Consider the following 53,791-nt stretch of genomic DNA (forward strand, 5'->3'; position numbering starts at 1 on the left):
ACAAATTGTTAAAAATCGGTTTTGTCCCGCCAAAAGCGGGACGATCTGGTCCCCTTAAATTAAGAGGACTTTTAGGACCAGCAGGTTATTGTAGGACTGGGTACCAGATTTTTCACTTGTTGCTCAACCTTTATGTGCTGTACTCCACTCAGACCCACCTGACCCAATCGAATGAAACCCAGAAGGTGAAAAAGCTGTAAGTACTTGAAACCACACTTAACTCCAGCTCCAGCTCTTGGACACCCTGACTATGATTTGTCATTCATTCTTTTTATATATAAGGATAAAGGAAGCACTTTAGAAATGATCACCCAAAAATACCGTGATCACCATTGGCCTAAAGGTATTACAGCCAACATCTAGATTCAGTAGCAAAGGGCTGTCCCCATGCACAAAGGCCATCCACAGTGGCCCTGTTATGCAGGCTACTGGTGAAATTGTCTGAACTATCTATGCCCTACATTCAGTTGAGACTCTGAAGCTCTCACTATACTCAGCATTGCTCCATCAGCAGTTTAGCCTCATATGAAGTACTGTGTTGCTTTCGGTACCCAACATGACTTTAGCTCAATAACATTCTTACTTTACTTTTTTTGTTTTATTAATCCTCACCCGAGGATATTTTTCCATTGATTTGTAGCGAGAGTGGAAGGGAGGGGCAGAGACACAGCGAGAGAAACGTAGATGTGAGAGAGACGTGGCCCCAACCGGAGCCGGGGATCAAGCCTACAACTGAGATATGTGCCCTTGACTGGAATTGAACCCTCTACCCTTCAGTCCGGGGGTTGATGCTCTAACCACTGAGCAAAACCGGTTAGGGTGCCAATAACATTCTTAACACTGCTACTTTGCTTCCCTCCCACAGAACAAAGATGACCATGACTGTGTTCTCGTACTCGGTTATCTCCCGACTCCCAGGAATGATTTAAAGGAGATGCCTATTGACAATGCTGATCTATTTTGGTTTACAGAAGGATTCTATTTAAGGGGTGAACAGGGAAATTATCATGCTGGGTATGCCATTACCTCGAAAGCTTTTATCTGTCAGGAATAAAATCAGCACAACAGGCTGAATTAATTGCATTACCTCGGGCCTATCAAGCCTGTCCAACTCGCGGCGGGCAGGCCACGTGCCTCGTTAAATAAACGCGAGTTTGACGCGCTTGAAAGATCTGCCAGCAAACACATGAGCTGACAGCCACGGTGCGTTGGGAGTAGCACGTGACTTTGGCATGCCATCGAAACACGTTCTGATTCTGCCTCCCACTCTACTCAGTCTCTAACCTCGGCCACGCCCGTCTCTCCCAGGTTTCTCACCTCTGCCCTCCTTTCATATTCTCTGAGGCACCAATTTTCTCTCTCCGGTATTCAGCCCTCTCTTAGTCCTCCTCCATCCACCCATCCCCAGCATCCTCCCTGTTGCCAATGCTACTGCCTGAAGTGCAAATCCTTGTCATCATTTGCCTGAATTATCGCAAAGCACTCCTAATCACCTATCTTCTTCCCATCTCTGCTTTCTGGCTCACCTTCCACATCACCCACTAGTTAGAGTCCTTCCTTACACCCCAGACTCCAATACTAGATCTGACATCACTCCCCGCCTGAGAGCAGCCTGCCCGCCTCCTCCACTTCCCAGCGTGGCCTGCAGAACAGAGCTCACGTGCTTCAGCACAGCCTGCAGCACACCCCGGTCTAGCTGTTCCCTGCCGCTGCAGGTCACCGGTCATGGTCACTGGTCATAGCCTTTGACCTTCTGCACCCTGTACTTCTTTCAGTTCCCTCAGCTGCCCAGAGTGCCCTTCCCTCTTTTCTGTCACCAAAACTTGAGCTCCGTGAGAGCAGAGACTTTGGCACAGTGCCTGCCTCACAGTAGGCACTTAGTATTAGTTGAATCCAGGAACCTTCCCAGTTGCTCAAGTGTGTGTGTGTGTGTTTTGTGTATGTGTGTGTTTTATATATGTGTGTTGCATGTGTTGTGTGAATGTGCGCTGTGTGTGTATGTTGTGTGTGTGTGTTCTATGCTAACTCAGGTTTCCTTTATCCTTGTTGTCCTCCCACTGTGGATCCACTTGGAAAGTGAACCAAAGTGGCCACGAAAGTGACTGCTCCCGATTCATGTCTTCCTGGTCACTTTGCCTGCCATTCAGCGACTCGCTGGTTGTTTCTATGGTGATAACAGAGAAGAGCGACTGGAGACACTGCTGCTCGCTGGGGCCCAGGACATTTCGTCCCCACATTTGTTTGTGGTAATGGGATTGCTCCAAGTTGCCAGGATGGTCTCATCCAATTTCCAGCAGCTTCGGTGAGAGTGCAGAAAGGCCTTCGGGTGTTTTCAAGAATCAGCACTTGTGGTGGCGAAACACTGGTTTAGAGGATATCTGAGATGAATAAGCCACCCCTTTAGGACCTCTTTACATACCACTGGCCCAGTGAGCACAGCACGCAGGAGGTGAGACGAAGGTCTCAAGTGGGAGCAGCAATTCAGACGCTGGTCTGGGTTACAGCCTGGGCTGGAGTTACAGCAGGTGAGGCCAATGAGCAGGTGCGCGGGCTCAACTGAAGTGTTCAGTGTCCCCAGCATTACATATGTCTTCAGAGAAATCAGGTCACGGCATATAGGCTTATTTATTTATTATTTTATATATATGTAATTTATTTCAGGGAGGAAGGGAGAGGGAGAGAGATAGAAACATCAATGATCAGAGAGAATCATTGATCGGCCTGCCTCCTGCACACCCCCCCCCCCCCCCCCCGACACTGGGGATCGAGCCTGCAACCCAGGCATGTGCCCTGACCGGGAGTCGAACCATGACGTCCTGGTTCATAGGTTGATGCTCAACCACTGAGCCACGCTGACCGGGCAGCATATAGGTTTATTTCGATGCATAACTACACTATTATGAAATGGAAGAAGAAAATAAAAGTATAGAACAAAAACTCAACTATTTAACCTTTTGCAAGTTGGAATATATATTCATATGTAATTTATTGCACTAACTTCATTTTAATAAATACTAGGCCCATTCACTTTAAGTGCCCGTTAAGTTTAATTCTTTAAAACTATAAATACTCCAGAATGTTTATTAAAGACATTTATAGCTGTCATAGCCACAAAAGAAGGCAAAAAAGGTTCCAAAAAAAGTTTCAACATGGTTCCCGTACAGGGGGACAGAAACTGGAAATTTGCTGGTAAAGTTTAGAGATACACTGCAGTTTCACCGAAAATGGATAGCAATTAATGAAGACTTAAAATCCCATCTCAAACTGGCTTTTTGTTATTTTATGTAATTGAAAGGTCTAAAATCTTTCTCAATTCTGGCACATCTTGACCCACAGGTTCAAATAATATTAACAAGGCTAGCTCTCCCTCCATCTTTCCGGTATGCTCTGAAAAATGGCTTCAGGATTTATTTCAATCTGAGGCTCCTGGACCTCCAAGTCCCGTTGAAGTACTGTGTCTCAATAGTCCAAGAAAGTAGCCCCGAAATTGAAACCCAGGGTCCTGTGTCCCTCCCAAACCAACCACTATGGCCAGGAGAACAGAATGTTCTGATTGGCTAGCCCTGGATCACGGGACCCCTCTTAGAACTGGAGGAGGGAGTCAACCCCATGTGAACTGTGAACTGAAAATGAGAGAGGGTGGGTGATTGCACAGAGAAAATCCAGCGCATTATTGTGAGAAGAAGCCATAGGTATGTTGGGCAGATGACACAGAACAACTAGACTCTAACAAGCGTCTAGTCCCTTCCAGGGGCAGAGGGAGCTAACAGCCCCTTTTAGACCCTACCACACTACTGTCATTAGCCCCCTGGTGGGCTCCACCCTGATTGTTATCGCCAGCTCCCTTTGTAGCTAACCATGTCCTGAATCACCACTCCGCTGTCTTTCTGGGACAATTCCAACGTCACATTTGCTGTCCTAGAGCCCCCATACACAAAATGTACGCTTAGAAGCTCACATGTTGGGATTCTCTCTGCTTTGGAAAACATGCTCATGATTGTAGCACCTCAGGAAAGAGGCACAAGAGAAACTGACATGGAGGCATCCCTCCGCCCCCTTCACCACCAACAGCTGAGGAATGTTTGGAAGGGGCTGGGATGCTGCCCACAGGGTTTGCTGAACAACTAGCAAGCTTCTTCTTCTCTCGGCTAAAGCAAAGCAAAACCTACACCTCCAGTAACTGGCAGCGTGGGCAGCAGCCCCATTCACTGTGGGTGAGAGAACGTGGAAAACAGTGTCGAGTATAAAAACTGCAGGATCAGCTCCGCACTCCCTCTACACAAAGGCAGTTAAGACAAAACCATGATCAGCTTGGAAAGCACAGGCGACCTGAAGAGAAGTCCCTGGGCCTTAGGCCGGGGCCCTGCAGGAGGTGACCAGCAGGCAGTCACCGAGCACCAGCAGGCAAAGCTCAGTGGGAAGTTCCAAACGGACACACAGGGATGGGGGTCCCCGGGAATTGCCTGGCAATGACCAGCAGAACTCCGAGTGGAGTGGGGGAACCAAGAGCCTTTTCAGGTGAAAACACCCCTCTTTATTTTTTATTTTTATTTCTTATTTTTGATTCATCCTGACCCAAGGATCTTGTTTTCCATTGATGTTTCAGAGAGAGTGGAAGTGGGGGAGAGACAAAGAGAGAGAAATATCTATCTGAGACAGACACGTTGATTGGTTGCCTCCTGTACCCACTGGACTGGGGCTGGGGCTCTAGCCTGCAACTGAGGTATAAGGTGCGTGCCCTTGACCCTTGACCCTTGACTGGAATCAAACCCCGGACCTTCAGTCCTCAGGCCGACGCTCTATCCATGGAGTCAAACCGGCCAGGGCCGCCCCTCTCTATTTTTCCAAGAGCCTTATCATAAGTGGAGAGGGGGTTGGAGGGAGCTGTGTGGAGGGAGATGCCAAGTAACTTTAACCGAAATTGGGCCCCATCTTCTCAGCAGTAATTTCAAAGCCCAACTGGGAAGAACTATAGGAAGAACTCCCTTATGGCTCAGCGAGGGCTCAGGAATAACTTAACACTACCTAACATCTGACTGTTTCACAAGGCCGCTAAAGAACTTACTCGGAAAACGTGCCTTCCTCTTTTTCCTTCTCTATGTTTCGATTAGGTTCATACCATCCCCTTTCCTTTTGTGCTCCTGTTAGGTCCACCCGCTCTGGCCCAAAGCTGGCGGCACCCTGCTGGACTGCAGCGTTCAGGAAACACGGATTCGCAGAGCACCTGCTCCTGCCCGGCCTGCGGTGCCGAGGGCTGCAGCTGTCCAGTGACCTTCGTTCTCGGGGCCCGCGAGGCTCTCTCCATTTCCCTCCAAGTAGCCAGACCTCCCAGATTGAAATAACAACTCAGCAGGAGGCATTGGTCAAATGTGTGGCTGTCCAGAATCTTTTGACTACTCTTCCTGTATGTGGGGGTTTTCTGCAAGATAGAATTCCCGCCTTGCTAAGGCAGAAGCCAGAACTCAATTACCCGGACTTTCTCGATACCAGAGCACATGCGAAGGCCGAGGTGCTGCCCGTGGGGCCACGCGATTCTCGGATCCAGAAGACAGCCAGTCACAGTGCAAGCTGCCCGAAGACGCCGCTCCCCGGAGCGGTGAGAGCGGAAGGAGCTGGCTCTCCCGGCAGCACTGCTGGCGTCTGGGCACCCAGTGTCCAGCGTGTGAACCGGGGGGCGTCGGCCTGCACTGCCCAGGAGGGCTTGTGTCTGCTGCGCAGATGCTGGCCTCTGTGGCGGTCCTGTGAGCTGCCCACGGTTCGCAGCTGCGTACCTTCTAGAAACTAGAGTGAGCTCTGCTCTTTGCAAAGAGCTGTGGCTGCCCAAGCCGGTTTGGCTCAGCGTGCAGGAGGCAGCCAATCAGTGATTCTCTCCCATCATTGATGTTCCCATCTCTCTCTCCTTTCCTCTCTGAAATCAATAGAAATATATATGTTTAAAAAGAACTGTGACTAATACATATATATATCTATATCATCTATATCTATATCTATATCTATATCTATATCTATATCTATATCTATCTATATCTATCTATATCTATATCTATATATTGAGGTGCTGTTATGTGCCAGATTCTAAGCTGGTATCTCCTGTGTTACTTTATTTAAATTTCATAAATGTAATTTAAAGTACAAATTATTACACATTTTACAGATTTAGGAAACGGATATTCAAAAGGACACAATTCATTCTGCAAATGTTTACTCATGGCCCACTGGGAACAGAGTACTGAACAGAATCGCTCCCCGCGGCTATGAAAAGAATGGCTTAGGGTATCAGAAATGCCCCCTCACCAAGACAAGAGGCACAGCACAGCAGCTGTCTGGACGGCAGGACTCCTGCCAGTCAGGCTTCATTTTAAATATAGAACCCCTAAAAATAGCCGCCCTGATGCAGACTCAACAGGTGATTGGCCCCGCGCGGGGAGGGGAGCCAGGCCCGGGTGAAGGAGAGGAAGGACAGACCTGCGGTCCGGCTGCTGGGCGCCATGGCTCTGGCTCTGCCTCTGAGGTCCTGCAGCCGCGGCCTGGCGAGTGCGGCCCAGGGCGGCCACGGAGGGGCCGGAGGTGAGTGGGGGCCCCAGGCTGTGGCTTCTCCCCCTCGCACACGCCCCGCTCCCGCCCGCAGGGCCTTCCAGGGTCCCGGGGACGCCCCGCCGCTAACCCCCCTCTCCCGCCCGCTGTCCGGGCCCCTGCAGGCGGCACCTGGCGCCTCCTGACCTTCGTGCTGGCGCTGCCCGGCGTGGCCCTCTGCTCCCTCAACTGCTGGCTGCACGCGGGCCACCACGAGCGCCCCCCCTTCGTGCCCTACCACCACCTGCGCATCCGCACCAAGGTAGGGGAGCTCCCTGCTGCCGGGAGGGGGCTGGGGGGCGCGGGGCGCCGGGGTGACGGCTCGCTCTCCCCCTCTCTCCGCAGCCCTTCTCCTGGGGGGACGGCAACCACACCCTTTTCCACAATCCCCACGTCAACCCTCTGCCCACCGGCTACGAACGGCCCTGAGGCCCCGCGGAGGCCCCGCTCAATAAAGATGTGGAAGCCGTGGCTCAGCTCCGTGGGGACCGGGGACGGGGGACCGGGGACGGGGGACCGGGGACAGGGACGGGCGTTCGGGGCCCTCCTGGCGCCGGCCATGCGCACGGTGCGTGCTCCCCTCAAGGCCCGACGGGGCGGGGTGGGGGCGGCTCTCCCTCTGGCTCAGGAGTCACTAATGAGGGCTGCAGGTGCCCAGGCTTTCAGGGTGAACGGGAGTCCCGGCCACTGGAAACAGCCCTGACGTCCAACAGGGTCTGCAGCCCCCGCAGAGGCTCATGCCCTGGTTCCGAGGGGGGCATTCCCGTCCTCCATGGCCACCTGCGAGGGGTCTTCTGCGTTCTTTGGGAAATCGGGTGCTTCTGTCTGGAAGCCTGGCTCTCCTAGCTTCGGGGAACCCATTCGAGGGGGTCACTGGTGAAACCAGCTCTGGGCATTGCCTTCACTGAGACCGTCTGCTCACGGCCCATCGCCAAGGAGCACGGGGCCTGGGCTGAAGCCCAGTACCCCCACCCCGCCACCTCCTCCCCGGACTCTGCTCCCACCACCCCCGGGAGAAGGCGGGGCAGGCCTGTCCCCTGAGGAAGGGAGAGAACATTCTCTCTACACACAAAGGGTTCACCCAGGCTTCCTAGAACAGCACCGGCCAGGATCAGAGCTCTTTCACACCAGGAAAATGCGTTTTCCATCCTCATTTAATGTGGCAATTCTCACACATAAGGAAGTCCATGCTGGCCCCGGGCCTGCTTCGGCAAAAAGGGGGTTCCCACTGAGGAGGGCTGGCAAGGCCGTGGGAAGGCGGGCAGCACCCGCTGAGTGGCTCAGCCAGCCCGCTCTATGCAGAAGTTACCCCCAAGGAAGCCGGTCCGGAGGCCCAGGCCACCCCAGCCCTGGGGGGCAATAAACAGGGGAGCAGGTTACTAGGACAAAGGCTCCCTGGGGGCCTCCCCGCTGAACATGGCGGCCTCTTCGGGCTTGTCATCCATCATTTCTTTGTACCGACGTTTGAAGAAGCCGAGCTGTGACGGGAAGTAATGAGCAGATCTGGGTAAGAGGGCAGGGAGGATGCTGGGAGTGAGGGGGAGCCGAGTGAGAAGGGAACTGAGCTGACTGTGTGGAGTGGGGAACGCTTCTGTGAACACAGCGATCGCGTTTCCCGTGGCCCCGGGTTCCAAGGTCAGCGGTTAGACATAGTGTAGAGCAGGGAAAGCACAGATGCTGTGGCCAGGGCCGCATTTCTGCTGCTGTAGCCACTCTGTGATGTAGGCATTATTATTCCAAAAATGGGAGACAGACCCAGAGAGCCTGAGCAACTCGCCTGACGTTCAACGGTAAGAGGAGCCGAAACGTGCGCCCAGGCCGGCCTGGCTCCAGGGTCTGCGCTCTTCCCGCTGGGCCACCCTGTCTGGGAGGCCTGGGGTCGGCTGCGGGCGGCGCCAGGTGTGGAAGGCGAGCACTCACCTTGAAGAGCGTGGCTGTGATGAGAGCCAGCAGCAGCAGTCCTCCCACAGAGCTGCCCACAACGAGGGGCACGGGGTCATACACCTCATACTCTTCCAGCACCATCTCCATCTGAGGGGGAGCAGACAGCATCGGGCCTCTGGCTGCCCCGGCTCCTCCCAGGCTCTCCTCCCCTAACCTCCTCCCCTGCCTCCCCAGGCCAGACTCCTGGGCTGAGCTACAGAAGCCCTCGGGGGTTAGGGACATCTGTCCCACCCCGGGATCTTCACCCCCCGCCTCCCTCCAGGCCGTGAGCCCCCACCGGCACACGGATTCAGCATCAGAGCCTCTCACCACCTGGCTGCTGCCTCCCACACAGTCGCTACCTGGGCTCTCAGAAACGCCTCCTGGCCCGGGAGCTGGGTGTACACGGATCTGTCGAACGTGATTTCCGCCACGCTCACGACCGACACCTTCTTCTGCTGCGTCTGCAGAGGGCAGGGGAGCTGGCAGCTGGCTCTGGGGAAAGCTGGGCGCCAGGGAGATGCCCTCGCTCCCCGGAGGCCGGCACAGACATTCAGGGACCGCCCGGGGCTGGGGCAGGGGCTCTGCCGCTGGGCCCACACACCTGGCTGACCCAGCCGAAGCTGAGGTTGCCCTTCAGGATGAAGTCAAGTTCCTCCTGGATGCCGAAGGAGGGGACGTCACAGCGGAACCTCCGGCAGGCGGCGGCCGAGCAGTCCTAGGGACAGGAGAGCAATGAAGTTAAGGAGGGCCTTAACTTAGGAACCACAAGAGGAGAGAAAGTATCAGATTTGGGGTGAGGAACAGGTTAACAATTATAGGACATATACAGGATGTCCCAAAAATGTGTATATACCTTAACAGTTGATAGTTCAATTTTGAAAATGAACCGTAATTTTAATAAACACTACCCTATTACATTTTGGGGGTTACCCTATATCAGTGGTCAGCAAACTCATTAGTCAACAGAGCCAAATATCAACAGTACAACGATTGAAATTTCTTTTGAGAGCCAAATTTTTTAAACTTATACTTCTTCTAACACCAATTCTTCAAAATAGACTCTCCCAGGCCATGGTATTTTGTAGAAGAGCCACACTCAAGGGGCCAAAGAGCCGCATGTGGCTCGAGAGCCGCAGTTTGCCGACCACGGGCCTATATATAGCTCTGCAACCTAGCTCTGCATTTCCCCGTGTTCCCCCATGAGCTGCTGGTCAGATAGGGGCGCCCAGGGCCTTTCTCACCAGCACAAAACTCCTTGGAATCTGAGTCTGGAAGTCAGGTTGCTGGGGAGGTTCCATCTCTGACACACAAGAGAGACTCTAGTGAGAGAGAAACAGCCGCAGAATGATGGAGATGTCCCTGGCCAGAGGGTGCGGGGCACTGTGGGGTCAGCCCTGCTCAGTGAGGCGAGCCAGGCAGGCACCTGTGAGGGAGTCACCGCAGCCACGTCCCACACCGCCACGCCGTTCAGCAGCGCGGGGACCCAGAAATGAACGCTGATGGCCAGATCCCGCTGGCTCAGGTTAGTCACCTGCAGAAAACCGAGACAACATTACGGTGGTCCCTGGAGCACCCCAAATCCCATTTCTTTCTGTTCTGGCTCTAGCTCCCAGCTCCTCTCCATCTTTTCCCACCAACTTTCAATGTTGGCAGCACACGGGAGGGCAGACACGAATATTTCCGCCTCTCACACGATATCGATGCTCAGCTTCTTTCCTGCTCTTCCCATCGGAAGTTGAAAAGTTGAAGTACTTGGTGGATTCTTCCTTCCTGGAGAAAGAGGGCTTGTTGGTGAGACACGGCGCTGGGGCCATCGGCAGGTGACCCAGGTTCCCACAGCCTCTGCAGCCTCAGCTTCAGCTCCCCCCGTGCCCTTTGCCCTCGTCACCAGAACTGCCAGCTCGTCCTGGGGTGCCCTGGCTCCCTCAGATCCCGTGCCTTTGCCCTTACTCACTCCCCTTCTGGAAATTTCCACTTAGAGGCATAACCGAAACATCACCTCCCATAACAGTTAACCATTTCCCATGGGAAAAAGGTGTTTACATGCATTTTGTAGATTTGCTTTCTGTAGCAGCAATTTTCAACCTGTGCTGCAAGAATTTTTAAAACATGCAATACCTGACTATTTAGTCAGGAGCGCTGACCTCTTTTCCCTTAGAGTGTCAAAAAAAAAAAAAAAAATGACAATGGCCAACACAACAATAGCCAGCTGGTGTGAATCAAAATTACACCGATTTTTGGTCAGATTGGAAAAAAATATATCTTCTGGGGGCGCCACAGAATTTTAGTAATTAGTTTATGTGCCATGAGACAAAAAGGGTTGGGAACTGCTGCTCTAGTAGGTTAAGGTTGACTTCAGGTGAGGCTTGCTCCGGCTACTGTAAGAACACATAAGCCTAAGGAGGCTCGCAGGAATGATGACTGGATCACTCAAAAAATGGAGCATGAGCGCTTCCATAATGGGGGTGAAGAAAATAGACGTGACTATCCTGGGCAGTTAAATAAACGTGATGGAAGATGGCACATGGGCACAAGCTCATGGAGTGGACATACATGTTCTTGGTTGCAGGTGGCTTTCCATCCATCCATTCATCCATCCATCCTTCCATCCACCTATCCATCCTTCTATCCACCTATCCATCCATCCATCCATCCACCCACCTATCCATCCTTCTATCCACCTATCCATTCATCCATCCATCCATCCATCCATCCATCCATCCATCCATCCACCCACCTATCCATTCATCCATCCATCCATCCATCCATCCATCCATCCATCCATCCACCCACCTATCCATCCATCCATCCATCCATCCATCCATCCATCCACCCACCCACCCACCTATTCATCCATCCTTCCATCCACCTATCCATTCATCCATCCATCCATCCATAGCCTCCTCCAGTAAACATTTACCCTGTGCCAGGCTGTGTGCTTGGCTCTGGAGATTAAACAGTTAAGTCATAAATCTTGCCTTTGCCGACCCCACAGCTGTGGCTGTCACTTTGATGATTAAGAACATAGGAGCCAGGCCTGCCAGTGTGGTTTCGTGGTTGAGTGTCAACCCATGAACCAGGAGGTCATGATTCGATTCCCAGTTAGGGCACATGCCCGGGTTGCAGGCTTGACCCCCAGCAGGGGCAGTGCAGAAGGCAGCCGATTAGTGATTCTTTCTCATCATTGATGTTTCTATCCCTTTCTCCTTCTCCCTTCATCTCTGAAATCGATTTAAAGAGAAGGAGAGAGAGAGAGAGAGAGAGAGAGAGAGAGAGAGAGAGAGAGAGAGAGAGAGAGAACATAGGGGCCGACCACCTGGGTTCACATCTGAGGCCCACCACTTCCTGCCTGAGTAATTTAAGGCAAACTACAGAACCTCTCGGGAGCCCTGTAGTGTTTTACTCTTTAAAGTGGGGCTGCTAAGAATAGTGGTGAGCTATAATGGAGTTGTGATGTTTGCAGCAGTGCATAAATGTTAGAATTCATTTGTTTCCTTTAATATTGTTAGACTTCCTCTCTGCTCCCTACCCCGACCCCCTTCTCTGCATCAGTTTTCTACCTTAAAATCGTCTCGTTCTAAATCTCTTTTCACATTTGAGTCAATCACTCAGCCTTGCCACTCCTTAGGGAAGTATGCTGTCTGGCCGCTGGCACAAGCTCTGGCCCATCTGGGTTTGCCTCCTGGTTCTGCCACTTACCAGCTGAATGGCAGGGCAAGTTATTTAGCCCCTTGATTTCTTTGTTGGTAGAAAGGGGGTAACAATAACTATATCATAGAGCTGTTCGAAGGATGAAATAAACATAAGTACATGTGAAGTGCTTCAATGCCTGGCACATCATAAGCACACACCACTATAAGCTCTGAGGGTAAGTTTTAGTATTTTCCCATGGACATAAGGGGAAATGCATACCGAGTGTGGACGGGCAATGACATTGCTTGACCCCCATCCCTCGTTCCCCTAAAAATTCACACATCAGCAGCAGACTGTCCCATGGCGACGCTGTCAGTTTCTCACCCTCTGGAGGTCAGCCAGGGTGTGGAGTCCTTGCCCTGCTTCCTGCCTGGCCTGCCCCTCCTCCTCCACCTCTAGCACCCAGAGCAGCGCCCTGCACTGCCTTTCTTGTGGCCTGCCTCGGCCTTGGGCTGTTAGAGACCTTCCCGCAGTTTCTCACACCTTCTCACACCTCCGCTTGCCTCTCAGTTTTGTGAAAACCTGACCTTTCCTTTCCTGTGTGTGTGTGTGTGTGTGGAAAGACCATATCCTGCTGGGCACAAGGTCCCGCCTCCGCCTCCGAGTGCTGAGAAGAAAGAGCCTCAGTCTCAGTCTAGTCGCTGAGCTTCGGCACACTCCTGTTTAGCACCAAGCACAGGACTGGCTCCGGGTGAAAGGAAGGCTGCATCTCAGAGAGAGGAGGTGGCACACAGCAGCAGCAGGGTGTGTGCGTCCCCCCAGCAGGCCAAGGCGGCAGAGAAGAAGCAAGAATTATGCCACAGGCGCACCTCAGAGATATTATGGGTTCAGAACCGGACCGCCTTTATAAAGCAAATATTGCAATTGAGTCCATCGAGTCTTTTGGTTTCCCAGTGCCTATCGAAGTTATGTTTCCATGGACACTGTAGTCTATTAAGTGTGCAGTAGCATTATGTCTAAACAATAAACATGCCTTCATTAAAAAAAATACTTCCTTGCTAAAAAATGCTAACCATCCGAACCTGTTGGAAAATGGCACAGATAGACTTGCTTGACCCGAGGTTGCCACAAACCCTCTGTTTGTAAAAAACACAGTATCTGTGAAGTGCAAGAAAGTGAAGGGCAACTAAAGATATGTCTGCAGGTGGAACAAGCATCTGGCGGGTCACAAATATTTACATGTGAGGAACCAGAGGGACTAGCTTAGATACCCGTCCTCAAAAGAGCAGGCGGGGCTGCAGGGGAGGTACTGGCCTTGGAGGAAGGTCAGAGGTCCAAGGAAAGGGCCAGGGATTCGTCACCTGCTGATCACTGTGTAGACGGCGTATTTCACTGGGAGCTCCAGCTGGAAGGTGGTCTTGTTGGTTGTAGGCTTATTATTCTCACTGGAGAGAGGGGGGAGCCCAGTTGGGAAGGAAACCAAGAGAGGAATCTCAGGCTGGTACAGGAGCCTGGAGGGTGAAGGACACACCATACCTGGTCTGGGCTTACCTGCTGACATTGGCCCTCAGAAGCAACTTGTCTCCCAGGGTGGCCTTGTAGAAAACATCAAATGTGACTATGAAGGTGCCCTGATGGAAGAAGAAAGAAGGAATGGGGAGAGGGAAGGTTATGGGGGACTGAGGGAAGGAAGTGGGTCAGGACAGTGAGGAGAGTGTGAGGATTTGGGGGTAAGCACTGACCTTACTGCCCCCTCGGAAAATGGGGTGGTTGATGCTACAGCTGCTGCTCCTCAGGCTCTCACTCCCCGTGGGCACTGCCTCACATGCCAGGTGTAGTGGGCGCTGATGGGGCTGCTTCCAGAGGAAGAGAGAGAATTCAAAACAGTTACCCACATGCATATATGAGCTTGATATATGACAGTGGTGGCATTACAGAGCAATAGAGGAAAGAACAAGCTTTTTAATTAATTATCCCGGGAAAATTGGCCCATACAAAAACAAACAAACAAACAAACAAACAACAAAATTGGATCCCTACCTTACTCCATCCATTAAAATAAATTCCAACTAAAAGACTTAAATGTCAAAAGGCAAAATTATAAAGCTTTTAGAAGGTAATATAAGGGAGTATTTTTTCATTACCTTGGAGGAGGGAAATATATCTTAAATAAGATCCATACATAAAAACACTAAAGAAGGACCTCCGGTCAAGATGGCAGAGCAGGTAAACTCTGTGATCAGCTCCTCCCATGGCCACATCTAAACTACAAACAAACTATGCACAACCATCATTGAGAAGCACCTAAAGACTAGCTGAATAGAAGTCCTATAACTAAGGCCATACAGAAGAAACCACATGGAGACTGGTAGGAGGGGTGGAGACATGGAACAGGTTGGTCCCAAACCTGTGTGTGGTGGTTAAAAATCAGGAGGGATATTTTGGCTGTGGGGGTCCCTTCTGAGGAGCAAGGGGTCTCAGCCCCACACCAGGCTCCCCTGCTCAGTGTGCCAGTGCCAGGAAGAAAAGCATCCTTAACTTCTGGCTGTGATAACCAGCAGGGGTTGTGGCTGAGTGAGATGGGGAACATACAAATGGAGATTGAAAACAAAAAAGAACCAGTCAAAAATGAAGAATACAATAATTGAAATGAAGAATACCTTAGAGGGAATCAACAGTAGTTTAGATGAAGCAGAGGGTTAAATCTGCAATTTGGAAAACAAGGTAGCAGAAAGCACACATTTTAAGGGGCCTAGGGACAATACCAAGGGTACTAACATTTGCATCATGGGATGCTGGAATGAGAAAAGAGAGAGCAAGAAATTGAAAACCTATTTGAAGAAATAATGATGAAAAACTTCATCATTATTGTATGTAATGGAGGAGGAGGAGAAGGAAGAAGGAGAGGAGAGAGGAGAAGGAGGGGGGGGAGGAGGGAGGAAGAGGAGAAGGAGGAAAAATAAAAATATGAATAATAAAATGGAAATATCTACATACCTATCAATAATGACTTTATTTAAATGTTTTGTTGACTGGATAAAGAAGTTAAAGGGATTAGCTAAAGAACATAGCAAAAATAACTTTAAATGTAAATGTATTAAATGCTCCAATCAAAAGACATAGGGTAGCTGAATGGATAAGAAAACAAGATTCATATGTATGCTGTCTACAAGACACCCACCTCAGAATGAAAGACACACACCGACTAAAAGTAAAGGGATGGGAAAAGATATTTTATGCAAATGGAAATGAAAAGAAAGCTGGGGTGCAATACTATACTAGACAAGATAGACTTTAAAACAAAAGCTATAACAAGAGACAAACAAGTACTCAGTAATGCCAGTTCTGGGCACTTATTTAAAGAAACCCAACACTACTTCAAAAAGACACATGCATCGCCCTGGCCGGTTTGGCTCAGTGGATAGAGCGTCGGCCTGTGGACTGAAGGACCCTGGGTTTGATTTCGGTCAAGGGCACAGGCCTGGGTTGCAGGCTCCATCTCCAGTAGGGGGCGTGCAGGAGGCAGCTGATCAATGATTCTCTTTCATCATTGATGTTTCTATCTCTCTCTTCCTCTCCCTTCCACTCTGAAATCAATAAAAATATACTTTTAAAAAAGACATATGCATCCATAAGTTCATTGCAGCATTGTTTACAATTGGCCAAGATATAGAAACAACCTAAGTGTCAGTTTGATGGATGAATGGATAAAGAAGACGTGGTACATATATACAAAGGAATATTACTCAGCTACATAAAAGAATAAAATCTTGCATTTGCAACAGCGTGGATGGACATAGAGGGTATTATGCTAAGTGAAATGGGTCAGACAGAAAAAGATAAATGTCATGTGATTTCACTTGTATGTGGACTCTAAAAAACAAACAAACAAAAATGAACAAGCAAAACAGAAACAAACTTAAAGCTACAGAGAGCATTTTGATGGTTTCCAGATGGTAGGGGGTTTGGGGGAATGAATGAAAAAGGGGAAGAGGCCCTGGCCAGTGTGGCTCTGTGGATAGGGTGTCGGCCAATGCAACAAAGGGTGTGGGTTCAATTCCTGGTCAGGAAATGTACCTGGGTTGCAAGTTCAATTCCAGCCCCAGTCAGGGAGGGTACAGGAGGCAACCAATCAATGTGTCTCTTGCACATTAATGCCTCTCTCTCTCTCTCTCTCTCTCTCTCTCTCTCTCTCTCTCTCTCCTCTCTCTCTCTCTCTCCCTCTTCCTACCTCCCTCCCTTACACTCTCTCTAAAATTCAACGGAAAAAATATCTCTGGTGAGTATTAACAAAAAGAAAAGGAGGGCAGGAGATTAAGGTATGCAAATTGCCAGCTATAAAAACAGTCATGAGGATGTAAGGTATGGCATGGGGAATGTGGTCAATAATGTAATCACCATGTATGGGGTCAGATGGGTAGTAGACCGATTGAGGTGAATACTTTGTAAGTTATATAAATGTCTAATATTTTGCACACCTGAAACTAATATAATATTGTGTCAACTATGATTAAAAAATAAAAAAAATATTTAAAAATACACTAAAGATTTATAAAAATCAACCACAATCAAATTAAGACATTTATTAAAAGACACTATAAGGAGACTGAAAAAAAACAAACAACAAAGATATTTATTGGAAAAGATATTTGAGCACATGTAACTGGAAAAGGAATAGGAAGCAGAACATGTACAAACGCTTACAACTCAATAAGAAAAAGGTGGACAACTCAATAGAAGAAGAAGAAAAGGACCTGGACAGGAACTTCCTAAAAGAAGATACCCAAGTGACCAGGAAATATATGAAAAGTTTTTCAACTTTATTAGAGAAATGAAAATTAAAACTGCAAGGAAATAATATTACTCACCTACTGGATAGATGAAAATTAAAAAAATTGGACAATGCCAAGTGTTGGAGTGGATGAAAGTCACAAGAACTCTCATACACTACTGATAGAGTGTCAATAGGTGAAAATGGTTTGGCTTTACTTATGAAAATTGAAGACACACTTATCCAATGATCAGCATTCCCACATGTGGTATATACCTACCAGAATATATGATCAAGAATGGTCATGGCCAAAATCAGGAAACAACTCAAAATGACCATCAATTATAGAATAGGTAAATAAATTGTGGTATAGTCATACAAAAGGGCTTCTATATAGCAATGAAAATGTTCCACAGCCACAAGCAACAACAGGAATGAATCTCACAAACATAGCATTAAAGAAAAGAAGAAAGACAAAAAAAGTAGCATGTTTCTATCCAAATAAGTTCAAATATTGGCAAAATTGAACAGTACTAGGGATGTACTCATGGGCAGTAAAAACTATAAAGAAGTACAAGGAGTGGATTGTCACAAGTCAGATGGCGATTACTTTGGGGAGAGAGTGAGGTTATGATGAGGAAAGGTGCATATTGAGAGCGCTTCTGGGGGTGCTAGCCCTGTTTTATTTCTTGACCTGGATTTATTTCCCACTGGGGTGCTAATTGCATAGACATTTACTTATATTATTTGTTAAAGTGTATATCTGCTTTACGTACTTTTCTGTGTGTTTTATCTTTTATCATAGGAGACATAAAGGAACCTACTATAAGCCAGGGCAGGGGAAAGGTCCCAGCCAACCGGAGCGCAAGGAGCTATTTACCTGAGTTCCTAATACTCGTCGATAGGACAGCCCTGCTGGGTAGTAGAAGTTGATCACAGTTCTGTAGGAATCCTCACCCTCATTCCACACAGCCACTGTCACGTTGAGTTCTGGAGAGCTTCCCACCACCAGGGCCTGCAGGCTGAAGGAGGAAGTACAACTCGAGAGAGACTCCATTGGAAAGGGTTTGGAATTGAATCAGGGGCAGGGGCAGGACCCTGGAAGCTCATGAGCTACTAGCTGATAACATTCCCATCATTTCTGTTATAAGGACAGCCAAAGGGGAGCACGAGCACTTCTCATCCTGCTGGCAGGAGACCCAAAAGCTTGAGTGCCTGGATGTGGAGGAGATAGCACTCACCCTGAGAAGCTGAGGTGGACATTCAAGTCCCCTTCACAGAGGTGATCTTGCCCACAGTTCTTCTCAAAGGGGAGCTGCAGCGAAACAGTAGGCCTCTTCCCATCCATGTCTTAATCCTTCTCCAACTCCCTCATTAAGAGCACTCATCAACACTGAGCATTGCTGAGCCCACACCCTGCACCAAGCACTGTGCTAGGCACTGGCAAGGCGTGGGGTGGTGGGAGACAGGCAGTTTGACTATAACAGAAAGCTAAGACAAGATCCTTGGCTTCAAGGAACATAATGTTTAGTTGAGAAATCAAACCTAACTCACACTGGGACAACTATTCAACAGACATTGTTAAGAGTCAATACTCGGACAGGCTTTGGGTCGGATGGGGTTGGAGAGGTAGGAAAGGTAGAAACTACAGGTGAATTAGACCTGGTTCTTGCCAAGAGAGCAATTTGAAGAGAGCCACAGAGGTAGATGCACATGGCTATGACTCCACGTATGCGACATGTGGCACGTCACCGTGACATGCTACGAGGCCAGAGAGGAGACAGATGCCGAGTGTGGATTCCCAGAGAAAGGGAGGTAGGACTGGGGCTTCAGGGACTAAGGATCGCTGAGGTGGAGAGAAGATGTCTTCCAAATAAGAGCTACAACGTGGGCAAAGGCACAGGGGCAGGAATGAGACACGTTAGGAAGGGTCTGCAGAATGAAAACTGGAGTTTGTGTGTGTGGGGGGTCCAAGCGGACAGGGTCTTGGTGATCGGGGGGTGCCCTTTTGGACTCCATGTGGTTAGTGGGCGATTGGGAGCTACTGGAGTTTCTTACGCACATGGAGACACAAGAAAGTCAACACATCCCCGGGGCTTCATCGGGAGACTCACAGAAGCTGTGAAGAGGTCCTGGGAGCCCACGGCCAGCACAGGGCGGAGGTTCTGGGAGGAGGGGATGGGCTGCCCCACCAGGGAGAAGCTGACCCGCAGGATGATGGGGCTCACCACATCCTCCACGCAGTCCTGAGGGAGGACGGGCTTTTAAGAACCCACTCTCTGCCTCCCTCTTTTCCCCCACTGGCTTCTCCTCCGCGGGATTCATTTCCCACTGTCACACGGTGCCCTAACCACGCTGCGGAGCCCGCTTCTCTGACCCCAACTTCCCTCTCTCCAGCCCCAGGCCCCCTCCCCCTCCCGCTTCCCACCTCACTCAGCGGGGAACAGGGGTGCCAGCCCTGGGCTCCCCCTCCCTCTCCCTTTCCCACAATCCAAAGTCCTCACAGGTAAAAACAACTTCAGGGTCTCACAGTGCTCTCCCAGCCCCAAGATTTTCCTTCGAGTCAAAGTCCAGTTCTTGGTCTCTTCAAAAACGGCGCGAGAAATCAGCCGGCCGGGGTCCAGCGCCAGGTCATACCGGACAGAGCTTTGGACGTCGCCTGAAGCCGAGGAGGATGGAAGACAAAATGAGAAAGAGAACCTCCAGTGTCCTGTCTCATGTATTCATGCAACAGATATTGCTGAGCAGTCTCTATGGTCCATGAGGATTAGGGGGAACGGGGCGAGGAGAGGCTGGCGTAGGGGGAGGGGCCGGGTCATTGAGGCTGTGACGAGGGGCTTTGGTCTTTACAAAGGCAAGGGGAGAGCTGAGGGGTGTTAAGCAGGGACTGAGGAGGCCAGGTTTGCATTTTAGGGCTAATCACTCTAGGAGGAGGATGGGAAGGTGCGAGAACAGACATGGGGAGAGCTCCAAGCCCAGTAGGAAGAGGGTGGCCTCTAGGCAGGCAGTGGCTGGCGGGTGGAGAGAGGTGCGCAGACTCCAGACTGATGCTGGAGACAGACCTTTGGCCCGGGCGGGGGAGAGGGGGAGAGGGGAAGAGAAGGGACCCAGGTTCCCACCACCAGCAGAAGTGGGTATGAAGTGAGACTTGGCTTCAGGGCCCACCTGTCCTGAGGATAGGGCTGGGAGCCTTGGGGGCTGAGGGACTGGGCCCACTGGAGGAAACTCACCCAGCTGGTCAGGTGAGCTTTTGTGGATAGTGAAACAGACGGTGGCGCTCCCAGCTCCCAGAGGGGAGGGCACCTCTTCCAGGCACTGGTACTCAGCCTGCCCCACCTCGGAGGGGGCAAATCTGATGGCCACCCCCACGCTCAGCACTGGCCGGCTCCTGGGGGTACACACAGGACTGAGGAGAGGACTCTGCCTCTGGGAGGACCAGGAAGGGCAGGTCAGACGCACAGCAAGCAGGGTGGGATGTGGGAGCTGTCACCTGAGCAGCAGCACGTGACCCCGGGACCCCACAGCCAGGTCTGCCAGTCCATCCTGGGTGAGGTCCTGACCTCCACTCAGCGACTGCCCAAAATTCTGGAGCCTGGGGGAGAGCTGGGAGCCTGCGATGCGCTGGCCAGGGAGGAGAAAGGTAGAGGTCAGGGGGAGGTGATGGAGAGATTTGACAAGAAAGATTTGGGAAGGAGGCTGCAGCGAATCGGATCGGAGTGGAGAAACTGGACAGAAGAGATGGGGGTAGGATGGAAGGCAGGCAGAGTAACTGTCTCAGGGACCCTGGACAAAGACAGGGGAGCGCTTTGGGGCCAACTCATCATGAGGGTGCAGGTTGACGACAAAATAAAAGCATCGCAATGGGAACACAACAGAGCCAGTTATTAATTTGTGTTTATTCATAAACGTTAGATGAATGGACTCCCATTGAGATATATTTACACGAAGCCTATGGAGTGGATTTATTATTAAATGTTTCATAGAAGGAAACTAAAGCCAACTCAGCCCTTTGCCTAAAGGCACACAGCTGACCTGCTGGCCAGGCATTTACATGGGCCTACCGTCTCTTAACGATAAGCTGCCCACAACACGATGAAGCCTGTTGGAACCACAGGAGAGGAGGAGACAGTCTGCTTAGTGGGCCTGGTGGCCGTCAGGGAAACACGCCGCTGAGAGGAGGAGGGGCTGGCTCCTGCCAAGGCAGGTGTGTGTGTGTGTGTGTGTGGGGGCGGGGCGGGGGGAAGCAGATGAATCTAAGAAATGCGAAGGAGGCTGAAGAGGGGCCTCACCTGGCTGTGGGAGGGGCTGACGCCCAGCCCCGAGGTCCCATGGAACAGGTACACAGCACCCCGGTTCTCCTGCTCCCCCGGGGCCCCGATGGCCACGTCCGTCAGCTTGTCCCCATTCACGTCCCCCAGCGCGGTCAGGGCTGCCCCAAAGCGGCCCCAGGGGTGGCCCTGCTCCCCACGGAGGATGGCCTGGCACTGCCACCTGGCCCTCTGCAGAACAGAAACAGCGCCAGTCCCACCCCGGGCAACCCCTCCACCCCACACCCAGGCCCCACCCAGCCAGGGCTCCTCAGCCACTCACCCCCCGGGGCAAGGGGCACACAGACACCCGGCCCCCCCGGGTCGGCTCGTAGTAATGGGGAGCCCCGATGAGGACCAGGTCGGAGCTGCCATCTCTGTCCACGTCCACGGAGCAGAGGGAGGCCCCGAAGTAGGAGCCAATCTGGAGGGCAGAGCCTCAAGTCACCCTGTCTGCCCTGGCGCAGGGCACCCTCTGGGCAGGTCCCACCTCTCCCTGGGCACCAGGACCTCCCCCCAGGAGTCCTGAACCCCTTCATCTGCTCCCTCCTCCCTGGAGACCCCGCCCCCCTCAGGGTCCTCCACACCCAACCTGGGTCCCTGGGACTTCAGCCTTCGGCCTCCACTGCCCGGCCGCCTGGGTGAAGATGACGGCCTTCCCGGTGTGCTGATGGCGGGGGGCCCCCAGGACCAGGCTCTGCACCCCCTTCCAAAGGGCCAGCTCCGTGGAGTAACCTGAGGGGCTGGGCCTCAGCACAAAGGCCGCCTCCTGCCCCCCTCACCCCCCCCTCAGCCCCTGCCCCCCAGGCAGCTCATCTCCCGCCTGTCCTCACAGCCAAAGCCTCTTCTCACCCAGGTAGGAGTCCGCCATGTCCACATTCTCCTGAGACATGTTGATGAAGGTGGGTTTCATATTTTCGGGGTACAGGAAGGCACCTCCAGACCAGCTGAAGCTCCCCACAGCGCCCAGAACGGGTCCGTCCTGGGAGAAAGTCCTGGGGCTGAGCCGGGTGAGGAGAGAGCAACTCCACGGCGGCCTCACTCCTCATTGGAATTCCTCTTCCCCATCCGGGCCCTGCCCGGTCAGCCCCACCGCCTCTCACTGCCCAGAGCTAGGTCTCCTCAGACCCAAGTGTGCAGCCACCACCCTCCTGGGGAACCAAGATGGCACCCGTCACCAGGCCCCTGGGGGCGGCATCTAGGATCCACCGCAGGCAAACCTGTGGAGCCCCCTCTGTTCCCAAACACACCAAGCCCTGCCGGGCACCTCTCCTCTCCTGCTGGGACTCAGCGCCTCCCTCTGGAAGCGGCAGCCTCCTCCCTCCTGGGGTTGCCCCTCCCCCGGGAAGCCATGGGCATTTCCTGCTCCACACAGACCGTTTACTTGGAACTTCCGGTTGTGGATAATTTAGAACATTTACAGAAGTAGAGAGAAGCGTATAACGAGCCCATAGGACCCATGGCTCAGCTTAGGGACCAATTCATGGCCAGCCTCATTTCATTTCTGTGTCCCCCTCGCTCTCTCCACAAATTGCCTGGAAGCAAGTCCCTCTGGACATATGGACCACACACCGACCTTTGGACAAGGCATGCGATGTGTCATGCCTGGTTCTGCGCGATCTGGCCCTCCCCACCGCCGTGGCCATCTCCTTCCACGCGGCCCTCGCGCTCTGCCCGGGACGCTGGTCCTTCCAGCGCTCCGCTGCCGTGACCTTGTCCTGCCTCAGGCCCTGTGCACGCACTTCCCCCTCCACCCGGAGCGCTCTCTGCCCACGCGTTTCCAGGGTTGGCCTTCCTCAGCATCCAGCTTCAGTTCCCACCCCGGTCTCCTCCGAGCCCCTCTCTTGCTCTGTCCCGACCCTCAGCACAGTGTGAAAGTGTGTGTGTCCTGGTCGTCACCTCCTCCAAGAGAGAAGGAGCGCTGGCTAATCTGTCCTCTGCCGTGCCCCCAGCGCCCACACACCCCCTGAACGTCTCCCCCCCGAACAGATGGTGAGCTTGAGGACAGGGTCGGCTTTCCTGTCTACTTCTGGGTCCCAGTTGCCAGCCAAGGGCTGGCCCAGGGCGGGGCCCGAGGCCTGTTTGCCACGCACGCGCTCCACCCACCGTCGTGAGTGCTGAACTGAAGCCTTCTTGGGACATCTCATACTGGAAAGCGCTACTTGTCCTCGACTGGGTTCCTGTGGGAACAGGTCACTTAGGCTCCGGAGGCCATGAGGCCGCAAGGACTCAGAGCAGAGGAAGGGGGACGTGGTCTGGGGCGTGGGTTCCCTTTTGGGGGAGCTGTGAGCTGTGACCAGGGAGGGGCCTTCAGACCCGCAGGGGACAACTGGGCCCAGACCCTTCAGTTCTGAGACCCCAGCTCTTCCCCCATTTACCCTCCACTGCGAAGATCTTCTCCTGCAGCTGCTTCTGGATGCTGCCGAGCGCGGCAAAGTTGTCCACCTTGAACACGTGGTCCTGCGAGGGCGCTGAGCCAATGATGTCCAGCTCCTGCCTGGCGGCCCGTTCCTGGAAAGCGCCTCCCACCTGCGCAGAGAGGCAGCTGAGGAGGAGCTGGGCAGGGGGGACGGGGAGGGGGGCGCGGGCAGGTGCAGGCCGAGCCTGGGCGGTCCAGAGGAAGAGGACGCACCCCGATGGCATAGCGGACGATGCCGGCTCTCTCGGCCTGGGGGATGACATCGCTGTATTCAAGGGGGTCTTTGTACTTCTGTCCATCTGTGATAACAATGAGGATCTTCTTGGCACTTTTGCGGGCCCCGTTCTTACTGTGAAATAGTTCCTTCCTGCCAGGGAAGACAGGGAGATGCTGCTGAGGGGACCGACTCTGGGAGGAAATCGTCTGCAGCACCACTAGCTCATCCGAGAGCCGGGGCGTCCTGGCGCCCTCGATGCCCGGCTTGTGAAGAGGTCCACTCAGCCCTTTTGAAAACCATGCTGACAGTGACCAGAAAGGCCAACAACGAAGACTCTCGGTTCCCTGCTCCCAGAAGGCCGTCCGCGGCGGACTCTCACTCCCGGGGGCAGCGTGGTGTGGGCGGGAGCTCTGGGTCAGCCGCTCTGCGGGCGGGTGAGCTGCTTCGGCTCTGAGCCTCTGCTTCCCTCCATCAAGATGAGGATGACGATTGTGCCATAGCCGGTCTCCCAAGGAGCCCCACCCGATCCCCTTCCCTTGCTGAACCCCGCCGGGGACTTGCTCTACTCGCCTGCAGCGGAAGAGACACCATGCCAGTTATGGGCCCCAAAAGCCTTGGTAGCTTTTGCCCCTTGGGGAGCCCTTGAGCCACAGGAGAAGGTCTAGCTACCCCGTTGCAGTGGCCACAGGGAGAGAGGCCCAGCCATCCCGGCCCGCCCGGCCACCCCGGCCAATCCTGCCGAGGCGGCCGCCACGCGAGTGCGGCTCTCGTGTTCCAGCCTCCGGGCCCCCTGACCAGCCACACGAGGGACGGGAGCCCTGTGTGACACAGCTGAGCCCCGGATCCATAGAGCAAAAAGGTTGTGGGTTCGATTCCCAGTCAGGGCACATACCCAGGTTGCAGGTTTGATTCTGGTTGGGGTGCAAGTGGGAGGCAACCAATCAATGTTTCTCTCTGTCTCTCTCTCAAATCAATAAACATAACCTCAGGTGAGGATTAAAAAAATAAAATACAGTGAGGTGTTAGGCTAGAGGGACAGCAGGTCCCCAATATTTCCTTAACGTTATTGCCCTTTTGTCTCCTTTGTAATAAAATTCCTACCCCCCACCCCAATCCCCGTCAGTGGCGGGAGGAGCTGAGCCCGCCTGAGGCGCCGTGGCTCTGGGGAGCGGCGGGGCGCTGTCTGGGCCACGGAGAGTGGAGCAGGGCGGCTCTGAGAGAACCTCGCCACGGGCCGCCCCCGGACGGGGCTCCCGGGAAGGAAGGGACGGCACCAGGACAGAAGCCTCACTCAGGGACGGAGGCTGCTCTCACGGCTGTCCCTCCCCAGGGGCCAGTGGCCAGGGCCGAAGAGCCACCAGGAGGAAAGAGGGGGCGTCTGGCAGGAGCACCCCCAGAGCCGCGCCCGGGAGCGTGCGGGCAGCAAAGCATCCAGGACACTCAGCCCGGCTCTCCCCCGAGAACCACGTCTTCTGTGCTGGCCTCACTGAGGCCCGTCTCCCGGGCCCCCGCACCCAGTGCTGACAGGTGCCAGGCCAGCGCCCAGCGTATGGTGGGGCCACCTGTTATCCTGTGAGCACGTGTTTAGTAATGCATTCCATGTGCTGGTTTTAAACACAGTCAAACAACACCAAAACATACAGAATACAACATAAGCACCCAGTTAATGAAGAGGGCACGGGTGGGTGAGGAAGGAGGGGGTGGGCGGGGAGCGGGAGAGAGGCGCGGGGCCTGCGGGGCGGGGAGGAGGGCGGCACGGCTCGAACAGCCCCGTCGCTGATCCAGCGCCTTCTCTGCAGAAGCTCCTCACACATGTTACCTCGTTTCACTCTACAACCAGCTGGTGAGTTTATTCTCACTGGACAATGTACTGAGACAGAAAGCGTCAGTAACTCCCAGGGTTGCCCAGACCACAAGTGGGGAGCCAGCGTGGGGACCCAGATGTGTCTGAACCAAGGGCCAGGAGCTGGCTGCCCCAGGTGGGCTCGGGGTCCAGCCAATGTAAGGCCAGGCAACGGGGAGGGGGCAGAGGAGCCCTTCCTGCAGGGGGGGGCGGGGGATGCAGTGAGCCAGGAGGCCAGAAGCACTCCAGGGAGGACTCTGCCTGCAGCCCCTCCCTTCCCTTTGCGCCCCTTTCCCTAGAGCCTCCCTCAGCCTGGAGGGAGGCTGTACAGGACCCAGGGGGAGGCGGGATCCCGCAGGCAGCAGGGGGAGCTTACACCACCCTCTGGATGGCTGAGGCCGTGAAGGTCAGTCCGCTCAGCTGGACGATGGGATCCAGCAGGCGCTGAGGGCTCGGGTTGGTCCGGAACCGGATGAAGTTGAAGTGGGTCTCCAGGATGTTGGAGTACTGCATCAGCGAGAACTGCGGGCCGAGAGGGGGGCCTGGGCTCAGGGGCTGTCGTTTTGGGGTGTAATACGCTTTTCATTTTGGAATAGTTTTGGACTTACAACCCATGGTCTGTGTCTTTGAGGCCCAACAAACACATACTGAAACCCACAAGGAAAGAAAATGACCCAAAAGAAAACCGGGACATGGAAATCCAATAGCGCTTCTTTCGTCGTCTGCAAAGAACAGCCTTGCCAACCGCAGTATTTGTTAAACTTACATTTAAAAAATGACAACACATGAAATCAATCGGTAGGCTGTGCTTCCTCCCTTCTCAAGAATTTGAACACGCACATTCACTAATTACCGGGAGATCAAATACTGAGATGGAGAAGCCACGAGTTAAGAATTGTAAAGAATCATCAATTATCTGGCCACGTTACTTTCAGTCACATTTCACAGCAGAGTTATTCTACAAATTTTTCAATGCTTTTAAACAGCAAAACATCCTATTGTCTGTGGCATGTGGGAACCTATTAAATGCACCTGGGGGGGGACCTCCTAGGTCAGGACTCAAGTTGGCCCCACGCTGGCACCTTGCCTGGACCCTGGCCCCTGGCCTCATCACAGCACAGGTCCGCTGAGCCAGCCACCCCGCGATGCCACGCCCCCTCCCAGGCTGTGGTCCCCAGGAGCAGACCCGCCCCCCATCCCACTCCTCAGGCCTGGGGGACCCAGTCTTCACCAGGGTGTTGGTGCCCTTAAACTGGCCCATCACGGCTCTGACAAAGTTCTTCATCTGCTTAAAGTCACTTTGGCCGATGCTGCCCGAGCCATCGATGAGGAAGACGATGTCCATCTCCTGGTGCGGGCACTCTGCAGAGAGGGCGGGAAGAATCAGAGATGCACGTGTGGGTGCCAGATACACATCTGGGTCATCTCCGAGGACCCAGAGAGCCTTCCCCCTCCACAGACGCAGGGGGTTGTTCTGGGTGCAGGAATCAATTCCCACCCGGTTTCCCACACCCTCTACAGAGGAGACCCGCGCCTGTGGCCCCAGCCCCTTCTCCCCTCAGCGGAGTCCCTGTGGCTCCCCTCTGCCCACAAGGCCTGGAAAGGGGAAGGAGGAAGTAGAGGGCAGGGGCCCAGTGGGCTCCTCAGTCATGTAGTCAACAAATACCTATTGAACACACACTCTAAAGATGTCATAGAGGTTAGGAGAAGGCATTTTAGCAAAGTGGTTCAGCGTGTGCATCCTGGAGCCAGCATGTTGGGCTCAAGTCAGCTCCACCATCTACCAGGGGTGGATTCAGGCAAGGTATGTAACTTCACTGGCGTCAGTTTTCCCCATCTGTGAAATGGGCATAATAATAGTGCTTCCCACGTGGGATTATTGCCAGGATAAAAAGAACTGATATGTACGCAAAGTGTTTGAGATAGGGGTGTGTCCCCCACCCCCTGCCCCCCTCCCCAAGTGAGCGGTGGTTGTTATCCCCAGGGCACCACATGCTGGCGTGGCGCTAGGCCCGCCCAGGGAAGGACACAGGTGCAGCTGGGGCTGCCACCACGCCTGACCCCTATCAGGACAAAGCGCTCATCCCAGCCACAGGGAATTAGCTGTGCAGGGCTCCCTGTGGAGTCCCTCCCGGGAATCACGCCCGTCCGAAAGGGAGCTGTCTTGCCCACAGTTACACCTCCTGTTCCTGGAGGCAACCTGTATCCAGCCACGCTCCACGCTCCCTGCTCCGAGCTCCGAGCTCCGGCTGAGGCCTCTGATCCGATGGCTCTGCGTCCACCCTCTCCCTCTGCCCAGTCCTGCTTTCCTCACACTCACGGGCATGGTTCCCGAGAACATTCGCAAGGGAGCCTCCGGTCTTTTCCGGGGAATGTAACGTAAGACCAGAGCTTTAAAGAGATGCCGTCCCTGCCTGTGGAGTCCACACTGTGATGGAAGCCAGGCCTTAAGCACGGTACAAAGAGGACATGTCAGACGGTCCCCACACTCGTGTGGGGGGCTGTGGCCTGTCTGCCAGACCCAGTGGCTGCCTGCAGTGTGCCCACATCCTGTGCTGCCCGGGCTGGTGGGGCAGGGACCCCGCACGGAGGAGTGAGGCTCCGCCGCGGCCGCTCCGCCCCCATCCTCCTGCTCAGCCAGCTGTGCAGAGAGCAAATGGGAGACCACTGCCCTGCCTCCTCAGGACTGGGAAATCCAGCCGCCCGCCCGCCGGCAGGCTCAGAGGCCCTCAGGCCCCCTCCTCACGCCACCCCCACCCAGCACCTGCCCAGAACCCAGGGTCTATCTCGGGAGGATGCAACAAGCCGGGCACCCTCACTGCCTGGACCGCCCCTTCCCTTCCAGGCAAACGCCTCTCCTGCAGGTTCCATTTCCTCAGGCCCCGGAGACTTCGGGGAGACATTCCCCTCCGAGTGTTTAAGTGCCACATCCCCAGCCTGGCCGCACAGGCACCCGAGAGCGGGCACCCTCCCCCAGCTCCCCCTCTGCAGCCCCTGCGGCTGCGGGGTTTCTGCTGCCGCCTCCCCTTCAGCTAAAAGCCACCACGTCTGGCATCACGGCTTCCCTGACCCAACGCACTCCCCGGTCATGTCCTCAGTCAGCACCGGAGAGGCCGGCCCGCCCCTGGGGCCCCCTGTCCCCTCGGCCACGGGGGAGGCAGCGTGGTCTCCCTCCTCGCCCACGGAGCCCGCGGCGAGGCCAGGCCGCGCTTTATGTCCATTTAACCCTCACAAGCACCTTGGTGATGTAGCGCCGTTTCACCACGGGAAACCAAGGCCCAGGGAACGGAGCACGGCCCCAGGACACGGGAGGTGACACGGGCAAGAGACGCCGGTGCGGTGGCCGGGCCCCTGCTCTGTGCGCCCTGAGCACCCTCCCACGGCCTGCCACTCGCCGCCCGTAGAGTAGAGGGGAAAGGTCATCTGGGGACTCGGGCAGCTCAGCACTGAGGCCGTGGGGGAGGCGGCCTCATGCCCTCCCGCTTCCGGGGCAGCACGTGCCCCCACAGAGCTGCGGCCCCGGAGACCTACCTGGCTGGGCAGCGGGGACTCTCCGCTCAACCTGCAGCTGGGGGCCCAACAGGAGGCAGGCCCCTTCCACATGCATGTTCTCCCCGCAGGCTCTGTGCAGGGTGGGGCCGCAGGCCTGGGTGCAGAGGCCTGTGTAGGCAAGGGGGCCCAGAACACCCCCCTCCGGCCCCTCCCCAGCCCCGCTGGCCCCTGCCCCTCTTGGCCCCGCTGTGACCCAGGAAACTCACCAACAGCCGGTTGACCGAGGCCGCTAGGGACAGGCCCAGGGACATGTTCACAGCCTCTAGGGGGACTGAGGGCCAGACACACATGGTCACACTCAGGCACACCTCATTCTCGGGAGAACCTGGGCTGGAGGCTGAGCGGGGCACGCGGGCATGGAGAGCTGAGGCCGGTTTCGGGGTGGAATCACTCACTGGGCAGTGAAATGGGCTCACACAGGCCCGAGGCAGCGTCGCAGGCGTACAGCCGTCCGGTTTGGTTGGCTCCCACCACCTCCAGGGGGGCTCCCACCACGAGTCTGGAGGCACAACCATGACACGTCGCAGGGGGGGTGGGGGAGGCACAACCATGACGCACATCACAGGGGGGGTGGGGGAGGCACAACCATGACACGTCGCGGGGGGGGGCACAGGGTGCGGGGGCGGGGGGAGAAGTGAAACTTTGCTCTAGGCATTTGGCACTTGGGAGGGGACTCAAAAATCAGGGCCTGTTGTGGACTGAAGGGTCCCGGGTTCGATTCCGGTCAAGGGCACATGCCCAGGTTGTGGGCTCGATCCCCAGTAGGGGGCATGCAGGAGGCAGCCAATCAATGATCCTCTCTCATCATTGATGTGTCAATCTCTCTCTCTCCCTTCCTCTCTCTGAAATCAATTAACAAATATATTTTAAAAAATCAGGGTCTGAATTTAAGCCACAAATGGGAAGGATCATGTGGGGGCATCGTGTGTGTGTGTGTGTGTGTGTGTGTACATGAATATATGTGTATTTCTGTACACAGATGGTTTGGTTGTTTTGTTTTTTAACATTCACCAAAAATAAAACTGTTCACAACAAAACAGCATTTCCCAACTGTGGGTAAGTGCCTTTTGTTTCTGGGGTGCCATCCTTCTTAGTCACCCCAAGAAACAGATCACTTCAAGTTCAATGGAAAATTTTCTGAAGTCCTAGTTTCTGAAACAATTTGATGATTCTGTCATGAATTATACAAAAATATAATATAAAAAATTCAATTTAAAATAGCTATAGCTATATCAGAATCCATAACTATATCTATCCTACATAATAAAAGCGTAATATGCAAATCGACAGAACGGGGGTGGGGTGGGGGGAAGACCAGTCAGTGGGGGGCAGGGCCGGCGAGCAGGTGGAGCCAGGCCAGCCAAGGCTCGTGCCATTGGGCAGAGGGAGGGAAGGCGATGGGGGGTGGGTAATGGCACCATCCCCTGATCTACCGTCTGGTTGTCTCCCACAGAGGGAGGCCAGGCAGCAATGGTGGGGTGATGGGGGTGGCGCGGTTGCCTCCCACAGAGGGAGGCCAGACTGCAGCTTAGACCCTCTCCCCGAGCTGTCAGGCTGTCAGTAGGCCATCCCCAGAGGACTCCTGGACTGTGAGAGGGCACAGGACGGGCTGAGGGACCCCCCCCCCCCACCCCAGTGCACGAATTTTCATGCACCGGGCCTCTAGTAGTCATATAAATGCAATGGTTTCTTTGCAAAACTTGAGAGAAGAGAATTTTTTAATTTTGGAAAAAAATTTTATCACCATCAGCAACTCCCCCACTTAGATGAGAAAATCAGAGAAATACAGGTGTGTTTTAATTAATTATCTGAGCAAGGCTTCGTTAAGCTGGTATTTAAAGTGCCTTCCCTGGAGCCATTCCTGTAGGGAAAGCTGAGGCCCCTGTGTGTCTAAGATGCTGGTGGAAACCTAAATGGCTGGCTAGACCTGGAGCAGCCTGGCCTGCTGGTCTCCATGCACGAGCCAACTTCTAGTCAAACTATCATTCTGCGTGCTTTTCTTTATCCCATTCCTTACACGTAGGCTCAGTCTTTTTAGTGTTTGGGCTATAATTCAGCAGAAACCAGGAAAAACAATAACGTTGTAACAATGGGAATATCACCCAATATATACTACTAAAGGCCCAGTGCATGAGATTCGTGCACTGGTAGGGTCCCTAGTGGCTGCTGGCTGCTGGCCAGGTAGTCCCTCCCTTCCCCTGGTGGCTTGCTGGGGCCTCCCTCCCTCCCCGTGGCCGGCCCCACTCCCTGGTCAAACTCCCGGACAAACTCCCAGTTGAGGGGATGATTTGCATACTATGCTTTTATTATATAGGATTTACTTTATTATAGATGCTGGTCAGTAGCTCTATATTCATTTTTTTAAGACAGAGGGGCCCGAACACAAATGGGTGGTAATGGAAGTGGGACAGTGGCTGCCTTGGATTTGTTGGGTGCTGGGCGATCAGCAGGGGCCCAGGGGCCTGGGGTGGTAGCTGGAGATGTTCTCCATGCCGATCTGGGTAGGGTTACCTGGCACACATAGAAAAGTATTGAGTTGGGCTGTCCGGATTTCGGCTGTTCAGTCTGTGTGTTATATTTCAAAGCAAAGAAAGAAAAAACAAAACGCTGGCGCCTGGCCCTTGCTGTTCTGTCCCCAGCCTGCCAGCCGGGTGGGAAGGGGGCGGGATGGGCACTGAGATCGCAGTGACCTCTGCATGGCCCTTCCTGGCGCGGGAACCGACCTGTGCGCTCAGGCTCGCTGCCCAGCCCCCAGGAGCCTCCCTGGACCCCCTCCTGGGCCAGATCTCACCCTTCGTCTTCTCACGGCACAGAGAGCCTGCGGTCCAGATTGGAGAACACCCTTGGGTAAATAGTCTGGACTTTGGGGTGCTTGCATTAACACCGTGACTTAGCTCCTTGGGTCTCTGTCCAGGTGCGAAGTTTGCCCGTCCAATGCAAAATTAAAATGCGAGGCCTCTGGCCTGGCCGGAGTGGCCAGTGGTTAGATCACCGGCCCGAGAACCGAAGGGTTGTGGGTTCAAATCAGGGCCAGGGCACGTACCTGGGTTGCAGGTTCCCTGCGCTGGGAGGGGTGAGTGCGGGAGGCAACCGACTGATGTGGCTCTCTCACATCGATGTTTCTCTCTCTCTCCTCTCTGCCCCTCCCCCTCCCTTCCACTTTCTCTAAAACGGGTGGAAAACATATCCTCCAGTGAGGATTAACCAAAAATTAATAAAATAATAAAATAAAATGTGAGGCCTCTTGTTCTTGAAAATAAGTGTTTTCCTCTCTACCTGTCCTGGTATTTCTGTTTGGCATTTAGTTTCACTCTCCCTCAGGCACAGGGGTACTCACAGGGCCAGCACAGACCCTCACAGGACTGGGCAAGCCGGGCACAGCCCATCATGACCTTGCCCGGCCCAGGCCAGGGGCCAAGGTCAGCAGCCGTCACTAGGGAGGGTGGGAAGCAGGCGGCTGAGAACCTTCCCGCAGAGGCTGTGGGAGGCGGGCCGCAGGAGCCACGGCTCCGAAGCGCCAGCGCGTCTCTGTCCCGTCCATCTTACTGACACAACGAGATGCGAAGATTAAATTATTAATCATTTCAAGAGGGAGGCTGCAGAGCAGTACTTGCGTGCAGGGGGCACATTCAAGGCCTCTCTCCCAAGGCCATGTGTTGCCCAGAGTGTGTGGCCGGGCCTGAAACTGTGAACGGTTAGTCGCGGTGTCCGGGGGGAGCGGGGGGGGGGGAGGGGGGGACCTTGCTGCGCTTCCCCGGGGACGCCTGGGCGCAGCCCCGCCTGCAGGCAGCGGGCAGGCGGGGCATGGGGCCCACCTGGATCTGCCGAACTGGGCCACGCTGTGCCCGAAGCCAGCGCCGTCCTCCTGGAAGACCGTGGGCTCCTCCACGTCCAGGCTGAATCCGTGACAAGCAGCCAGAACTGAGGGGAGGCGGGCGGAGGGGCGGGAGGGAGGGTCAGAGAAGCCCCCTGCCTCCGGACCCCCCTTCTGGGCATCTGGATGCCCACCCTCCCCCAGCCGGGGCTGTTGCCCGGTGAGCCGGCCGTGTGGCTCCTGTCTCCTCCCTCCCTCAGAAACAATCAGAGCACACTGCCAAGGACGGGGATGCAGAGGGAGGCCTCAGGGACCTCAGCGGGCGCCCAGAGCCCGGACTCAGGCCCGGCACCGCCCGGGGTGTCGGATCAGGAACGCCTTTTAAAGACAAAGTGACCACACGGTTCACTGCCTAAATGGGGACCTTCCGAGAGAGAAAGGAGCACGGTAACAACCACACCCCGGACACTGGGGCTGCCCCGGCAAACCAGGGCATAGCGTCTCCCTGCCGCACCCTCTCCTTGTCCATCACCCTGAGGGCCAGATGGGGAGCACACTTAGAATTCTGGGATCAGCCCTGGCCGGTGTGCGCCGTGGTTGGAGAGCTGGCCCGCACACAGAAGGGTCGTGGGTTTGATTCCCATTCAAGGGCACATACCTGGGTTACGGGTTCGCTCCCTGCCCCCAGTGGGGCGTGTGTGGGTGGCAACCAGTCGATGTGTCTCTCTCACATCAACATTTCTCTCTCTCTCCCCCACTCCCTCCTCCCTCCACTCTCTGAAGAGCCACGGAGACATACCCTCAGATGAGGCTAAGCAGCAAAAGCACACAGACCAACCAAAGAGAATTCCGCGGTCCATCATTCCAAGTCATACGTTTCCCTGCCCCTCTCCCTGGCGCCAGGCGCTAGGAGGCAAGGACGGTCTGTCCTGACCGGGAGCTGGCCCAGTGCCTGGCCCCGAGCCGGGGACGAGCTGTCTGTGGCACAGCCAGGAGCCGGCCCCCCTCCGGCCCTCACCGCCACAGGCTCCTCCGGTGGCTGCGCCCGAAAGCTTCAGGGAAACCCCTACATTTCAAGGGCTTGTTCTTACTGCCCATCCCAGGCAGCCGCCCTCCCCCCCTCCCTCCTAGAGCTCCTTGTCTTCTCTGTACCAAGGACTCGACTTCAACCCCAAGGCACGAGGCTGGGCCGTGACCCTCAGGCCCGGGGTTCCGGGAAGAGGACAGAGTTTAGGGTTCTGGGACCCACTATGGCCACATGCGGGGAGCCTCGCGCCCTAGGCCTTCCTGCCAAAGAGTGACTGCGGTGAGTCTGACGCTGCCCCCAGGACCTCACAGGGAGCCGCGGTCTCGGGGCCTCAGGGGCCAGGCAGGTGACATGGGCGAGTGAAGCGGGCGGGTGAGCCGGGCGTGCGGCCCCCAGACGCGGCCCTCCTCCAGGGCAGCCATCCCCGGCTGGACCTGCCCACGGCTCAAGAGACGCGGGAATCTGATTTCTGTGTGAAGCCGGCCTTTAAGACACACACACGACTGAAGTTTAAGTGACTCAGGATGTGCCCTGACATCGATTTCAACGTCCAGAGTTTTCTCTCGGCAGCAGCGCGAGTGCCAACCCGAAACCAAGATTCGAGGGAAATGCGGTGGCACCGGGAGGTGGTAGCGGCCTCCCCTCTCTGCTGCTCCTGCGGCCTCCCTCCCCGCGCTGCCCGCGGCTCCTCTCACCCACGCCGCGCCCCCACCCGGCCCACGCGGGAGGGGTGCCTGGGTGCGGAGAGGCAGCTCGCCTCGGCCCCAGCAGCACCCAGCGCCCCTCTTCCCCGGCCTCGGCTCCGGTCGCGCCCTCCCCACATTCCAGGCCATTCCTCCTTCCACACCCGCTCGGACAGCAGCCCTCCCCCGCCCTCAGCTCCCGGGAGAGCTGCCGGGGCTTCTCCCAGCCCCGGGCCCCACTCACCCCCCAGGAGGAGCACAGCCCCAGGGGCCATCGCTGAGCTGTGAGGGCGGCTGTGGCTGAGCAGCCGCTGAGTTGCAGGCTGAGCACAGCAGGCTGAGGGCTGCTCGGTGAAGAGTCACAGTTACTCAGGGCCTTGAAGCGGGAAGAGAAGGCGAGTTGAGGAAGTCCTTGGTTCACCATAGAGCAGAGGCAGGCGCAGAAGCCAACGCCACGCTTGGAGACAATCCCCCAATTCTCCACCTCTAGGGCCTGGCTCACCCAGAAGACACCCCGCCCCCCGCACGCCCCCCTCCCCCCCTTTGACCCAGCTGGTGCCTCCGAAACCAGGCGGCATGTGAGCCCTAGGACATGAACGTGAGCAGGAGCGGGGCAGACCACCCCTCAGGTCTACACCTACACGACTCTGCACTTGACATTTAACCTGCATTTTAAGTGTTAGAAATAACTGTCATGAATATATACTTAAAATAGTATGCTGCAGTTAGGGGTTTTCTCATATAGTTTCACCTTCTAAATCTACCCCCGGGCTTTTATATATCGGACCTTATTGCATGTTGTTACAAAACATTTATCTGCATTTAATTGTGTAATACTTAGAGCACACAGACGTTTACAGAGAACAAATAGCAACCACACATTCACCGACTCCTCCCAGACTTAACAAATGTTAAAATAGTCGGGGGGGGGGGGTGGGTGGCAGGAGGGACATGGGCCAGGGTGTTGTTGAAAGAAGCAGAACCAAGCAGAACCAAACTGGTGAAGTCATACAAATGGACTTACTAGTGAGCGGTAAGTCACAGGTACATGCGACAACATGGATGAATCTCAACAGCATCATACGTGAAAGGAGCCAGGCACCAGGAGGCATATGTATGAGTCCTTTCATATGAACAGGTGCAACTCACCCATGAGGTAGAAGTCAGAAGGGTGACCGCCTCTGGTGGGGTGGGGAGGAAGCTGCTAGCATTTTTTCAATCTAACATTCAGCACTGAATATTTTAGCATTTGTGAATTCAGGGAGGGGGGGGTCGATAAATGCGTGGTTGCTATTTTCTCTCTCTCTAATTTTCTGTGTGCTCTAAGTATTACACAATTAAACATAAATAGGTGTTTTGTAACAACGTGAAGAAAGGTCCGATATATAAAGCCCAGACTTAGAAGGTGAAAATATGTGAGAAAATCCCTAACCGTGGCATATTATTTTAAGTATATATTTATGACAAGTTATTCCTAACACTTAAAATGTAGGTTAAATGTCAAGTGTAGACAATATAAAATAGTTTTCTAAACAGAACTTTTATTTTTTATTTTTTATTTTTTTCCAATTCAATGGATCTTTATTCCAGGACATATTAAAATGTACTTTGGGAAGCATAGGGTATTTGGTCAAATATGTTTGAAAAGCACTAAGTTAAATGAAATATATTTCTTTTCTACAGAACTTCTTAGAGTCTATATAATATGCAGACTTTCCTACCTTTTTATTTTTTAGCATGGGCCCTTCCTATTAACCTCTGAACACACCACCAGTGTTGTGTTGGAATCACCCTGTTCATCTTGCATTAACCAATTAAACAGAACTTTTAGCTCAGTTTACTTGAGCTGACACGTGGTGGACAGAGGAGATCAGTGAGACGCTGGGAAGGGCACTGACGGTGCCCGGGCAAGGATGGGCCGGGGACTGCACCTGCAGGCTTCGAGGCGAACGTTCCTGCTTTCCGCAGATTATCGTTAAAGAGAACACCACAGCCCCGAACGGAGCCCCCTGTGCTAGAAGCCCCTGACACTACACCTGCAGTGAACACCTGCTTGGACCTCCCCCAGAAACAGCCCGGGGCGGCCTGGGTGAGCAGCAGAACGGTCATCTGGGACGGGCCTTCTCCACCCACCCGAAAGGAAGGCAAGCCACTGGAAAGAAGTCCCGGTCTAACAAGAATCCTTCCTTTTCTTTTACTGCTAACTTCTCTGCCACGCCCTTCTTCCTATAAAAAACCTTCCCAAAGAAACCTCCCTTTCCGTTGCTAGCTGGGGTGCTGCTGGACTCATGAATTACTTAGTAAAGCCAATCAGATCTCCAAGGGTGCTTGGTTGAATTTTGCCCTTTAACACGATCAAGGCCAAGTTGAACAATAGCTTTCTCCCTCTTGTGCTAACGGGTCTGTCGCATACAGCGCCCTGTCAGCAGTTCTGTGGATCTGTGACCCTCTCTCTGTGTCTAGAATCTCAAAATAACTGTTAATAATTTCCCTAAATCCCAAAACGTAAAGATCTCTTCATTTCTTCATCTTCACCATACCTCATCGAATAGACACGACCTTGAATTATGTCACCTTTCACACATAATCTTTAAGTTGGGACTTCCCTTCAAAAGCAAGGCTTAAGGCTAACATTTTGCTGATTTGGCCGCTGTAATGATTTTCACCTTTGCTTCAATTATATTATCACTTGTCTCAGCAAAAGATTTTTGTTGCCCAGTCATTTTTTTAAAGAACAATAAGGGCAAATTGCAAAAAAGATAAACAAGTGCTTGCAAAAACCACACGTTGTATTTCTCCCAGGCTGGGTGCAGAAGGCACCTCCCCCCCCCCCCCCGCCCTCCAGCAGTTGCTGTAAGTGAGGTGCCTCGACCTGGGTATCCTCGGGGCACTGAGTGGGGGTTCCACACTCAGGAGAACCACCACCTCGGGAAGTATTTTTACAGCCTGTGATATTGCCATTTATAATAAGAAATAGCCTATCTAATAAAGAGGGAATATGCTAATTGACCATCACTCCGTCACAAAGATGGCTGCACCCACAGCTGAGGTCAAGTTCCCATAAGGAGCCTTAACGAGCAATCAGCAGGGACCTGAGGTTTGACAGGGGATCTCAGGCCGCACCCCGCACCTGGCAGGGCTTGACGGGGGACCTCAAGGTACACTTCCCGTCCTGGTGCTGGGCTAGGGGACCTCAGGCTGCTCCCCCCCCCCCCAGCGCCAGGCTACGCCCCCCACCCGGCAGGGCTTAACAGGGGACCTCAGGCTGCGCCCCCACCAGGTGGGGCTTGACAGGGGACTTCAGGCCATGCTCCCCACCCTGGCACCAGGCTGGGGGACCTCAGACCGCACCCCCCGCCTGGCTGGGCTTGATGGGGGACCTCAGGCCATGCCCCCCACCCAGCGGGGCTTGATGAGGAACCTGAGGCTGTGCCCCCCTCCAGGTGCTGGGCCAGGGGACCTAAGGCTGCACCCCCCTGCCTGGTGGGGCTTGACGGGGGACCGCAGGCCATGCCCCCCACCCAGCGGGGCTTGATGGGGGACCTCAGGCCATGCCCCCCACCCAGCGGGGCTTGACAGGGGATCTCAGGCCGTGTCCCCCACCTGGCAGGGCTTGATGGAGGACCTCAAGGCACACGCCCCTCCCCCCCCCATCTGGGTTGGGGGACCTCAGGCCACATCCCCCATCCTGGCGCCAGGCCAGGGAATCTGAGGCTATGCCCCCTTCCTGGCAGGGCTTGACAAGGATGGGACTGGCCAGGTCTGGATCTAGCCCAATTGGGGGGGCTGGCCAGGTCTGTGTCTCACACGATTTTGAGGTGCATGTGGGTGGGCGGGGACTTGACTCTGGGTCCTGTGGTATGCCCCAGACTCTGACAGGAGGAAGGTTTTCATATACATTTTACTAATTTTCTTTCATCTCTGACACTTCTATTATAGAGAAAGGGCAAATCGCAATATTAAATTATTTCCTCTAATTAATCCCCTTTTAATGTTCGCAAATTTTGTGCACTGGGTCACTAGTGTGTATATATCCTATCTAATAAAAGAATAATATGCAAATTGACCGTCACTCCAACACACAAGATGGCTGCCCCCATGTGGTCAAAGATGACTGCCCCCATGTGGACACAAGATGGCCAGCAGGGGAGGGCAGTTGGGAGGGACCAGGCCTGCAAGGGAGGGCAGTTGGGGGCGATCAAGCCTGCAGGGGAGGGCAGTTAGGGGTGACCAGGCCAGCAGAGGAGGGAAGTTGGGGGCAACCGGGCCTGCAGGGAAGGGCAGTTGGGGGCAAACAGGCTGGCAGGGGAGCAGTTAGGCATCAATCAGGCTGGCAGGGGAGTGGTTACGGGGTGATCAGGCTGGCAGGCAAAAGCGGTTAGGGGCAATCAGGAAGGCAGGCAGGCGAGCAGTTGGGAGCCAGAGTCCTGGATTGTGAGAGGGATGTCCCAGATTGGAGCGGGTACAGGCTGGGCTGAGGGACACCCCCTACCTCCTGTGCATGAATTTCGTGCACCTGGCCTCTAGTATGTATTGTCTTTGTCTCTGTTTCTGGCACAGAGCTCCTAAAACTCTTGGAATTTCCTAAGTCATAAGCATATAACTGCAGAACCAGCTCAAATTGGTCCTTGTTTCTAACAAGATACTGAGTTGCTTTTCAGAGACAACAGACCAAAACTGCAAGTCATGCAGCCCAAGTCTGCAAAAAGGAGAGAACTTTGACCTCCAGTTGCACCCGGGACAAAAGCCCCCCACCCCGCCCCGCCCCGCACACACACCCCACCACCACCACCACCATGATGGAACCAAAGGACCAGGACATGACCGGAACCTGAACCCCGGAACCGGAACCTTGCAGAAGCGAAGGGTCTGTTGTCCAGAAAGATCCGGTGCTGGAGCCCCTGTACCATAAACGGTCAAGTTCCAAAACTTTCCATGGAAACCCGCCCTGCCAGCACTTCCGAACACCAGCCCGTTCCCCAAACTCGCCTGAACCTGGGTCTGAGCTCTGCCTCCTCCTTGCTGGTCAACTTAGCAATAAATGCTTCTTCTCCTTTATTTTATTTTTTTTATTTCCCAAAAGCTGACGTCATAGCATTGGCTCCTATGTACACACACAGGGCAGCAGGCCCTTGCTCCATAGCAAGAGCAAGAGCAATAAATAAATGTACCTCCTGTTACCTCAATGAGGTGACTTTTGAAATCACCTAAGGATGAGGGCTGGTTGTAGTAGAGCCAACCACGTGATTGGAGGGTCGGAACTTTCAACCCCACCCCCAACTTCCTGGGGGAGGAGCTGAAGAGTGAGTTCGCTCACCAATGCTCAGTGATTTAATCAGTATGGCCTGTGAACTGAAGCCTCCACAAAACCCACTAGGATGGGGTCAGAGAGCTTCCGGGGGGAGGGTGGGTGCACACAGGATGGTTTGTGGGGAGTGGCGCCCTCCGAGGGCATGGAAGCCTTTTGCACACACCTTGCCCTGCACATCCCTTCCATGAGCTGTTTCTGAGTTATACGACACTGGTCACCCACAGGAATATGTTCCTCTGAGTTCTGTCAGACATTCTCGTAAGTTAGCCAAAGCCCAGGAGGGAGGGTCGTTGGAACCTTCAGTCTGCAGCCAGTGAGTCACAAGCACAGGTGACAGAGCCCAGGCTTGCCATCCACACCCAATGGGCAGCCTTGTAGGACTGAGCCCCTAACCTGTAGAACCTGACGCTGTGTCCACGGAGAGAGGGTCAGAATGGAGCTGAACTGTAGAACACCTGGCTGGTGCTGAAGAATTGCTCGGTGATGGGAAAAAGCCACCCCCCACCACACACCCATTGGAATTCAGGTGCTTAGAACCGTTAAATTTATATGTAAAAAAGTAATTGAACAATACATTATGCTAAGTGAAATAAGCCAGTTACAAGAAGACAAACACTGTTATGATTCCACTGATTTGAGGTCCCTAGAGCAGTCAAATTCATGGAGACGGGCAGGCGAATGGTGGCTGCCAGGGACTGGGGGAGGGGTAACAGGGGGCGGTTTTCAATGGGTGCAGAGGTTTAGTTTGACAAGATGAAAAAGTCCTGGCGTGGAAGATGGTGACGGTCGTGCAGCAATGGGAATGTACTTGACATGCCCGAAATGTACACCATTCTTAAAATGGTTACGAAGGCAAACTTCATGTTTCGTGTATTTTGTCACAATTTAAAATAAAAAATAGAATCTCGAGCAGCCGCAGCCCTCCCTGACGTTACTTTAGTGCGAAAGCGGCCTCCCGCTCGCCTGCTTCTCACGCAGCATTGCACAGAGCACAGCCAGGGCCGTGTTTGGTCGGATCCACAATGCTCTCTCCCTGCGTCAGCGCGGAGTCAGGGGGAAACGGCACTGTTTCCCTGCCCCCCCGCCCGCCCCCCACCTCTGCCAGTAAAGTGGATGTAGACCAGCCTCTGAGGCCACTGCTCCCTCAGCGGTGATGCCGCCCCGTCCTGCCACCCACAGGAAGGCCGTTCACCAGCAACCAGACATCACTGTTGGTCCCTCGGCGGCCAGCAAGAAGCAAAAACTCACCAAGCGCTTCTCCCTCGCATTCATGCACGAGAGCCTGGAGCTGACTCCGACTTCCCCGTCAGTGATGAATCCTCAGCCATTGCTGCTCCCGTGTAGACCTTTGACATCACACAGCGTCCAAGCTGTTCCTTGATAAAGGAATGTTGCCCACAGCTTATTCTTCCGACGTAACATTTACCAGGCAGGGGGGTAGCCCGGCCACCCGCTTCCTGGCCGCCGCAGCTCCCTCGACATTAAGCCTGCAAAAGGCCGACGCCCACGTGCTCAGCGTTCCGTGCAGTCGGGAATGTTGTTTAACTCAGTCCTGGTCCATGGGATCTAAGGGAGTATCTGAGGCATTTGCCTCCTTGATGTAAAAAGATGGGAGGAGACATTAGGCTGGTTCTCAACCTTGGGGGTCCCTGGAAAATCTGAAACCAGCCCCGCCCCCTACCCTGTGGGCGTGGAGAGACTGAAGAAGGAGATAGGCCATCCAGGTTGCTAGGTGGCAGGTTTAATAAGTCAGGGGACTTACATTCGGGGCCACAGGAGTAGATCTACGCTCCACCTGCCAGGATCTTAAGTGTCTACAGAGGCCTTAACGGGGTTCAGTCACGGGGACCACCCAGGTGGTCTCAGCCACACAGTGCTCTCCACGGCTGCCTTGAATTAAGAGTACAGGTCCTAGCTTGTTCCTCCTGAGTGTACTGCTTTGGAGCCGTCTAGTCCGCTCCGTGGGGCGGGGGCTCCCACTCCGTCAATCCTGAGGAGCTGGAGAGAAGCAGGGGCTCACGTACCCAAGAGCTGGATTGTTTTGTTGCAGGAGTGGGCCCGGGGAAGGGTATTTTCACCAGGTGCCCATCCTGTGCCCGGACACCACAGGGGCAGCAGGAGTCTAAAATGGCAGGTAGAGGAGGAACTGGTGTCGGAGGCCTCCCCTTCCGTAAGCATTACCCTGGGGCCTAATCCTTAGTCGCTGCAGCTTTAGGAACCTGACCCGCTTTGCGTACCATTCATGTTGGCCAGGGGAGGCTGCACTGTCAGCCACGAGGAGATGGCGTGCGGGTGGGATTTGCCAGACCAGGACCCCTCCTTCTCCCCTCTCTCCATGGAGCGAGTTCCATCCCAGGGATAATGCATGTCCAGGTCAAGGTCAGCTTGCAGCAGGACAATGGGGAAGCAGCGGAGACTGAGTAGCTCGCCCTCACTCAGGGCACTTAGGGGCACAAAGTAACCCACCCACCCCGTGGGACATCCCATTGCCAATTCTAGTCCATGACACCGCTCCCGGGCGTGATGGGACTGGGTGTTCTCAGGAGCACAGCACGCTGAGCCACTGAGAGAGTTGGAGCAATGGCTGTCTTGGGCAACTTCCACACCTTTACGGTGTTGGGTGTCTGGGCAGGGGTCCCCAGTCTGGCATATGGGGCCATGGACCCTCCTGCTTGATCCATCAAATGCATTAAAGCCTGGGATAGGTCTTCAGTCCACCCAGCCGAGGTGGCTTTACTTGTTAGTAATTTAATCTGATGTTCTCAGATTCCATTAGTCCTTTCTGCCAACGCTGATGCTTGCGGGCCTCATGGGCGTAGCATCTCCATTCGAGGCCATCCTCTGCGGCCCAGTCTTGCATATCACGGCCTTTGAATGGGACTCTGGAGCACTGCCTGTTTGCGAGGGTATCCATACATGGTCCTCAGTAGCTCCAGCCCCCTCCTGGCGACAGCCTGGTTTACCTGGCGACAGGGGAAAGCTGGGGTTAGACCAGATGCAGGGTCCACGCAAACCAAGGTGTATTCAGAACCCTCACGCAGGGGGCCAGGGCCAATGTAATCAATTTACCCTCGCCTGGTGAGAACTCCAGGGCACAGCCCCCGGTTCCTTTGCCAGTTGCTCAGGTTTGTTGAAAACAAGGGCACTAACCATGTCACTGTACTTCAAGGGCAATCCAGCACCCTAGGCAACATGCCCCCCCACCAGGGTGCCATGGGGCCCGCTCTTCCTGTGCTCCAACCTGCTGTGCCTGCTGAAGAGTCTGTTGCTCGGGCTTACACCTGCGCTGGGGCATCGGCTTCCGGCTGGGCAGGGGTGTCAGCTCCTTATGAGCTGGGACGTGCCAGGCAGACAGGGGCTGCCTTCGACTCTTACAGGTGAACCCAAATCTCCTTCCACAAATCTTGACCCTACAAGGGTTCACTCATGACAGCTCACCCCTCAGCTTCCCATGGTCCAAGGCATAGGGTCAGTCCCTTTAGAACAGCCCAACGGTCAGTGCAGAGGGTTAACAGGCAGGGCTCCTGAGCGATCACCAGCGAAACCACTGCTGTGGTTCATTCCTGATTCCATCCAGATGGTGTCAGTGTTGGGCTGAATAGCTACAGCGGTGCCCATGGCCTGGCTGCCCGGCCCAGACCCTCCCCTGCACCAGGCATCAGCGGGAGTTTCCCTCGTACCCTCTCCACAGGCTGCAGGGCGGCTGCCACGGGAATAGAGGCGGGCCATTTGGAGGCCCTCCATACTCAGGGCCTAGAGCACCTGCATTTCCAGAGACAGCGGGCTGGTGGACAGGGTGCAAATAGAAATGCCACACAGTCACGTGGGAGTCTGAGCCATGGCCAAGGTGGGTAAGGAGACATAGTCCCAACTGGCCCCAGAGAGGGAGAGAAGCCCTTTCCATCTCCTTCCTGGAGGCTCTGCCTGGAGCGGTGCTGGTACCCTGCTCCGAGCTGGGACCAACATCCTGGGGGTGCTCTCTCCTGCTGACTGCGGTGCCCAGCCCTCACCTTCTGGAGTCACAGACTCCGCTAACTCCGATGGCAGCCTCCGTGGAGATGCCCAGAGCTTCCATCGGCTTCTCTGGTACTTGGCCTGCTCAAAGGCACTCGCTGCTCGGATCCCAGTCCCACACGTGCCCGTTCCTCACCAGCAGCAGAAGGGACGGCGGCTCTGTGCCAGGTGGGGAAGGAACGTCCTCCAGACCCACAACCCCCTGCGAAGGCTTACACCTCTTCCACGTTCTGAGAGGCCCGAGAGGCTGGCACCTCGTCAATCACAGCTCCTGGCACAATGTGTGTCTTCAGCCACCAAAGACAAGTCGGGGGTGCCTGGGCCTGGAGTTCCCGTGGGCTGGCCGCCCCTCCCCCTCCCGAACGTCCTGCAGCAGAGGCGGGTCTTCACAGGGTTCGCGTGGGCTCATCAACGTGACAGCCCGTTCACTGCTGTGCAAAGGAGACCAGCCCGGGCACAGACCTCAGGCTGCCGTCCTGCGACATCTGTGGGGCCGTGCGGGTAGCCTGGGAGGCACTTGCAAGTCCCATTGCTGCCCCTCTCCTGTGAAGGCAAATCGCTCTTGTGACACAGAGCAGGGGGCACACTGGACATCTTGTGTGAAGGTGTGTTTTTTCAATTGAAGTTATCGGGGTGACATTGGTTAATAAAATTATACAGGTTTCAGGTGTACAATCTGGAATACATCATCTGTATACTGCATTGTGTGTTCACCATCCCAAGTCAAGTCTCCTTCCATCACCATCTATTCCCCCTCTCCCCACTCCGACCTCCCCCACCCCTTTCCCTCTGGCAATCGCCATACTGTTGTCTGTGTCTAAGAGGGTTTTTTTCTCTTTGCTTAATCTCTTCAGCTTGTTCACCCAGCCCCGAAACCCCTCTCTCCTTTGTCAGCTGTCAGTCTGTTCTCTATGAGTCTGTTTCTATTTTGTTAGTTATTTTGTTCATTAGATTTCACATATGAGTGAAATCATATGGCATTTGTCTTTCTCTGACTGGCTTATTTCACTTAGCATAATACTCTCCACATCCATCCATGCTGTCGAAAAGGGTAAGACTTTCTTTCTTTTTTTGGTTTACAGCTGAGTAGTATTCCATTGTATAAATGTACCACAGCGTTTTTATCCACTCACCTACTGACGGACACTTGGGCTGCTTCCGAATCTTGGCTATTGTAAATAATGCTGCTATGAACATAGGGGTGCATATATTCTTTAGGATCAGTGTTTCAGGTTTCTTTGGATGCGGTCCCAGAAGTGAAATTGCTAGGTCATAAGGCAGTTCCATTGAAAAAAAAAAAATATATATATGTTTTTATTGATTTCAGAGAGAGGAAGGGAGAGGGAGAGAGGGAGAGAAACATCAATGATGAGAATCATTAATCAGCTGCCTCCTACACGCCCCCTACTGGGGATCGAGCCCAAACCCCGTTATGTGCCCTTACCTGGAATTGAACCGTGGCCTCCTGATGCATGGGATGACACTCAACCACTGAGCCAGGCTGGCCAGGCCAGGCAGTCAAATTTTTAGTTTTTTTAGGAAACTCCATACTGCTTTCCACAGTGGCTGCACCAGTCTGCATTCCCACCAACAGTGCACAGGAGTTCCCTTTTCTCCACATCCTGGCCAACACGTTGTTTGTTGATTTATTGATGATAGCCATTCTGACAGGTGTGAGGTGATACCTTATCGTGGTTTTAATTTGCATTTCTCTGATGATTAGTGACATTGAGAACCTTTTCATATGTCTATTGGCCATCTGTATGTCCTCTTTGGAGAAGTGTCTATTCCGGTCCTTTGCCCATTTTTTAATTAGATTGTTTGTTTGTTTTGGTGTTGAGTAGTATAAATTATTTATAAATTTTGGATATTGCCCTAGCTCGTTTGGCTCAGTAGATAGAGCGTAGGCCTGTGGACTGAAGGGTCCCGGATTTGACCCCTTATCAGATGTATCATTGATTAATATGTTCTCACATTCTGTGGGTTGTCTTTTCATTTTGCTGATGGTTTCCTTTGCTATGCAAAAACCTTTTAGTTTGATATAGTCCCACTTGTTTATTTTTTCGTTTCTTTCCCTTGCCCAAGGTGATATATCAGGAAAAATATCGCTACGAGAAATGTCTGAGATTTTATTGCCTATGTTTTCTTCTAGGATTTTTATGTGTTTTAGTCTAAGTCTTTAATCCATTTTGTGTTTATTCTTGTGTATGGTGTAAGAAGGTGGTCTGGTTTCACTTTTTTGCACATATCTGTCCAGTTTTCCCAACACCATTTATTGAATAGACTACTTTACCCCATTGCTTGTTCTTGCCTCTTTTGTCAAATATTAATTGGCCATAAAGGCGTAGGTTTATTTTTGGACGCTCTATTCTGCTCCATTGATATCTGTCTGTTTTTACACCAGTGCCATTCTGTTCTGATCACTGTGGCCCTGTGGAGTAGTTTGATTTCAGGTAGAGTGATTCCTCTAGTTTTGTTCTTTTTTTCCTCAAGATTCCTGTAGCTATTCAGGGTGGGTTTTGTTGTTTTTGTTTTTGTGGTTCCATATAAATTTTTGGAATATTTGTTTTAGTTCTGTGAAACATACCATTGGTATCTTGATAGGAATTGGGTTGAATTTACACATTGCTTTGGGTAGTATGGATATTTTAATGATGTTAATTCTTCTGATTCATGAGCACCGTACATGCTTCCACTTATTTGTATCTTCATCCGTTTCCTTCTTCAGTGTCTTATAACTTTTCGAGTACAGGTCTTTTACGTCCTTGGTTAAATTTATTCCTAGGTTTTGGGGTGTTTTTTTTAATGCAATTGTAAATGGGATTTTTCTTAGTTTTCCTTTCTGATAGTTCATTATTGGTTTCTGGACATCTTGTGTGAAGGGTTTTTTTGTTTGTTTGTTTAAAGCCTGTTAATTGCAGAAAAAAGCAACCTTCCAATACAGATAGTAACCTCACCACTGGTTTTTAAGCTTTTTCGAAATTATGTGACTTGTACATGCTATTTACATAAGAGCAACTTTGATTTATGCCACTGCAGTTCTTCTGTTTCCTGTGTATTTAATGATAAAATTAATTGATTTTTGTTTGGAAAGCAATATATTGCAGTTCTAAGAAATCTCTTTTGCTTTATCTAAGGGGTCACAAAAGCTTTTTTAGCTTCATGCTACTATGTGACGTAGTTTTCTAATGGACCACAGCCTAAGAGCAAACAGATATGGGACTCCATAAAATCTACTTTTCAGATGATAGAATATTTTCCTGACCTATTGTAATGTTCTGGCTCACAAACACTCATCCCTGCCTTCCCACACCCAGTACTACATGAACCTGGAATCTCATTCAGTGTTAATCTTTATGACATTATGCTAAGATGCAGCAATGTTTTATTTTTATCACAATGTTGATGCTTCAATGAATAATTTTTGAGCCATTGATCCATTTTGCTACTTGGATATATAATACAACAGCAGCCCTGAAAATGCAAATATCATAAATGTAAGCAATTTATGTGAAAGGAAAATTATGTGAAAATCGCACCTGCCACCTGCATGTTAGATAAGAGGCCACTGCAGCCCTTGGAATCTATGGACAACTTTTAAGAACACAATTATTAAAATTATAGCAGGATTTCTGTGAAAGTCACCGGTTTCAAATGGGTGAGATGTGTGGGTTTAAACTGTTTCTTGCTCTTTTTTATTGTGGTATAATGACATACAATATTATATTAGCTTCCTGTGTATAACAGTGATTAGACATTTATATACATTGCAAAATGATCACCACAATCAGTCTAGTTACCATCTGTCACCCTACAAAGTTAATTCACTGCTGTTGACCATATTCCCCATGCTGTACGTTACTAGTATATCCCCACGGCTTATTTATTTTATATCTGGAAGTTTATACCTCTTGTTCCTCATCACCCAGTTTGCCCTCCCCCCACTCCAACTCCCCTTCTCTGTCAACAACCAATCAGTTCGCTTTAGGATTCAGTTTTTTTGTTTGGTTTGTTTCTTATATTTCAATATAAGTGAAATGCAGTATTTGTCTTTCTCTGTCTGACTTATTTCACCTAGCATAATCCCCTCCAGGTCCATCTGTGTTGTCACAAATAGCAAGATTTCATTCTTTTTTTATGGCTGAGTAATAGTCAATTGTGTGTGTGTGTGTGTGTGTGTGTGTGTGTGTGTGTGTGTGTGTAACATTTTGCTTATCCATTTTTCCATTGATGGACACTTAGGCTATTTCCATATCTTGACTATTGTAAATAACACTGAATGAACATAGGATGCATATGTGCATCAGATTTGTGTTTTCATTTTCTTTGGATAGATACCCAGAAGTGGGATGGTTGGGTTATATGGGAGCTTTCTTTTCATTTACACCTGCATAGGATATAATATTCCATTCCTTAACTTTTAGTCTATGTGTGTTCTTGCTTCTGAAGTGAGTCTTTTCTAGGCAGCATATAGATGCGCCTTATTTTTTTAATTCACTCAGACACTTTGTGTCTTTTGATTGGAGAATTTAGTCCATTTACATGTAGAGTAAATATTAGTAGGTATGTACTTATTGCCATTTTGTTCATTGTTTTTGTCATTCCTCTCTCTCTCTCTCTCTCTCTCTCTCTCTCTCTCATTCCCTTGTGGTTTAATTACTTTCTTTACTTTAGATTTCTTTTTATCTACTATATGATTTTGCTTTGTGGTTATTGTGAGGTTCACATATAATATGCCATGTATATAACAGCATATTTTAAGTTGATAGAAATTTAAATGTGAACACATTTCAAAACTCTAGATTTTTACTCTCCTTCCCCATAAATTTTGTTTTTTTGGATGTCATGTTTTATATCTTTTTATGTATCCCTTAACTAATTATTATAGTTTTAGTTAATTTAACTACTTTTGTCTTTTAACTTTGATACTAGCTTTATCAGTGATTATCCCACTACTTTTACCAGAGAGGAATTTACTTTTGTATGTTTTCTTTGTTATTAATTAGTGCCATTCTTTTTTAGCTTAAAGAAGTCATTTTAACATTTCTTGTAAGGCTGGTTTTGTGGTGATTAACTCCTTTAGCATTTGCTTGTCTGGAAAACTCTAACTCTCCTTCGATTCTGAATGGTAACTTTTCTGGGTAGAATATTCTTGGCAGAAGTTTTCTCCTTTCAGCACTTTATAATGTCTCTCCCTCCTGGCCTTCAAAACTTCTGCTGAGCTCTGGCCCAGTGACTCATTTGGTTGGAATGTCACCCCATACACCAAAAAGGTTGCAGGTTTGATTCCAGGTCAGGGCACATAGGATTTGGGTTCCATCCTTGGTCAGGGTGTGTACAGGAGGCAACTGATCGATGTTTCTCTCTCACATTAATGTTTCTCTCTCTCTCCCACTTCCTATCTCTCTAAAATCAATAAAACATATATTTGGGTGAGGATTAAAATATTTTTTTCTGCTGAAAAAATTGCTGATACCATTATGGGATTTCCTTTGCATGTAACAAGTTGCTTTTCTCTTTCTTCTCTCATAATTCTCTATCTTTAACTTATATTGTGTCTTGGTATGGATATCCAAGATTTTTCTACGTGTTAGTGCAATAGCTACCTCTCTGTCTTGAAGAAGTGGCCTTGTGTAGGTGATGAAACTTGTCATTCAACCTTGCCCTAGCTCTTGGTTATCTCTCAAACCTTTGTGATTGTCTATACAGCTTGGTTTATTCTTAATAGTCCCCCACTGTTGAGGATGTGCCAAGTCTTGTCTGTATTCCAAGGTGAGGACTCTCATTTGACACTTAGTTTCAGGCTGATTGGAAGCTAGACCGTCAGGCAGCAGATTTTTTTGTTTGTTTGTTGTGGTTTTTCAAAAAATATTTTTATTGATTTCAGAGAGGAAGGGAGAGAGAGAAACATCAATGAAAAGAGAATCATTGATTGGCTGCCTCCTGCATGCCCGCTACTGGGGATCAAGCCTGCAACCTGGGCATGTGCCCTTGACCAGGATCGAACCCGGGACCCTTCAATCCTCAGGGCTACGCTCTATCCACTGAGCCAAAGCGACTCTAGGGCGAGGCAGCAGTTTTTAAAGAATGAAAATAAGCACACTTGTGCGGGGCTGCAGTAAGAAGCCCTGATAGTCTCCAGGCCAGGAGGTCTGGAGGTGTCCCCTGGCTGACAATTGCAAAACCCAGGGCTCCAGATGAGTTTATGAGCTCCTTTCTGGGCGGCATCATCAAGCTGTAGCCAGGCCAAGGGGGTGTGCAATATGGGGTCTCCCTGCTTATGTCCCCTGGGAGCACCTCTGCAGCCTCTAGGGGTGAGGGAACAAAGCCTTTTGCTCAGGCCGAAGCTACAGGGCAAGTCAATAGGCCTTTTTCACAGGGAGACCGGGCGTTTCCGCCCGCTCTTTGGTAGGCTGCCGGGAGCTCTCCCTCTCATCGCAGTCCTGTGGAGCCCAGGAGCACCAGCCCCAGTGGCCACCAGGCAGGCGATCAAGGGGCATGTCCTGCGTGAATTGCGCGTGCCCGCTGGTTTTCGCAAAGCAGCGAGGGAGTGTAGGGGGTGGGGTGAGCTTGCGATCTTCAGAAAGACAGCAGGAACCTGCCTTGGCTGCACGCCCTCGCGCTGTGGTGATGCAGCTGGAGAGTGTCTTGTCTCGTGCATGCCCACTTCAGGGAGGGAGCCGTGGACCGCCGTGCTCACTCGTGCGCACAGGTGCCAGCCAGTGGGTGAGGGAGCGCTAAGCTACCCAAGGCAGTGGAGGGTGCCCTGTGCCAGCTCACCTGCCTGTTAGCAGGGCAGGCGGAGAGCACCACAGCGGCCACAGCACCCTTGTCTCTGAAGAGACTTCCCGCTGTCCCCTGGTCCTGCAGCAGATGCTTTAGGGTTAGCAAGCGAGCCTCCTTCACCTATGCCAGTGATGGCGAACCTATGACACGCGTGTCAGCACTGACACATGTAGCCATTTCTGATGACACGTGGCCGCATGCTGAGGATGAAACATTTGCGACTAGAGTCTTGGAGTTAGTTTTTCCTCAAAGTGACACACTGCCCGAGTTATGCTCAGTTTTTTGGCGAAGTTTGACACACCAAGCTCAAAAGGTTGCCCATCACTGCCCTATGCAGTGGTTCTCAACCTTCCTAATGCCGCGACCCTTTAATACAGTTCCTCACGTTGTGGTGACCCCCAACCATAAAATTATTTTCGTTGCTACTTCATAACTGTGATTTTGCTACTGTTATGAATCATAATGTAAAGATCTGTGTTTTCCGATGGTCTTAGGTGACCCACAGGTTGAGAACCGCAGCTGTAGAGCCTAAGACCATCGGAAAACACAGACATTTACATTATGATTCATAACAGTAGCAAAATCACAGTTATGAAGTAGCAATGAAAATAATTTTATGGTTGGGGGTCACCACAACGTGAGGAACTGTATTAAAGGGCCGCGGCCTTAGGAAGGTTGAGAGCCACTGACCTACATACACTTCTGCTCTGCACGGGTCCTGGGCGAGCGAGGCCACAGGCAGGCGCCCACGGGGAGTCTCAGCGCCCTCTGGCACTGTGGGCCCCACTGGTTTTCTAAGCCAGGCGTTCGGGGCTTGTCTCTTCGGTGTGGGTCCCAGGGCTGAGCCTGTTAGAGGCCCGGCACTGGTGAGATCTGCCTGCCTCTGCCTCTCCTTCCCTTCCCGCCGTGGTCCTTCCTCTGTGGTCATGGAGGAGCAGGCCATCTGCTTCCCAGGGCCTTCTCAGAGGGAAGTGGTCCCTACACAGCTGTAGACTCGGTGTGCTGGGAGGGCGTGAGCTCAGGGTCTTCCCATGCACCACTGGAACCCCTCCGTTTCTTGCTTTTTTTCCCCCTAAAACTTAGCACTTAGGACCTGGCCAGGGGCTCGGTTGGTTGGAGCATTGCCCCGTACACCACAAGGTTGGGGGTTCGATTCCTGGCCAGGGCACACACCCATGTTGCAGGTTTGATCCCAGGTCAGGGCACACACAGGAAGCAACTGATGGACATAGATCTCTCTCTCTCTCTCTCTCTCCCTCTCTCCCTCTCTCTCTCTCCCCCCCCCCTTCCTCTTGCTCTAAAATCAATAAGCATTTCCTTGGGTGAGGAAATGAATAAATAAGTAAATACAAAGCCTTAGCACATAGGAGACATGGAGACCACGGGTGGCCGGGGGAACACACTGAGAAATAGCACTCTAAAGCCAGGTTCCAGTGGAGTCTAGTCTGGAGCCCCCCAGGAGGCTACTGTATGGTAACTGGCCTTCTGGAGACTCCAAAGCTTCCAAATCCAAAAGGAGTTTGGACCCGAAGATGGCGGCTGGGGGTATTGCTGGGTGGAGGGAAAGGGCCACTTTCTAGCATTCCCTCAAATCACATGATCAACTGCTTCCCCTTCTTTCTTTCCAATGAAAACATCCTCCTGGCCTGAGCCTCCTTGTGGTGGCAGCAACAGGAGGTCTCTCCCGGGCAGGGAGGTGTTGGCTCCCAGCGCAGCGCCAGGCACCGCTTTGAGCTTTCTGCCGGGATGAGTGGCACAATAATAACCTTGTCGGGGGCAGCAGGCCCCTCAGATAGGACTTCAGAGTCTCCCCGATCACCAGCCACATGCAAACAGTGTCAACACATCTCAGGATTTGTACAAACATCTGTGCGTTGGTTCTTTCCAGATGGAAATGTAGCCACGAAGGACTGCCCTTCTCCTTGCCACCCCTCCCCCTCAGCCCTATCGGTTCCCATCAGTGCCATCCTGAGAAGGGAATGAGTAGATTAAGAGGTCAGGCTACCCCCAGTAAGGGACGTTTATAACCCTAATTGTTTAACTGCCTGGTCCTGGCCCCCGGCCTCGGGGCTGGACGGCGTCTACCATGATGCGGGGACAGCATGAGCGTCATTTCCAGGACTCCCGTCCATAAAAGGCATTAACTTTAGATCTTTGACATGCTTCCCAGTAAAGGCACATGCATCTTTTTGCACAAAGTGTAATTGCACATATTTAAAATGTGCAATTTTTAGAATTGCTAGTATGTTCTGGCATTTATTCATTTGCTATCTTTAGAGCCTCAAAGAGACCCTGAAGCTGGGCGAGCTGGAGTGGCACTGGGGACACCGCCCCTCCTGGGGCAGGGGCAGTCTTCCCTCGTGGCCAGCTGTCCCCTGGTCCTGCAGCAGATGCTCAACGCCCGTCTTCTGGAACGGGAGCTGGCCCCCGACATCCAGCCCAGTAGCCTGGCTGTTATCCTGTGATTAAGGGGGAGCCACTGAAGATGGATGAGAATGAGTGACTTGTTCAAGACCGTATTTTAGGGGGTTGCCAGAGGGAAGGAGGTAGGGGTGAGGGGTGAAGGGGGCCTAATACATGGTGACAGAAGATGATTTGACTTTGGGTGGTAGGCACACAGGGCGATATACAGATCTTGTATCATAGAAATGTACACTTGAAACCTACATGATCCTATTAACCGTCAGCCCAATAAATTCCTTTTTTTTATCACGAAAAACAATACTGGATTTTAGCGAGATCATTGGTGGCTAGTGGGGGAAGGGAGAATGGAGCCGGGGACTATGGTCCGTGTATTTCTAGGTAGAAATTTCAAGTCATGTGCTCAGGAGCAGGGCAGGATCCTGCCCTGGTGTTTCCATCTGGAGCTTTGACAAGACAAATGGCCCTTCCCAGGGAGACACTGTGTGCAAATG

General features: G+C 52.7%; 2 protein-coding genes across 2 annotated transcripts; one reads left to right on the plus strand and one right to left on the minus strand.

Moving 5' to 3' along the window:
* Positions 1–6,411: 6,411 nt before the first annotated feature.
* LOC103296315 (cytochrome c oxidase subunit 6A2, mitochondrial) lies at positions 6,412–7,044 on the plus strand. Its single transcript, XM_008152893.3, has 3 exons — positions 6,412–6,567; positions 6,699–6,835; positions 6,919–7,044. The coding sequence occupies exons 1-3, from the start codon at positions 6,489–6,491 to the stop codon at positions 7,000–7,002; spliced, it is 300 nt and encodes a 99-aa protein (XP_008151115.1). The 5' UTR covers positions 6,412–6,488; the 3' UTR covers positions 7,003–7,044.
* Positions 7,045–7,716: 672 nt separating this feature from the next.
* Positions 7,717–33,184, minus strand: ITGAD (integrin subunit alpha D; the record flags this gene model as incomplete). Its single annotated transcript, XM_054714138.1, has 29 exons — positions 7,717–8,051; positions 8,494–8,604; positions 8,859–8,960; positions 9,101–9,214; positions 9,741–9,818; positions 9,923–10,030; positions 10,191–10,269; positions 13,494–13,577; positions 13,684–13,763; positions 13,875–13,988; positions 17,784–17,925; positions 18,145–18,218; positions 19,018–19,149; positions 19,408–19,562; positions 20,134–20,291; positions 20,394–20,524; positions 21,193–21,402; positions 21,494–21,634; positions 21,803–21,945; positions 22,063–22,192; positions 23,317–23,390; positions 23,589–23,739; positions 23,843–23,996; positions 26,066–26,211; positions 26,921–27,051; positions 29,221–29,335; positions 29,448–29,512; positions 29,637–29,740; positions 33,057–33,184. Coding segments are annotated over 29 exons (3,453 nt in total), but the record flags the coding sequence as incomplete, so codon positions are not given.
* Between the last annotated feature and the right edge of the window lie 20,607 nt (positions 33,185–53,791).

This window comes from Eptesicus fuscus, chromosome 4, assembly GCF_027574615.1.
Source record: "Eptesicus fuscus isolate TK198812 chromosome 4, DD_ASM_mEF_20220401, whole genome shotgun sequence".
In the NCBI taxonomy this organism is placed as follows: Eukaryota; Metazoa; Chordata; class Mammalia; order Chiroptera; family Vespertilionidae; genus Eptesicus; species Eptesicus fuscus.

What these genes read in the sequence shown, in the direction of transcription:
- LOC103296315 (XM_008152893.3), top strand. Translation starts at nt 6,489, where the DNA reads ATGGCTCTGGCTCTGCCTCTGAGGTCCTGCAGCCGCGGCCTGGCGAGT. An exon ending in CGGCCACGGAGGGGCCGGAG is followed by an intron (nt 6,568 to 6,698) that starts GTGAGTGGGGGC and finishes GGGCCCCTGCAG; the next exon opens with GCGGCACCTGGCGCCTCCTG. An exon ending in ACCTGCGCATCCGCACCAAG is followed by an intron (nt 6,836 to 6,918) that starts GTAGGGGAGCTC and finishes CTCTCTCCGCAG; the next exon opens with CCCTTCTCCTGGGGGGACGG.